Source organism: Heloderma suspectum, chromosome 1 (genome assembly GCF_057233095.1).
Source record: "Heloderma suspectum isolate Gila_16-S chromosome 1, 16-S_ref, whole genome shotgun sequence".
Lineage (NCBI taxonomy): Eukaryota > Metazoa > Chordata > Lepidosauria > Squamata > Helodermatidae > Heloderma > Heloderma suspectum.
Window position 1 is genome coordinate 59965203 of NC_139458.1, and position 72089 is coordinate 60037291.

At 46.4% G+C, this 72089-nt stretch overlaps 2 protein-coding genes across 2 annotated transcripts; one reads left to right on the forward strand and one right to left on the reverse strand.

The window, feature by feature from the left end:
• The first annotated feature begins 28096 nt into the window (after positions 1-28096).
• Positions 28097-32277, forward strand: LOC146357281 (uncharacterized). The gene is made up of 2 exons (XM_084827316.1): positions 28097-28479; positions 31242-32277. The coding sequence occupies exons 1-2, from the start codon at positions 28101-28103 to the stop codon at positions 31673-31675; spliced, it is 813 nt and encodes a 270-aa protein (XP_084683442.1). The 5' UTR covers positions 28097-28100; the 3' UTR covers positions 31676-32277.
• Positions 32278-36867: 4590 nt separating this feature from the next.
• Positions 36868-50158, reverse strand: LOC146357282 (uncharacterized). The gene is made up of 4 exons (XM_084827329.1): positions 49893-50158; positions 41152-41319; positions 37184-37423; positions 36868-37085 (listed from the first exon to the last, which is right to left on the reverse strand). Exons 2-4 carry the CDS (start codon positions 41213-41215, stop codon positions 37024-37026), a joined length of 366 nt encoding a protein of 121 aa, XP_084683455.1. The 5' UTR covers positions 41216-41319; positions 49893-50158; the 3' UTR covers positions 36868-37023.
• Positions 50159-72089: the final 21931 nt, after the last annotated feature.

Genomic DNA, 72089 nt, shown 5'->3' on the forward strand with positions numbered 1-72089 from the left:
TGTTATGGGACTGCATGATGCCACTGGAGCTCATTCACTTGCTCATCTTCCAATGTGATAAACGCCATCTTCTGTCAGCAATGCCCTCCTGCATTCTACATAGGGCAAACAGGCAAGTCTCTACAGGAAAGAATGGACACAAATCTGATAGCAGCAATGGCAATATTCAAAAACCAGAGGGAGAACACTTCAGCCTCCCAGGACACCTTGTCACTGACCTTAAAGTGGCCATTCTGGAGCAAAGAAACTTCAAAATGGAGATCAGAGCAAGAGACTGCTTAGTGCAAATTCATCAGCAGTTTCTATTACCAGAGTCTTGAATCAGGATAAAGGATTTTTACTCCACTACACATGTGAATTTTTACCAACCACTGTTAATAATGAGATTGTCACTGTCAGTACTTTCTGCATTTCCTTTCCTTCTGACCTCACTGTTTACAATTCTTCCCCCCACCCCACATACACACCTATACCTGAAACTCAAAAACACTCCATGCATGTGAAATAGTCTATAGTCTATGAAAGCTTATACCAAAATAAATGTGTTAGTCTTTAAGTTGCTGGAAGATGCTGTGTTGTTTTTGCAGCAATAGACTATGATAGCTACCCTCTGGAAATCCTTGTCTAATTCATAATGTTTGCTATTATTGCCATAATTACTATTTTTTTGCCATCATTACCAATTTTAATGACCATTAAATGAAACCAAAGCTGGAATCTGCTTTGTCCCCCAAATCTAGTGTTCTGGGGCTAATTTTGTTGTCATCAGTAAGTGTGTTTGTGTGTGTGTGTCCCCATATCTCTGACAATAGCAAGTAAGAAATACTTTAAAGGAATTAGACAACATTGTGGAAAAATTATAGAATATTTCACGCACTGTTGTTCATGCCTGGATAGAAAGGAATTTATTTTATTGGAATTCTATTCAGATGAATTAAAAATTATACATATTGTAGTGAACTTCCCCATTGCTTGCTTTTATAGTTTAGCAGCTCTGTTAGTTCAAGCAAATCCAATACTACAAGTGCTTATTAGGAAAAAAATCTGTGTTGTATGGAACATGCAACAATCTAAATTAGTACAATATTGTGTGACCTATCACTTGGCATTCATCTTCTGGAGATAATGAAGACTGCTTTTATTTTCAGCTGGAATTCATCAACGCATAGGGTTTCTTTTTTATATAGCATCCTTGTAACTTTCTATAATATTGCAGAGTGTCACAATATTTTCATGGAATAATGAAGTAGCAACATATGCGTGCAATTTTAAAAGTTATTTGCTTTGGTCATCAAAGGCCAGAAGGAAAAGGAAGGATGGTGGAGGAAATTTATTGCAAAAATATACAGAGGCACTATGAGCTAGAGTGAGGCGGCTGCCTCACGCAGCTGATTTGGGGTGTCATGAAAGGACGGCAACCTTTTAGATATTTAATTTATTATTGTTGTACTACCATGAAGCCTATGTTTCCACAGGCGCTAGTAGTCTGAGAATGATTAGATGAAAATATGTTTGGCCATTTCCCTTGCGAGTGGAACAACTTTCAGGGGGCATTTCCTTCTTTCCCTCCCTCTTCCTCTCCTAACTTTCCCATTATGTCTTGCATCAGCTTCCCTTCAATGAGCACCCCAATAGTACAACCCCTTCCCACTAGAGTAAAGCAAACTTCCCCCCTCCATAGCAAAGGGGGACTTACAACCCACCTCCCTCCCTCTCATTCACCCACACTGGCTCATACTGGCCTCCCTCCTTCCAGTATGAACCCCCTCCCATTACATGAAAGCATAGACAGACCCACCCCTCCTCTGTTGCAGGGAAAGGGGGTGCCCTCACCCCAAAAGCCCCACCCTCACTTTCACCTCGGCCTGAAAAACCAAAGGTGAGATGGCCGGAGAGAAGAAAAAATGCCACCTTTCTCTCACCTGCTCTGAGCCAGAGCCAACACAACTGAAGTCAATAGGCATTGTTGACAGTTTTATAGCAATAAACTGGGTAAGCCCTGATAGCAATGGGGAGCATAGGAAAACACAGAGCCACTCAGGCTGCCACAAAATCATCTATGTGCTGTGTCCGTGTGGACAGCTAACACTTTCTGAAGCTGTCTAAATCATCTTGAATGCAGTGATTGAAACAACAAGTTGCTACTGCTACAGTCATGGAAGTCACCACCAGGAAGTTGCCCTGTGGTCAAAGAGGGCAGAATCTAATGGAGTGCTTATGCCCCCGCCAATTATTTTCTGGCCTGCTGATGCTCTCCAACCATGCTGGGACCCACCGCTTAGGCAAGGGAGATCTATCACTTTCTAGGGGAAGCCCCCAAACAGCAGAAACTCTTAATACTGGAAGGAGGCAGGTCTGTGGATGACCTTAGGTGACCTCCGCTGACTTGCCTCCTTCCAGAAACTAGCATTTCCACTGGTTTCAGGTTGCCCCAGAAATGCTAAATTGCCATTGCACAAGCGATGGGGGCCAATTGCACAATGTAATCAGCAGGGCAGAACAGAATTGGTGGGGGCATAAGTGCCCCATTGGATTCTGCCCAGAGGTATTACTTCCACCAGTGCACTTGCATTCATAAGGGATCATGCAACATCTGAGGCAGTCAACATTTCCACTGCAGTGCAGTGAACTCAGTTTATGAGCAGAACTTTATATGCATTGATGGATTGTCCTGATCACTTAAAACTTGCTGTGGAGAGAAGGGGAAGAGCACATCCAGCAACCCAGTAACACATCCAGAACTCCATGTCAGTCATATGGATTTTCATGAACCCGCAAGTTGTACAGTAGGGAATGCTTATCCATGGTCACAATGCTATTCACTCATTTCCGTTCTTCCTTCTGTTCTTCAGTTTGAGACCAAATAATTCTGCATTAGATAAATGAACAGCTCAGTCCCGTGCATGTTTACTCAGATGGAAGTCCTCCTATGTTAAATGGGCCTTACTCTCTAGCAAAGTGTGTTTAGGATTGAAGCCTAACATTCTTATTTTAAAATAAGGACGCTGCTTTGCCCAGTTTTGGTTGGTGAACCAGTTTGGTTTGATCCTGGGGAATGTGAATCTGAACACAGGGATCCATGCCTTCATCACATTTAGATTACTTTAACATCCTCTATGTGGGACCACCCTTGAAAAGTATCTGGAAACTTCAGCTAGTGCAAAACCTAGTAGCCAGACTTACATCGATTTTACAGATGATATAAGTCTGGTCTTGAACTGGAGTTATATGATCTTGAAACAGCTGAACTGGTCTACAAAAAGCTGAACTGGCTGACAATTTGTTTCCAAGCCCAAATCAAAGTGCTGGTACTTATTACCTATAAATCACTAAACAGCTTGGGGCCATGGTATTTGAAAGACTGCCTCCTCTTGTTTGAGCCTGCATGAGGCTGCCCAAAATGTGTGCTCCCCATATGAGGCCCTGTTCCATATCCCATCTCCTAGAGAGGTGAGGTTGGTGGGTAGTTGTAATGTGACCTTTTGTACAGCAGGACCCCAAGGACTGTGGCACTACTAGTCTCCACGAGTTCAGGCTAGCTTTCTCTTTAGTTTCCTTTAGATGGCTGGTGAACACAATATTATTTTGTTGAGCTTTGCATACTTAATGCCACTCTATTGTTAATCCCCAGTTTGAAAAATGTGTTAAGCTTTTGTATTTTCCTGTATTTTATTCTTTGGGTTGTTTTTATTTTAGATCACCTCGAATGGTCATTAAGCAGAAGGGTGATCTAAAAATAGTCCAAATAAATAAATAATCTTAAATAAAATTCTGTTATACATTGGTATTTTCTTCTGTTTATCCTTCCATTTTAAGCTAAAGGAATACCACACCTGCTACTCATGCAAACTTAATTTTTCTGTCATTAACCCTGTGTCTTTAAAAATGTCGCATTTAGCATTTGATTGTGATTACAAAATTTCTCTTTGATATAAGACCTCATAAATATTTTTGAGTTTGTAAATCACCTTCTCCCTATAACTTCAAACTGCACAATAAAAGGCATATTTCCTTTGAAGTGTTTTGAGTGATGGATAGCTTCTATTTAAACTAAATTAATCTAATCTTTACAGGTGGGGTGGGGGAACATTTTTTTAAAGGGCTGGCTTTAAATCTTCCCTGCCTCTGAACATTTTATGAACATATCATGTTTCAAAACCCTTGAGAAAAAGGACAGAAGAATCCAATTTAATTGTGCATCTCACGTCAAACAAACAATGTTTTTTCATAAAAAAACAAGACAGATTCTGCTTTAAAAAAATCATTGGAAAAGGTCATGTGGACATTTTCTTTACATTTTTGACACCTATGTGAATTTGTCCAGTTGTCTGGACTATCTGTTTATATACACCTTACAATATCGGTTGTTCTGGTGCTTCACCAGGTCCATTCCCTCCCCCCAATTGAAGTTCTTTTTCATTTTAATTAGATTGACCTTCCAGTCCACTTGGCTGCCCTCAAAATGACTGATAATGACTGTTCTCTTGGAAAGACTGAAGAAAGATGGGAGACAGTCATACGAAATAAAAAATATTTGATACAGCGATCTGGGTGATATAATGGCATCATCGTTATTTTCATAGCCGCTAACACAAAGAAATACTAGCCTCTGCAAGTTCTGTGAAGCTTTAATGATGACAGGTTATTTCTCATCTTCGTGAATGAACATTTTATAGCTCACTTGATGACTAATATCTTCAAGAGACTGTTTTTACTGTCCAGTAATGACTTGCCTTTTCTACACTTCCAGAGTTACAAATGGTAAACTTTAAGTAAAGCTGAAACAACCTCCATAACTGATGGCAGCTGAGGGGCAATCATTTTTGTCAATTTTACACACACACAAAAGCCATTAATGAAATGTTTAAGCTGGAAATTGCATTTTCATGAAGCCTTCAAAATATTCAAATTGTATCTAGGTTCAAGCTTCACCTCAGTTGCTGTAGGTGACCTTCGAAAACTCATCCTCTCTTAGCCTTAATCCACATCTGTAATTGCAAAAGGTAAATAATGTCTTGTGCGAAGCACTCTGTATACTAAAATACTATATATTTTTTTTAAAAAAACAATATATGTTCGACAATTAAGGATTGCACCTTTAATGTCTTAGGCTGCTATCCTATACCCACTTACCTAAAAGGAAGCCTTATTGAACTCAATGAGGCTTGCTTCCAAGTAAACATACATAGTGTTGAACAGCCAGGGACTACTAAAAAAGATTAACAAAAGCTCAGGATCAAGCCCTGTAGGCACCACCATTCAACTGGGCCAAACTGCCTGAAATTTCCATCTGCAACACTACTCTGTTCCTGTTACAGTATGCAATGGAGCAGAAGTCAACTGTAATGTATATGGTGTCATGAAATCAAGGGCTATTACTATTACTCATAGAGATGCCTGTTTTCTGCTTCACTAGTGCAGCAAACTAATTGAAATTAAGGGCATCTCAACATAAATTTTGCAATGCTTGGGCTTCATTTTCTCTATTAACACTTGAATGAACTAAAAATTCATTAGGTTCTAACTGAATCATTCTAAACTCCTTTAAAACACTTAAAGAGGTTTGGAGATTTTACAGTGAAACTACCTGACTAATATATGTTGCAGATATGAGAAATTTAACTAAGTATCTGAGCCATTTCCCATGTTAAACTGCAACTTTCTACTTACAATTTTCAATCTCAAAAATAATATTTCTAAAGATGGTTAAGACAAGATTGCATTCCCCCCCCCCTTAGACAGGTGTGGCCACAAAGTAGCAAAGCAGTAATAACAAAAGCCATGCTCAAAAAGGGGTTAAATTAATATGCAAGGGGAGGAAATGCTCCAGTTCCACCCTCTCCCTTGTTGCATTCACCCCTCTCCTGTGAGGAGAGACTGAAAGAAATGGGCATGTTTAGCCTTGAGAAGAGAAGACTGAGGGGAGATATGATAGCACCCTTCAAGTACTTGAAAGGTTGTCACAGAGAGGAAGGCCAGCATCTCTTCTCGATCATCCCAGAGTGCAGGGCACGGAATAGTGGGCTCAAGTGACAGGAAGCCAGATTCCAGCTGAACATCAGGAAAAACTTCTTGACTGTTATTTAAAGCAATACGACAACGGAACCAATAACCTAGGGAGGTGGTGGGCTCTCCCACACTGGAGGCATTCCAGACGAAGACAGCCACTTGTCAGGGATGCTTTGACTAGGGGTGGACGAAAGTCCCTTACCTGTCATCGAAGGACGTTCGCGGTGGGGGGGAGGCGCTTCGCTGCTCCCCCCGCGAAGTTCAGGCCGGGGAGGAGGCTTCCCGCCTCGCCCAGCCGAAATTCAGGCCGGGGAGGAGGCTTCCCGCCTCACCCGGCCACGAACGCGGAAGTTTTAAAAAAAACAAAAACGCCCCCTGATAGGCTACGTGACGATTCACGTAGCCTATCACGGGTAGATCTGCAAAGTCAGCCGTGATAGGCTACGTGACGATTGACGTAGCCTATCACGGCTGACTTTGCAAATCTAGCTGTGATAGGCTATGTGAATCGTCACGTAGCCTATCAGGGGGCTTTTTTTTTTTCTTTGATTGCAATGGCGGCGGCGGCCGCCAGTCGAAAGACCGGCTGCCACTCCCGCCCTGCTCGAACACCCACCGAACCGCCGGCCGGACCTGCCGCCGGGAGGGACATTCGGCGAAGGTAAGTCCCATCCCGGGGGGGGGTTCGGAGGGTGGGGGGGGTTCGGAGGATTTCTCCCCGAAACTTGTTCGGGGGGCCGAACACGTTGGCGCTCGGCCCCCCGAAGTTTCGGGGAGAAATTATCCGCCATCCCTAGCTTTGACTTGGATTCCTGCATTGAGCAGGGAGTTGGACTCAATGGTCTTGTAGGCCCCTTCCAGCCCTACTATTCTATGATTCTAATACCCTCTACTCCTGGTGGGAGACTGTGTGAAGAGGAGAGCCATCAATGGAAGGACTCTCCATATGATTGAGAATGCTGGAAAATCAGGGTTCTCAATCATGTGGAGAGACCCCACAGACAGAGGAGGTTCTCCTCTTCAGACACTCACCCTCCACTAGTAGAGGATGATGAGCACAACGATTTTAACCCCTTCTTGGATGCCTGCATAGGGCTAGAGTTTTCATGGATTCTAGGAGAGGAATATCAGAGGCCACATATGAGACTTCCTCACATACAGTACATTTTACAGCACCTCTCCTAAATCAACCCCCACATTTCCAAAAATGCTATTCAAGATATGCCATTCCAGAATTTCAGGGGGCCCTATGGAGCAGCTGTAAAAAGTGGAGATTGGGAAAGACCCGTTACATTGCCCATGCTGGCTGGGGCTGATGGGAGTTGTAGTCTAAAACAACTAATGGGCACCAAACTGGGAAAGTCTGACTGAGGACAAGATAATTAATGGTTCCAGCTATTAAAAAAACCAAGAATTTTCAACAGCATGGTTACCAAAAGATACAGTAAAAGTGGATCATTGATAAATGATCAGATTGCTTATATTTTTATTTCCAGATATATAGGATCATGAGGCTGACCAAAAAAAAGTAGAGAAACAGTCAGTTTCATGATGATGCTTAATTTGGACAATTCCCAAACTTTAACGGTAAACACTGACATTTTCCACTCAACTTCCAAAATGTTAAGTATGACTGGCAATGCCATTATCCACACAATTCAGGTATCTACTATAGTTTGTATCTAACTGTGTGTCCTTCAGTTCTTTGATCCTCCAAAGGCTTCCCTGAACAGAAGGGGAGGGGATTTTTCTGATCTTCCTTGTTGTCTGGAGCCCCTGTCCTCCCCAACGATTTGCCCCAGAGGGTTAGAGGAAGACCCTCTGGAACATCGGGGGAAATGTGTGAAAATCACAAATGTGTTTTTATCCTTTAATATCTGAAGAGATTTTTAAGACAATTGTCTTCACACGACTGCAGCATATGCTGTAATGTTGTTGTTGTTTTTCTTTTTCACTGTCCTAGAAATAAAATATTGGCATGAAAAGTAAGAGGGTGGAAGCTTATTCCTATGCTATGAGATGCTGTTAGGCCTCTAATTAGATGTGTTGTTGTAGTCGGTACTTCCAACGATAACTTTAAGTATGTCAGGCCAGGGATTTGTCCCAAACGAAAATACCGTGTCGTGAACTCTGATGTACTCATTTATTCTTGCAACTCATAGATTCCCATAGGGTTTAATATTAGGTAAAATAGGGAAATAGGCCAAAATCAAGAGTGGCACATAATGTTCTCTGTACATGCAATGTAGAGAACAAAATATCCACAACAGCAACAAATGCTAAATAGTGCCAACAATATTACTCATTATAACAACACAGGGAATTGAATCTTCAGGTTCCTCTCATTAGGAAAATAACTTACAGTGTCAACTTAATACTTTCTAACCACAAGGCTCTTATGGGCAGCACAGCGGAGTAGAATATAAGAGTGGGAGCCCTGGAAGTCATTACCAAAGAATCCCCCTGACACACACTGTGCTTTTAGCTTGCCAATTGCTATATAAAATCATATATTACATACAAATTGAACAGCTGAAAAGGTTACCCTGGATTATAGCTTTTTAAAAGGGCAAATATAGCCACCGAACTACAGGGAAATGACAAAAAATATGATTGTATAACATGAGCTTGATTCTGTATGTTTGTGAAGGGCCCATCGCTCAGGAATGGAACTCATGGAGGTATACATTCCCAAATGTAATCATTGGTCTCTCCAATTAAAGAACCTGGAAGAAAAAAAAAAACCAGTGAGACCTGGCAGAGCTGGTTGCAGCCAGAGCATACAATACTATGCTTGCAGGATCCTGAGACTACCTTTTCAATTGTTTTTAATGGCACCCACATGGGCATCCTCTTGCTGTGACAGTAGGGGTATCAGAGGAATCCATTTTGGGGGGGTGGAGATCAGTGGATTTTCACCTGCTCAGCCCCCTAGACTCCAGTTCGATCATCTGTGAGTTGGCCCAACTCAGTGTGTGGCAAGTCAGGCCAACTCAGAGATTTTTGGGGGTGGGTGTGTGCGCAAATCACGATTTGGGCAAAATCGCAGCCATAAATAGCACAATTTGCACAAAATCACAGCTGTAATTCATCTGATTTGCACAAATTAGACCATTTAGAGCCAGCATGGTGTAGTGGTGAGAGTGCTGGACTGGGAGCTGGGAGATCTGGGTTCTAGTCCCCACTCAGCCATGGAAGCCCTGGGTGACTTTGGGCCAGTCACAGACTCTCAGCCCAGACTACCTCATAGGGTTGTTGTTGTGAGGATAAAATGGAGAGGAGGAGAATGTAAGCTGCCTTGGGTTCCTTGCAAGAGGATATAAATGCAATAAATAAATAAATAAATAAATAAATAAAATTTATGGCCAAAATTTTGCACAAATCGGACTGCAATTTCATGCAAAAAATTGGTAAAGCTCCCGGGTTCCAGGAACTATCACACAGTTCGGCTCACAAATGGAAGCTGAGATGGATCTGTCATGGGGATCTGTTGGGCCCCAAAAGGGCTGGATTTCCCCACAACGGACAACCCTATGGGATAGTGAGCGGATGTTCTAACACTATGATCATATCATCAAGTTATGCATGGAGGATGAGAATACGATCATTACTGAATTCCCTTGTGTTGGTTAGGGACATTGGAGAATTCTGCCACAGACTCCAGTGAGGCTGGATTCTTTAGAATCCAGCCCCCTGAAGTCCATGGCAGAACAGACTACCCCTCCGCCACCCCCCGAAATCCCCCTGGATCAGATCTACCTACCTACCTAGTGGTGCCGGTGACTGCGGCTCCAGGTTGCCTTCTGGCCACTGCCGGGCTGCTGCTGCTGTCCATGCCTTAGGCCGTGATAGGCTATGTAAATACTTACGTAGCCTATCATGGCAAAGAGCAGGGGCACAAATGGCGCCCATTATGCCATTTGCATTCCTGCTCTTTTCATGATAGGCTACGTAAATACTTATGTAGCCTATCACGGCCTAAGGCACAGACGCAAATGGTGGCTGGCATAGCGGCCGCCATTTGTGTCTGCAGCGCAGCAGCAGTAGCCGGAAGTACGGTTGTGGCCAGCCCTGGCCAGCAGCTCCACGGCTTTGCCACAGAGCGGAGCCGGCAAGGGATGATTCCGGGGGGGAGCGACGGATCGCCTCCCCCCTCAGCGGATGCCCCGGACCGGAACCGGGTAAGTCATCTGCTCACCCCTAGTATTGGTGGACCACAAACATATTTATTTTATTTATTAATTAAATTTATTAATCGTCCATCTGGCTGGTCACCCAGCCACTCTGGGAGATGTACAATAATAGAAACAGTTTAAAACAATAAAATTCTACATTAAAACATCATATTTCTAAAAAATACCCTAACCCACCATGCCTCAGTTTTGGCTTATTTGCAGGCCAGTCTGACCTAAGATGTCGTGCCCATCTTTGGCATATATAGATTAAAGCTTCATTATCCAGAATAATGTGGATCAGAGTGACAAAAGTCTTCGTGAAGTTGAACCTTTTCTTTCTTTCTTTCTTTCTTTCTTTCTTTTTCTTTCGTCTTAAACACTTTAGTACAAATCTGTAATGAACAAATTGCATTTCAGTTGAAGCTATCGGTGCATCCAATCTGCTCCTTTCATTTTCGCAATATCATCAAGGCTATCTTCCTCTCACCAGACTTCCAGATCAGTTGTTATTTCCACTGAGGTTGTCTTTGATTTAAAATTGTGTGCTATCCAGGTGTTTTCATTTCAACTACAAAACAGAAAGGAAGATATTAACTCTTAAACAGGAAGTCATCCTATCAAACCCAGGGGTCTGTTGCAGAGCATGCGCCTATTTATTTATTACATTTTTATACCATCCAATGGCCAAAGCATTCTGGGCAGTTCACAACAATTAAAATCATAAAATACAAGACAGTAAAATAGAGATGACAAAATACAATATTAAAGTTTAAAACTACAATATAAAAATGAAACAATTGCCAAACAGAAGCTAGCAACAGTGCAAAAATGTAAAATACAGTACCAGATATAAAACAAACTGAAAAGCTAAAGTGCCTGGGAGAAAAAAAAAATCTTCACCTGGCGCTGAAGTGAGCACAATGTAGGTGCCAGGCGAACCTCTCTGGAAAGTTCATTCCACAATTGGGGTGCCACAGCAGAAAAGGTCCTCTTCTCAGTAGCCATCCACCTTACTTCCTTTGGTGGGGACTCCAAGAGAAGGACCACAAAAACTGATCTTAGGGTCTGGGCAAGTGTATGTGGGAGGAGACAGTCGTTCACGAAGCTGTTTAGGGCTTTGAATGTTACAACCTTAAGTCTGGCACACAATTGTTGCAAGCACCTCCCCCCACCCCCACGTCCAGCTTGCTTGGCCATGGGGAGGATTTTGCAGGTGGGGGGAGGCAGAGACGATCAGAATGCCATTGTGTTCCCTGGTGGCATCACTGGGGAGGGGCTTACCAGCTGTTTTAGGCTGAGGGGCCTCTCCCTTCTGCCTCTTTGAAGCACAGCTCCCTCCCTCCTGCCTTGCATGCATTGTGAGTTACACTGGTTGTCCTTTCAGGGGCTGAGTAGGAATTTTTGGCTCATAGTCTGATTGGCTTTGGCTGTGTGTCTTTTTTCCTACTTCACACTGTAAATGTTTACGTAGACTACAGCGACCAAATAAGGAACGCGAATGGCGGCTCCCTATGGGGGCCGCCATTTGTGTACATGCCTTTTTTTTAAAAAAAAAAAGTCACCCGTGATAGGCTACGTGTCGATTTACGTAGCCTATCACGGCTGACTTTGCAAATCTAGCCGTGATAGGCTACGTTAATCGTCACGTAGCCTATCACGGGGGCGTTTTTTTTTTCCTTTTATTGGAATGGCGGCGGCAGCAGCCGGTCGAAAGATCGGCTGCCGCCCCCGCCCCTGACGAAGACCCAACGAACCGCCGGCCGGACCCGCCGCCGGGAGGGACATTCGGCAAAGGTAAGTCCCGTCCCGGGGGGGGCGGGGGGCGGAGAATTTCTCCCCGAAACTTGTTCGGGGGGCCGAACATGTTGGCGCTCAGCCCCCCGAAGTTTCGGGGAGAAATTCTCTGCCATCCCTAAATTTTTCACAGGTTACCATTAACATTTATTTGTTTGTTTGTTTGTTTGTTTCATTTATATCTCACCTTTTTTCCTCTTGCAAGGAACCCAAGGTGGTGTACATAATCCTCCTCCTCCTCTCCATTTTATCCTCACAACAACAACCCTGTGAGGTAGGTTGGGCTGAGAGTCTGTGACTGGCCCAAAGTGACCCAGTGAGCTTCATGGCTGAGTGGGGACTAATACCTGGATCCCCCTACTCCCAGTTCAACCCTCTTGCCACTGCACCACACTGGAAGTATACTATTCCATTCAGCTGTAGCTTTTTAAAACAATGTCAATATTTTCATTGAAATAGTATATATTCTTGTGAGATTTTTAAAAGAGCTGTCAGTAGGGTTTAAAAAAAAATCCACAGTAAAGAGTAAACAAGATTCTGTGTAATGTAATGCAATCAGTGGTGCCATCAGGGTAGGACTTTGGGGAGGAAGTCCAGGTCCCCACTCAACAGAATGAGCAGGGGGGGGGGCTGACTTGCAGCAGGGCTGGCTTACCACATTTTGAAATAAATGAAGTCAGTCAAACATACTACCATCAAAAGAGGAAACTTCTGTAAGCCCATTAAGTCCAGAGTTTTAAATTTTAAAATGCCTAACTGCACCACTTAATGTAATATATATTCTGCCTAAAATATAGTGACAAAACAGAATAAAAAGCACTAATTCATGCTTTTCTCTAAGAAAGTATAGCAGTTCTACCATGAATGGTTTAAAATGCTTAATGAAGAAAAGTATTGATGGCTTAGAAGAACTGTAATTAGACATTAATTGATTCTGAAAAAGGAGAATCAACTGATTATTAAATTATTTCCTCTATAATCTTTAGGTTCAGAATGGAAAGGAAGGAGGGATATTTGCCTCCAAAGTGGCATCTTTATACCAGATACACATGCACCCCACACACACCATCCATATCATGTGAAGAAATGAAGTGTGTATAAATCTTTTCCATGGATAAATCATTAATGGTGCAATCCTATGCATGTTTAGACAGAAAGAAGTCCTACAACCTGCAGCATTCCCCATGCTGGCTCAGGAATGCTGGGTGTTGTAGGACTTTTTCTCTCTCTAAACATGCATAGGAGTGTGCCTTAATATTGTTTTCCAATGCAAGAAAGCATGAAACAGAATTATTTTGGGATAGTAATGGATATACGTAACATGCAAATCACCAGAAAGACAAGCACACAGACACCTTAATACTGCATTAAAAAAAAATGTTCTCTAGCCCTCTTCCAGAGATTGCCTCCATGTGTAAACTAAATGTAGATTATGTCGACTAACACTGCAGGCCGGGCTTGGATGACACAACAAACCATGGCAACCCCCTGCTGGGTATTGAATATTCAGACTGGCCATTCGTATGCACCATGGCTAAGCCATGGTGGGCTGTGGTGATTGTGCAAACCAGCCCATTGTAAAGCAATATGTCCAAGGAGGAGATATGGAAGTTTTATCTGTGATGGCTTCATATTGTGGCTATTAAGTGAAAAATATTCAATTGTGAACCCACCGCTACTTCCAAGTCATCATGCTTAGAGTTAGGGATGTACAAATTTGGTTAAATCCACACTGTCTGTGGTTTGTAGACTGTCAGGCATGTTTCATTCCGTCATCCGCTCCTTGCAGAATCATATGTTTTTAAACCACTATTTCATTCTACTTGCGCTAATTTGCATTAACACTAATGAGCACTTGTGCAAATGCACATTTGGTCCTCATTAGGTCAGAATCTTGCTATGTCAGAGGGTTTTATAAAAGCAGCTTGGGATAAAGAAAAAATTGAGATCTCTTTTTAATTTTTTTTTATACCAGCCAGTAGCAAACAATGTTTGCCTCTAGCACTTTTCAGAGCCATTACAAACATTTTCAATATGTTTTCATACCCTTTGCACTTGAGTTTATTTTAACACGCCTTTCTATTAGTCCTCTAAAGAAAAGAAGTTGGCATGTGTCATGTTGTGCACCATGTATTAGAAACAACAACTATTGACCTTTTAACTATTCAATAAGATACAGGAATATGAGCTTCAGTCTTGTATGCTGTGTAGGTCAGTGAGGCGTAGCAAGATAGAACTGCTGGTTTGGAATACCTTCCAGTTCTCATTTTGCAGCTCTTTGAAGCCAGCTAAATAAATAGAGCAGCTGCTGTCTGATGGTCCTTGGAAAGGCGTCTCTCTTCCCATAGAAACGAAGGTCTGTGGGTATAGAGGAGATCCATCCATGCAAGCATTCTCCTTGCAGTGTAGAAACGTCCATTGCCCTTGCCACCCTGCCATCGGTGTTCCAAAGGCACTACTGATAGAAAGAATGTGTGCCAGGGATGGATCCAGGGTGGATCCCATTTCCCCAACATGCCACTGGAATTGTGAAAGAAGTACATCAGCTCTACTGTGAGCAGGATGGTGTAATTGCACTTGTCTCCTACTTGTGGTCTTCTACTTCCTGGCAGATGGTTTGCCACAGTGGCAAAACAGATGCCTATGGGTAGGGATGTACGAAAGTCCCTTACCTGAACTGAAACTTGATTCACGTTGGGGGGGAGGCGCTCCATCCCTCCCCCCAAAATTCTGGCCAGGGGGGAGGCGTTCTGTCCCACCTGCCGTGAATCCTGTTCTGCTGGGACTGCAAATGGCGGCGGCCATAGCCGCCGCCGTTTGCGTCCCTGCAGTCAGCCATGATAGGCTACGTAAATGTTTACGTAGCCTATCATGGCTGAGTGAAAAAACAAACACACAAACCGCGCGTATGCAAATGGCGGTGCCCATGGGCGCCGCCATTTGCGTTCCTTATTTTGGCACGTGTAGTCTACGTAAACATTTACGTAGACTACGGCGAAAATAAGGGGAACGCAAATAGCGTTCCCCTTATTTTCGCTGTAGTCTACGTAAATGTTTATGTAGACTACACGTACCAAAATAAGGAACGCAAATGGCGGCGCCCATGGGTGCCGCCATTTGTGTACGCGCGTGTTTTTTTTTTCCCCCACTCAGCCGTGATAGGCTACGTAAACATTTACGTAGCCTATCATGGTGTTTTTTAAAAATCTAGCCGTGATAAATCTTTACGTAAATCTTTACGTAGCCTATCACGTTGTTTTGGGGTTTTTTTCACTTGGAAATGGCGGCAGCAGCAGCCGGTCGGAAGACTGGCCGCTGCAGCTGCCGCTGCCGCACCACCACCACACCGCTGCCGCACCGCCGCTGCGCCGCCGCCGGAGCCGCCGCCGCCAGGGACATTCACACAAGGTAAGTCCCGTCCCGGGGGGGGGGCGGAGGGGCAGACCGTTTCACCACCAATTTCGGGGGGCTGAATGCACTGGCATTCGGCCTCCCCGAGATTTGTGGCAAAATTCTCTGACATCCCTACCTATGGGACACACTCAAGCAGAACATGAACCAACAGTGTGATATGGCTGCAAAAAAGGCCAATGCTATTTTGGGCTGCATTCATAGAAATATAGCTTCCAAATCACATGAAGTACTAGTTCCCCTCTACTCAGCACGGGTTAGGCCTCATCTTGAGTTCTGTGTCCAGTTTAGGGATGGACGAAAGGGACTTACCTCATCCCGCAGCTTGGTTTGCGGTGGGGGGGAGGCACTTCACTTCTCCCCCCGAAGTTCAGGCGAGGGGGGGGAGGCGCCCCGCCTCGACCAGCCAAAATTCAGCCAGGGGGGAGGCGCCCCATCCCTCGCCACCGAAATTCAGGCCGGGTAGGAGCGCCCCATCTACCCGGCCATGAAAAAAAAAGTAAAAACACACACACACACACCTGTGATAGGCTATGTAACAATTTATGTAGCCTATCACGGCTAGATTTCCAAAGTCAGCCATGATAGGCTATGTAAATCGTCACGTAGCCTATCACGGGTGACTTTGGAAAAAAAAAGAAGTGCGTATGCAAATGGCGGCTCCCATGGGGACCGCCATTTGCGTTCCTTAGTTTGGCACATCTACTCTACGTAAAGATTTACATAGACTACAGCGAAAATAAGGGCAACGCAAATAGCGTTCCCTTATTTTCGCTGTAGTCTAAATAAATCTTTACGTAGACTAGACGTGCCAAAATAAGGAACGCAAATGGCGGTGCCCCATGGGCGCCGCCACTTGCGTACACGCTTTTTTTTTCCCAAAGTCACCTGTGATAGGCTACGTGACGATTTACGTAGCCTATCATGGCTGACTTTGGAAATCTAGCCGTGATAGGCTACATAAATCATTACATAGCCTATCACGGGTGTGTTTTGTTTTGTTTTTTACTTTACTTTACTTTTTTTTTTGCAATGGCGGCGGCAGCCAGTCGGGAGACCAGCCACTGCCCCCGCCCCCGACAAAACACTGCCGAACCACCGCCGGGACCTGCTGCCGAGAGGGACATTCGCCGAAGGTGAGTCCCATCCTGGGGGGGGGCGGGGGGCCAGCGGAGAATTTCCCCAACACTTTCGGGGGGCCGAATGTGTCGGCACTCGGCCTCCCGAAGATTCGTGGAGAAATTCTCCGCCAACCCTAGTCCAGTTATGGGCGCCACACATTAAGAAGGATGCAGTCAAATTGAAAAAGGTTCAGAGGAGGGCAACAAAGATGATCAGGGGACTGGAAACAAAGCCCTACAAGAAGAGACTGAAAGAACTGGGCATGTTTCGCCTTGAGAAGAGAAGACTGAGGGGAGACATGATAGCTCTCTTCAATTACTTGAAAGGTTTTCACAGAGAGGAAGGCCAGGATCTCTTCTTGATCATCCCAGAGTGCAGGACACGGAATAAGGATTCAGGCTGAACATTAGGAAAACGTCCTGACAATACAACAATGAGCAATACAACAATGGAACCAAGTACCTAGGAAGGTAGTGGGCTGTCCCACACTGGAGGCATTCAAGACGAGGCTAGACAGCCACCTGTCAGGGATGCTCTGACCTGGTTTCCTGCGTTGAGCAGGGGGTTGGACTCGATGGCCTTGTAGGCCCCTTCCAACCCTACTATTCTATGATTCTATGAGTGCAATATTTATTATTATTATTATTATTATTATTATTATTATTAAACATTTCTATACCACCCCATAGCTGAAGCTCTCTGGGAGGTTTACAAAGGTTAGAAACATTAAAAATACGATATGTAAAATGTAAAAACAAAAACAAAAAATCACACACACACACACACACACAAATAGACAGTTTACACAGAGACAACATATATCTTAAAACAACTTTGAGCAATCAGCCAAACCATAAAGCAAATCCAGGATCAATTAAAACTCAATGGCAGCCTCCTGCTTTTGTTCCCCAGCAACTGGCATATTGCCTGTGATACTGGTGGTAACATACAGCCACCATCATCATTAGTAGCCATTGATAGTGTAATCCTCCATGAATTTGTGTGATTCATGGATTTTTCATTTCCATGAAAAGGAATTTGACAACCTTTTAGGACTTAAAAAGTCCACTTCTATCCACCTCACCCCACCCAAGACTTCCCTTCTCAAAGCTAAACATACCCAGCACCTTCAATCTTTCCTCCTTAGATTTAGTTTCTAGATCCCTGGTTATCTTTGTTACTGTCTATGAACTTGTTCCAATTTATCTGAATCCTTCTTAAAGTGTGGTGTCCAGAACTGGACACCGTGCCTGAGGTGAACTCTGACTAGCACAGAGCAGAGTGGAACTATTACTTCCTGCCTGCCATAAAGCTGTGTAAAGATGAGGAACCAATCAGAAAGAAAGAGGTGGCAAGCCTAATTCAGCACTAACATGGTTGAATACATAGGGATTCACACCCAGACTTTTAAGAATTAAGCGCTTAAAGCCCTGGGCCTGGGTGGACAAATCTGTCAGTTTCACTTCCTCCCATTAAAAAAAAAACCCACACAAACAAACAAAAAACTCAAGTTCTTTTTTGTTCCCAATATGGAGATCTTTGCCAATTTCGATAAATTCTTATATGAACTGAACTGAAATGAATTTCTCACCTATCCTTATATTCAAGCCATACATATTTTATACACCTCTATTAAACTGCATAGCAATCATACACACACACGCATGCACTACATTTGCAGGTACAGCATTTGGCCCAGTTTTACTGCTAAAGAACACTGACTTTCAGCAGTAAGTGAGATCAGTCAGTGAATTCATGGCCAGCATTATTAAGCAGAAATAATAACAACTGAGTAACAATTATCTCTGAGCATATATAGAGTGTTTGCCATCCCTCACAGTTGAGCAATTGTAGACTGACCTAACACTGATGGCCCCATACATACCACATAACTAGGGTTGGCGGAGAATTTCTCCCCGAAACTTCGGGGGGCTGAGCGCCAATGTGTTTGGCCCCCCGAACAAGTTTCGGGGAGAAATTCTCCGCACCCCCCCGCCCCCGCACCCCCCCCGGGACGGGACTTACCTTTGCCGAATGTCCCTCCTGGCGGCGGGTCCAGCCGGCAGTTCGGCGGGTGTTGGTCCGGGGTGGGAGCGGCAGCCGGTCTTTTGACCGGCTGCCGCCGTCGCCATTCCAATAAAAGAAAAAAAAAACGCCCCCGTGATAGGCTACGTGACGATTAACGTAGCCTATCACGGCTAGATTTGCAAAGCCAGCCATGATAGGCTATGTAAATCGTCACGTAGCCTATCATGGGTGACTTAAAAAAAAAAGAAAAAAGCGCGTACGCAAATGGCGGCCCCCATAGGGAGCCGCCATTCCCGTTCCTTATTTGGTCGCTGTAGTCTACGTAAAGATTACGTAGACTACGGCGAAAATAAGGGCAATGCTATTTGCGTTGCCCTTATTTTCGCCGTAGTCTACGTAAAGATTTACGTAGACTACAGCGACCAAATAAGGAACACAAATGGCAGCTCCCTATGGGGGCCGCCATTTGCGTACGTGCTTTTTTTTTTTTTAAGTCACCCGTGATAGGCTACATGACGATTAACGTAGCCTATCACGGCTGACTTTGCAGATCTAGCCGTGATAGGCTACGTTAATCGTCACGTAGCCTATCACGGGGACGTGTTGTTTTTTTTAAAAAAAAACTTTTTAGTTCGTGGCCGGGCGAGGCGAGGCGCCTCCTCCCCGGCCTGAATTTCGGCCGGGCGAGGTGGGAAACCTCCCCCCCGGTCTGAATTTCGGCCAGGGAAGGCGGGAAGCCTCCCCCCCGGCCTGAACTTCGTGGGGGGAGCAGCGACGCGCCTCCCCCCCACCACGAAAAGCTTCGAGGACAGGTAAGTGACTTTCGTCCATCCCTACACATAACACAGTGATTCACAATTACACTTTTCGTGTCACCATAACTAATCATGTGCCAAAGATACAGAGCTATTGTAAGTACTATCCCAGGTTAGTGTCAAGATTAACCAGATTGTGTAAGAATTGGGTACGTTAGTCACTTGTGATGTCTATTTGGGGCTTCAGTTTTAGCTGCTGTTGGCAAGCCTAGTGTAAAATTGGAGAAAGTGTGTGTGTGTGTGTGTGTGTGTGTGCATACTAATATGATTAAGTCCAGGTAAATCATAAAGGGTGTATGATTATGTGACCATAAATCCTAAAGAATTTATATTTATGAGCATCAGTAAATCATGAAAGATGTCTGCACTCTTCAGTTATTATGTAACTTGGAGGACAAAATCCAACCAATGATGACATTGATAAGTTATAGAATTAACTTGCATACAGAGAGCTTGCACAAGTCCACGCACCACTTAAATCTCATCGAAAGAATCCTATCTTTAGACTATAAATGGAATTAAGTGATGCAGAAACCTTGTGCTAAATCCCATATGCAGAAGTTGCAGCGAAAGGCAGATTTCACCACCATATGGAGGCACTTTGGAAGGGTGGACAAGTTTCCCTCTTTGTCTTGCCTGAAATTCAGAAAAGAAAGCACACTGACTAGTTATTTTCTATGTACCACTGAACTCCATAACGATATATTTAAAAAAGGATGAATGATTTGCTCGTGTAACTTTAAACATTATTCTTCCCAGCTTAATAGTGTAGAAGTCAGTAGAACTCAGTGAAAATCAGGATAAGGCAACAGTTGATGGTACTCAAGAGGAACTTCAACAATCTAACCTTGAGTTGACACATATATTAACATTCAGAAATGGTTGCTACTACTTAAAAGAAAAGTTCAAACACTTTGGAGTTTTCAGTACAGACTGAGATTTAAGAACAGTTTATAATGTAAGCGTTCTTTGTTCTTTTTCCAAAGGCACAGATATTTTGGTGTCTTTCCCCCACCCCTTCAGGACAACATTATTAGCTCTCCCTTCCTCTTGTTCCTTAAAAAAAAAAAAAAAAAAAACAGTCAGCAGAAAAGCATCTACTAGGGCAGAAGTACTAAAAATGTATGTTCTTAAGCAGGAATCTGTGGATACAATTAACATACACACAGGGACATTTTAATAAAATTATTGAAACCTCTCCTCCACCCCCCCAAAAAAAATTATTCATGTGTCTCAAGCTGTCTAGTCTCCCCAAGCAGGAACCTCCAAAATCACCTTGAAGTTACGTTTTTGGTGAAAATGGTTTGTAACTTGAATCTTTGGGTGGATTCAAGCAATGAATGAGGAAATATGAAGAAATGTGCTTTCCCTTTTCACACTTGCTGCATAATGCATGTTTTTGTGAATCTCCCTGCAGTGTCTATCTAGCACATACATCATACTTAAGGAAGCAACGTGTCTCCCAACCAGGGTTGCTGGAGAAATCTGCTGCAGACTCCAATGAGGTTGGATTCCCAAGAACCTGACCTGTGGAGTTGGCAGCGGAATAACTCCCCTTACCTGTGCATCCTCCAGATTTCATGTGGGATGGTTTTCCAGCTTTAAAAAAGGCAAGATATGCTAATTGCGGATTTTCTTAGGGAAATTACAGCCTCCGTTTCCATATTTTACACCATTTGAGGCCATAAAGCACTTCTACATACACTGTAGCCATAAGTGCTTTATGTAAACTCCCAATTACAAATTCAGATGATTCTGCACATTTCATTAATGCAGTGCACATGGACTAGATACTACATCCCACTCAGATGCCATGCCCAATAAACAGTTTTTATTGTGCTGTTTTGTGCTCCTTCCCTCATTTTTTTTTTGGGGGGGGGAGGATACATTTGTGCCCAGTCCCAGCCATATTAAAATCTTGGATTTCTCCATTGATTTCTATGGGCAGCTCTCACTTCTGACCTTGGAGACATTTTAAGATAGCTTCTCAGTGTGAACCAGGAAATGATATATCCAGACAATTTAGAGGGTTTTCTCTAACCTTTTTTATATCTATGTGTTTCTTCCTCCACCCTCCTTTTCCAGCCACTCCCTTCCAACCATCTCCCACTGCATTGTCCAAGGGGGTGTCCCCACAGTCGATTTGCTGTGAGCTCGCTCTGTTTCGAGGTTGTTTGGGGCACATGACGTCATGGCCATCCCGCAGCTACCCTGGAGCTTTTCACGGGGAAAAAATGAATTTCCTGAGACTACTTTAAGTCTGGTTCTTTTCCTTAAGTTGGGTTCTCCATGGTATAGTTGTTGTGTGCTCCAATCCCTGCATGTACCTTGGGTATGCTACCCCTGCCCAGGGGTGTGCCTTTCACCATGACCCCAATCAAGGGGTGTTTCCTATCCCTTTGTTTCCCATCTCTGTGTTTCCCATCACAAACATATGTGTGTCTACTCAGAAGTAACTCCCATTGTGGTCAATGAGGCTTGTCCCCTGAATGTGCACTTCAGAATTTACAGAGATCCCCCTCGATCGAAATAGCACATTTTAAAGCGCTAATTCCCTAAAGGCTGTAAAGCAGTATCTCAAAGCTGTGATTCTCCATTGTTTGTTTTATATTTGTTTGGAAGTAACTAATTCACACCTTCAACCCTGTGCTAAATTGGGTTAGAAAGGGGGCTGGTTCCCCATTCCTGTGTTTCCTGTCCCTGTCTTTCCCAGCACAAACATACGTGTGTCTACTCAGAAGTAACTCCCATTGTGGTCAATGAGGTTTGTCCTGAAATGCACACTCCAGAATTTACCCAGATTCCCATGCATCAAAATAATGCATTTAGGAGCCTTAATGTTGAAGCTGCATGTCTTTGATGTTTGCTTCCTTGCTTTTTGGGAAGTAATTAATTCACACCTTTGATCCTTTGCTGCATCAGGAGCTTCAGCAGAATGTAGAAAGGGGATTGGATTAGAAAGGGTTAGAGCCACAGTGCTTCAAGGTTCCAGAGGCTTAACTCTCCTAAAGGTTGTGAAGCACTATGCTGAAGCTGCTTTCTCAGCTGTAAGGGGGTAATTAATGCAAAGCTTCAATTGTTTTCAGCTTTGTCAGCTGTGGGGAAGCCTCTCACATTGGTTGATCAGCCCTGCCAATCTGATGACGTTCCTTCCAATCCCCCCACCCACCCAGAAGTATATTATCTGAAGGGACTTAGAATGGTGCAGTGCACTCGTTCATGGAGCCCTGCATGGACTAAAGCCACCTCCTTGAAAAATCCAGGTAAGCCGCTATTGACTTCTCCTTCTGTTGTTGTGGAGACATTCCCCTCCCCCCAGGTTTTTTCCTATCAGTAAGTCAATGTTCTGTGGCCATTGATTCCTCATTGGGCTGTTCTACGGTGTATGTGGAGCCCTTAGAGTTTTTTTCTTCAGATTTTTTGTAGCCCTGCAAACCTCAAGTTTAACCCAAGTCTACTGATACCTCCCTCTTGTATGTGGGTAGTGCAGCTTTGGCCACATTTATGTGAGCCCAGGAATCAGAAATAGAGGGAATAATGATTAATTACTGTAATAAAGGACTTTTTATTTAAATTAAACAAATGTTTGATAATTTCTGCTCATATTTTTAGAAATTGTAAATTAACTTCATTGATACTATCATTTTTAATTTTGTGAGATATTCCTTTTGCAAGTAGGCTTGCCTGTCTAGGGAAATGGCATTTGCGAGCGGAGATGGGTCAAAGAAGATGCAGACAAGTTTGGGTTGAAAATTGGGCCACATTTATTGAAAATCTCTGCAAAGGGGTAACTAGGACGGGCATCTAACTGTGTCAGTGGCTATCTGGCACTTCTTGGGCGAAAACACACCCAGCCTGAGGGGTGGTAGTGATCTCACCAGCCCTCCGGACTGCCCCTTCTGGGGGAGGTAGACCTTCCCCTGTCACCCACTCCTGGTGCTGCACAACACCTGGGCAAGTGAGAAGGGTTGGTCTCCCAGGCAACCCTTATCCCCCCACCAAGCCGCACAACCTGTTTGGGGGGCCTCAGGTGTCACCTGTCACCATAAGGTGCCTCTGCATGCACACCATCCCTAATCTCTTTCAGCTTTGCCCGTCCTAGCTGCCACAGGAGTCACAAGCCTATTGCTTATGAAACTCCCCCCACCTGTGAAGAAGAACTTCCCGCAGGCCCCTTTGCAGATTATACAAAAATATATTGTTCCCTCCGTCAAACAGGTGGACACCGTCCTGCCTGTAAAGCTCCCTCCTTGTCCACAGAATTCCCTGGTGGGTAGGGTTGGCGGAGAATTTCTCCCCGAAACTTTGGGGGGCCGAGCGCCAACATGTTCGGCCCCCCGAACAAGTTTCGGGGAGAAATTCTCTGCCCCCCCGCCCCCCCCCCCAGGACGGGACTTACCTTTGCCGAATGTCCCTCCCGGCGGCGGGTCCCGGCGGTGGTTCGTCGGGTCTTCGTCAGGGGCGGGGGCTGCAGCCGATCTTTCGGCCGGCTGCCGCCGCCACCATTCCAATAAATCTAAAAAAAAAAACACCCCCGTGATAGGCTACGTGACGATTAACGTAGCCTATCACGGCTAGATTTGCAAAGTCAGCCGTGATAGGCTACGTAAATCGTCACGTAGCCTATCACGGGTGACTTTAAAAAAAAAAAGCGCGTATGGATAATGGCGGCCCCCATAGGGAGCCGCCATTCCCGTTCCTTATTTGGTCGCTGTAGTCTACGTAAAGATTTACGTAGACTACAGCGACCAAATAAGGAACGCGAATGGCGGCTCCCTATGGGGGCCACCATTTGCGTACGCGCTTTTTTTTTTTTTTTTTAAGTCACCCATGATAGGCTACGTGATGATTTACGTAGCCTATCATGGGTGACTTTGCAGATCTAGCCGTGATAGGCTACGTTAATCGTCACGTAGCCTATCACGGGGGCGTTTTTTTTTTAACTTTTAATTTTGCGGCTGGGTGAGGCGAGGCGCCTCCTCCCCAGCCTGAATTTTGGCCGGGAGAGGCAAAAAGCCTCCCCCCCTGGCCTGAACTTCGGGGGGAGAGCAGCAAAGCACCTCCCCTCCACCGCAAAAAGCTGCGAGACCAGGTAAGTGGGTTTCGTGCACCCCTACTGGTGGGAGGTGCACCCATCGCCATGTTCTGCTAGCCCCTATGCCAGTTCTCTGTTCACCTTCCGCTGAACCCGTTCCATGATAGCATTACTCTGCGCCCTCCACTTGATTCTCAGGAGCATTGAGGACCACAATATGGTCACCCGCAGCCAACGATGTCGGACCATCTGCAAATCGACCAACGCCTGCTCGACCAAGCCCTTTCCCAGCTTGCAGCCCAGGTCATTCTCTCCCAGGTGCAGGACCAGGAGCTGTGGCGGGAAACTGACCAAACCTTGATGAAACAGGGTGGGAAGGAGTGAGTCCCATTGCATACCCCACCTGCCAAGCTGCTGTAATGACCTGTTGGGGAAACTGCAGCTGGGATCCGAAGGCCGACATAGAAGCCCTTCAAGCAGCCCAAAACACCATACTGTGCCCACAAATGAGCACCCGTACTGGCGTAGGTCAAATCCAATCTAAGGAATAAAACATTGGGAAGGTGAAGAAAAGCATTATGAAGTAGTGGGCAAATCGTGAACGTAGGACCGGAAAGCCCTGGAGCGCCATCTCCCTACAGCCATCACGTGCTTGGATGAAAAACCTACAGCGGCTGCTGTGGAGGCCGCCCCAAAATGGAAGGCGTGGGTCCTGAAGCAAGAGTGACCAAGACCCAGTGTGGGTAAGGCTGACTTAGTGACTGCCCACAATTGGAATTTCATCAGTGGTGAACTGTCAGTATGGCAGAATAGGGGACCATCTCCCACCCAGCAGTGTTCCAGAAAAACCTGCAGCTCAGGTTCAGTGTCCCAGAAAAACCTGCACCTCAGCTCAGCCGAGGGCCACAAAGCCACCCTTGCCAGACCGATCAGTCTTTGAGCGTTGAATGCAGAGGTGGATCAGGTTGGGATGGACCTGCATGTCGGAGTACCTTAAGGCCCTCCCGGATGAGTCAGACTTGGAAGCCCAGAACAATTCCGAAATCCTAAGGGCCCCAAAGAAGGCTGGTAAAGCTGCAGCATAGAAAAGGAAAGCCTCATATGGGGAAGAACAGATGGAGGGCCATAATCTCCAGAGCCCTAGAAGGCTATCCAGAGACAAAGGGCGCCTGGAATCTGGCGGAGCAGGTGACATCTGAGCCCAACCTTGAACCGCCCATCTAACTCGGAAATCCGAGGTGGAGTCGTCAACCCTTCGTACTTTAGCCCAGAAGGCCAAATCAGCAAGCATCCCAGTAATGGTCCTAGCAGAGAGCCTGTTCTTATGTAAATGTACGCAGAATTGTAACAAGTGGTCCACAGGTAAGGGCCATGAGTCCTGTAGTTGAAGCCCTCTCCTGAAGGCATGAAACTCCCTACCTGCTCTGACATAGGCAGCCCTAGTGCTGGGGGCTATAGAATTCAGGATAGCATGTTCGACTTGAGAATGCCAATCTCCCATAGTCTGGCTGGCATGAGGTCTGGTAGTGGACATGCCCATGGGGCTAATACATGGAACCTGTCGATCTGGTTTCGCAACAAAGCATTGGCTATTGGGTTCCTCAAACCCGGTACATGGCAGGCGTGGAAGCAGATGTTGTGGCGTAGACATTGGAGGGTAAACGCTCTGACCAAAACCATGACCCTCTGGTTTCTAGAGGTCAATGTATTAATGACGTGCACAGTGGCCATGTTGTTGCACCAAAAGAGGGCGATGGAATTGTCCATCAGGTCGGCCCAAATGTGCACTGCTACATTAATGGGGAAGAATTCCAGGAAGGTAAGCTCCTGACAAATACCAGCGGTGGCCCAGCTTTCTGGCCATCGGCCAAGGCACCACTGATCCCACCATATAAGTCCAAAACTGAAGGTGCCAGTGGCATCTGAATGAATCTGCAGGTCGGCTTGAAGGAACAACTCGCGCCTCCAGAAGGAGATGCCATTAAAATCCCTCAGGAACATATTCCATACCTGCAGGTCCATGCACATGGCAGAAGTTACTCTGATGCGATGATGCAGGAGTAGAAAACCCCGCATTGCCCAGCAGAGCCATCACGGGAAGGTGCGGCTGGGAGCCACCACCCTACAAACGAAGTTCAAATGCCCCACTACTTCTTGCAGAACTCTAAGGGAGACTTTGCGAAGCTGCAGGATAGCCTGGAGACTATCCTTGAGGACCAGCAGTTTGTCCTGAGGGAGGCGAGAACATTGTGTGGGGCTATCCAATCCAATCCCCAAAATGTTAAAGTAACAGACACGGCCTGTGCTGACCCTTGAAAGGGATCCTAAAACCCAGCGTGAAACCACGTTCCAAGAAGATCGCGTCCCCCTGGTTAGGGTAACGTCCTAAAAGCTGAAGTAGTGGAAATATCTTAACTGGGCTGGGGCCCTTTGGGAGGGGGATGATGCCCACTGCCCAGTTTTCTGCCGCCATGGCCATCCCTTGGGGGACCTCTCCAACCCCTGGCCCTTGGTAGGGATGTCAGAGAAATCCTCTCGAAAGTCAAATGGAACCGAATTCAGACACATTCGGTCCGCAGAACCCTCCCCCAGGACGGGATGCCCTGGTCTACTCGAACCGGAGCTCACGCAGTCCTTTTTTTTTTTTCTCTGCTGAAAATTTTATGAAGGTATTTACGAAGGAAACTTTGCAAATCGGGACGAAAGATGGCAAAAGGGATTTTACAAAACTATTTAATAAATATGCAGTTTCCTGATACGACGTGGCTTTCTTTCGCTGGGAGAGACGGGGTCACGAAGTGCATGTAGCCTGCCTGAGGCTGAGTCATGAACTGCACGTAGCCTCATCTTTTTTTTTTATTGTCTGTGTGTGAAGGTGAGGTCAGGTTCAGGTCAGATGAGGTCAGGTGAGCAATATCCCTCCAGGCCACCCCCCCCCCACCCCACCAGGAAGATAATGTCATTGATGGGAGGGAACTCATCGACCATTTATCCCGCCTTCACATAGGACAGTGGTGTGTCCAGCAGCCTCAGTTGCTCCAGTCCAGACTCCAGAGTCCAGACTAGAGACCAGAGGCGCCGCTGCTGCAGACAGAGTGTCAATCTCCAGCAGCTGCAAGGACTGTGTTTCTGTGTCCCCCCCCGTTCTACAGCACTGCAGTTCAACCTTTATTACAGTGAAGGTATGTTCTTTCATATGTTTACTTTACCTGAATGTGCCCCTATGCTTAGTGATTTTGGGGTGGGTTGGAGGAGCAGGGGGAACTGGGAAGGCATCCTCCAGCAGCCTTTGTTTAGGCCTGCCAGGAAGGACTCCATCCTCCATCCTCCTGGGCTTTCCAGGATTAATCCATGTGCTTTTCACCTCCATGTGCCCCTCTGTACTTAGTGTTTCTGAGTGGGTTAGCGCAGGGTAACTGGGAAGGCATCCTCCAGCAGCCTTTGTTAGGCCTGCCGGGAAGGACTCCATCCTCCAGCATCCTGTGTGTTCTGTAGGCTTGTGTTTTTCAGGCCGCATGGATGGACTACATCCTCCATCCTGGGCTTTTCAGCCTAATCTGCTGTACAATATGCCCCTATTTAGTTAGCATTGGATGGCTGGATTGGTGGGTAACTACTTCTACACTGCACTATATCTGTGATTGTAGGCTGTTCACATGATTTCAGCTTTGCCACATGCATTTATGTCTCCTTCTGCCCAGAGACATGAACATGGAGAAAAGAGGAACCCGTGGTCAATCCAGCACTCAAAAGAGGCGTGGACGCCCGGTGAGAACATACACCGCTGAGGTTGCATTTCAGCGGTATTTTAAGAATGAGATGGAAGAGGAGGAAGCCCAAAGTGTGACCAGCAGCGACAGCAGCCTCAGCACCAGTCCACCCCGCACCCGTAAGCAGCACACACCACCAATTTCTGCTACAGAAAGTGGCACAGGCACAGCCGGCCACAACTCCAGAGGAAGAGGAAGAAGGTTCATGGATGGTGAGCGGAAGGGCACTGTCTCCAAAGCGGATGAAAATGTTCCCAAGGAGACTCTACAGTGGCGGAATGAAAGTCAAGATATCTATGTCATTCCAAAGGATGAATCTGGTAAGACTCTGTCATCACAGGTGCTTGTAAATATCTGGATACAAATAAAAATCTTTGAATATTTGAATAGTCCCTATGTTAGCCTTCTGCAACCTGCAGCCTTCCAGATGTTTTGGGCTACAACTCCCAGCATTCTTGACCATTGGTCATGCCAGCTGGGCCTGATAGGAGTTGAAGTCCAAAACCTTTGGAGGGGACCATTTGGGGAAGGGATCTTCTTCTTCAACCTGACAAAACATACACGACTGTTTTACATTCATTCATATTCATTGCTGTGAACATATTTCAAATTATTTAAATGTTACATGGTACTCCAGTACTAAAGAAAACCCCAACTCTTTAAAAGAACTGCAATACTTTCTCAAACGATACACCTTTTCGGTGGGAAAACACTTCAGTGTTTTGTTCTTGCTTTGTTTCCAAAGCCATTCATCATAGTTTGCTGTCTTGTTTGGCCTTGATCTCTATTAACTAGAGCTGCAATGTGAATTGATTAAGCAGTTACATTTCTGAGGATGGCCTTTAAAAGAGGGCCTGACTAATCAGGCACTGCTCCCGGGGGACCACAAATGCACCCCAGAAAAAGGTAGTGGGATTTGCCAAGTATGTGCTCAGGACAAGCCCTATCATTAGGTAGCAGTGACTGGGGCACAGAACTGTGGGTGCTCCTCAGACTGCCTTGTAGCTCCTCAGCCAGCTTGTTGTCCTCTGGTGTGGTGGAAGAGGCTCTCCCATTGTCACTGTTCATAGGGATGGCAGAGAATTTCTCCAAGAATCTCAGGGAGGCCGAACGCCAACGCCTTCGGCCCCCCGAAATTGGCGGTGAAATTCTCCGCCATCCCCCCGCCACCCCCGGGATGGGACTTACCTCCCTCGAATGTCCCTCTCAGCAGCGGGTCCAGGCAGCGATTCGGCGGCATTTCGGCGGGGGCGGTGGCGGTGGCCGGTCTTCCAACCATTCCTTATTTGGGCCCAGGTAGTCTACGTAAAGATTTACATAGACTTAGGGATGGACGAAAGGGACTTACCTGGTCCTGCAGTTTGCTTCGCGGTGGGGGAGAGGCACTTCGGTTCTCCCCCCGAAGTTCAGGTGAGGGGGGGAGGCGCTCTGCCTCACACAGCCAAAATTCAGGTCGGGGGGGAAGCGCCCCGTCTACCCGGCCGTGAAAAAAAAAAGTAAAGTGAAAAAAAACCACACACACCCGTAATAGGCTACGTAATGATTTACGTAGCCTATCACAGCTAGATTTCCAAAGTCAGCTGTGATAGGCTACGTGACGATTTACGTAGCCTATCACGGGTGACTTTGAAAAAAAAAAGCGCATACGCAAATGGTGGCGCCCATGGGGCGCCGCCATTTGCGTTCCTTAGTTTGGCACGTCTAGTCTACGTGAAGATTTACGTAGACTATGGTGAAAATAAGGGAACGCTAGACGTGCCAAACTAAGGAATGCAAATGGCGGCGCCCCATGGGTGCCGCCATTTGCGAACGCGCTTTTTTTTTTCAAAGTCACCCGTGATAGGCTACGTGACGATTTATGTAGCCTATCATGGCTGACTTTGGAAATCTAGTTGTGATAGGCTACGTAAATCGTTACGTAGCCTATCATGGGTGTGGTTTGTTTGTTTTTTTACTTTCCTTTTTTATTTTGCAATGGCGGCGGCAGCCTGTCAGAAGACCGGCTGCCGCCGCTGCCCCCACCGAACCGCCGCCGGAACCCGCTGCCAAGAGGGACGTTCGCACGAGGTAAGTCCCATCCTGGGGGGGGGGGCGGCAGAGAATTTCACCAACAATTTCGGGGGGCCGAATGCGTTGGCATTTGGCCTCCCGGAGATTCGTGGAGAAATTCTCCGCCATCCCTACATAGGCTACGGCGAAAATAAGGGCAACGCTATTTGCGTTGCCCTTATTTTCACCGTAGTCTACGTAAATCTTTACATAGACTACCCGGGCCCAAATAAGGTACGCAAATGGCGGCGCCCATGGGCGCCACCATTTGCGTATGCGCTTTTTTTTTTTAAGTCACCCGTGATAGGCTACGTAATGATTTACGTAGCTTATCATGGCTGACTTTGGAAATCTAGCTGTGATAGGCTACGTAAATGGTTACGTAGCCTATCACGTGTGTACTTTTTTTTTTTTTTACATTATTTATTTCGTGGCTGGGGAGACTGGGTGCTTCTCCCCGGCCTGAATTTTGGCAGCGAGGGATGGGGTGCCTCCCCCTCCAGCCTGAATTTTGGCCGAGTGAGGTGGGGCACCTCCCCCCCGGCCTGAACTTCGGGGGGAGAACCGAAGCGCCTCCCCCCCACCGCGAAGCATGCTGCAGGACCAGGTAAGGAACTTTCGTCCATCCTTACTGTTCAAGTAAGATTCAGCTATCGCTCTATGTAGGATGGAGGGGTGCCATTTTATCCTTTGCCTCAGGAAGCAAAACGCTTTGGGCCAGCCCTGTAGGTGCTGAGTCCCACACAGTGGTATAATAGAGCTGATGCAAAGGAGTGGACCTTGCAAGGGAGCCAGATATCTCCTCCCCCATGCTTTTCAGACTTTCACCAGTGAGGACACATTTAGATAACTCTCGTTGAGTTTCAAAGTCTGTACAGTACATTTTTTTTTGCACCTTGTGTCATGTGTTTTCTCAGTGCTAGCTTGTGCAGTAGTAGCTTACATCTGCACCTTGTGTCATGTTGATTGATCGCAATTCCAAAAGTTGCATTTCTCATGAAACTCTGCTTCTATCTATTTTGAATCTTTACAGAGACGCCCACAACCCTCCCCCCTGCATCAGACAGCGGAAGTGGGACAGGTGAACCAGGTCCACAGCTGCCTGCTGATAATCACCTCGTGGGCAGCGGCTCATGTGATTTTGAAAAAAAGGCCGGACGACTTAGTGTCATCAGTGATCTGGACAGCGAAGATGATGATGAGCCCTTCTATATCAATGATGTCCCTGCTGAGACTGGGTCTGACTCTATTTTCCACTTCCAGCCTTCTGGGTTCTTTGGGACCAATCCCAAACCTCAGGAACAAACATCCCCTGCTAAGCACTGGTCAGCGCCATCAACAACACCAACAACAACACCATCCACAGATGAGTGGAAACGTGCACCTCCCAATGCCACCTCATCTGGAACCGATACCCCCATTCCTCAAAGAAGAAATGGTGGTGGCAGAGTGAGCTCCTATGTGTGACGCTTCTTCAAATATGCAGAGAACAACCGCTATGTCGTGCTTTGCGATATTTGTAGAAGCCGTGTGCAGCTAGGAAAAAAAGGGGGCTGTCCACGAGTGGGCATGTCTCCCATGAGGCGACACATGGAGGTGCATTATGTGCTTCTTGTGCCCAAAGATAGCAACAGGAAGCCACAACCATCCAAAAAGAACAGTACCGCCTTCTTTGCCTCATCTTCCAAAGACCTCACGCAAAGTGGTCCGGGTGAGAAGGGCACAGAAGGTAGGGGTGGACGAAAGTCACTTACCTGTCGTCGAAGGCCGTTTGCGGTGGGGGGGAGGCGCTTCGCTGGTCCCCCCGTGAAGTTCAGGCCGGGGGGGAGGCTTCCCGCCTTGGCTCGGCCAAAATTCAGGCTGGGAGGGAGGCTTCCCGCCTCACCCAGCCGAAATTCAGGCCGGTGAGGAGGCTTCCCGCCTCGCCCGGCCGCGAAAGTAAAAACAAAAAACAAAAAACGCCCCCCGATAGGCTACGTGACGATTCACGTAGCGTATCACGGCTAGATCTGCAAAGTCAGCCGTGATAGGCTATATCAATCGTCACATAGCCTATCACGGGTGACTTTAAAAAAAAAAAAAAGCGCATACGCGAATGGCGACCCCCATAGGGAGCCGCCATTCGCGTTCCTTATTTAGTCGCTGTAGTCTACATAAATGTTTACGTAGACTACGGCGAAAATAAGGGCAACGCAAATAGCTTATGACTGCTTAGCTTGATAAGTAGCTTAATCAAGTTATTGATTAGCTCTCGTCACTACATTAGTGGCATAGCCATTCCAGCCCTGGCTTCTGAAATCAGAAGGGTACTCCAACAGGATTTGAAATGTGCAGTTGGAGGAAGTGTACATTTAATGAGTGACACATGGACAAGTAACCAAACAAAGTCTTATCTGTGTGTCACCGCACAATGGGTGTCCATCAGTGCGAGCAGCCAACTGACTCGTAGAACAGAAACATTGGCCCTCACAATGCTCTCAGGGACACTAGGGATGTACGAAAGTCACTTACCTTTTCACAGCTTGGCTTCGCAGTGGGGGGGAGGCACTTCGCTTCCCCCCCCGAAGTTCAGGTGAGGGGGGGAGGCTTCCCGCCTCGCCCAGCCAAAATTCAGGCCGGGGGGGAGGCTTCCCACCTCGCCCGGCCAAAATTCAGGCCGGGGAGAAGCGCCCCGTCTCCCCGGCCACGAAACAAAAAGTAAAAAAAAACAAAAAGACCCCGTGATAGGCTACGTGACGATTTACGTAGCCTATCACGGCTAGATTTCCAAAGTCAGTCATGATAGGCTATGTAAATCGTCACGTAGCCTATCACGGGTGACTTTAGGGGGGGGAAAAGCACGTACGCAAATGGTGGCGTGCATGGGGCGCCGCCATTTGCATTCCTTATTTTGGCACATCTAGTCTACGTAAAGATTTATGTAGACTACGGTGAAAATAAGGGCAACGCAAATAGCGTGCCCTTATTTTCACCATAGTCTACGTAAATGTACGTAGACTAGACGTGCCAAAATAAGGAACGCAAATGGCGGTCCCCATGGGACCTGCCGTTTGCGTACGTGCTTTTTTTTTCAAAGTCACCCGTGATAGGCTACGTGACGATTTACGTAGCCTATCACGGCTGACTTTGGAAATCTAGCAGTGATAGGCTACGTAAATTGTTACGTAGCCTACCACGGGTGTTTTTTTTACTTTAGTTTTTTTTTTTGCAATGGAGGCAACGGCAGCCGGTTGGGAGACCGGCCCCCGCCCATGACGAACCGCCGACGAACCGCCACCGGGACCCGCCGCCAGGAGGGACATTCGCCAAAGGTAAGTCCCATCCCAGGGGGGCGGAGAATTTCACCGCCGATTTCGGGGGGCCAAATGCATTGGCGCTCGGCCTCCCGAAGATTCGGGGAGAAATTCTCCGCCATCCCTAAGGGACACACACAGCAGAAAACATCAGCAGTAGCATCAGTGGTGTTGTTCAGTCCTGGCTGGCCCCCTTAAATCTAACAGTGGGCTGTGTAGCAACAGACAATGCCTCCAACTACCTAAAAGCAGCCCGCATCGCACAGCTAAACTACGTTCAGTGCGTTGCGCACTGTTTGAACCTTGTGGTGCGTTCCGGATTGAGCAACGCATCTCCTAAAATAGGCAAGCTACTTAAGGTGGCCTGAGCCATTTGCACCCACTTCAGGCAGTCCTGCTCAGCAATGGAGGCAATCGGCGCCATCCAACATAGCCATGGCCTTCCAGAACACAAATTCATTTTGGATGTGTGCACATGCTGGAACAGCACATTGCATATGATTCAGAGACTCTGTGAGCAGAGATCAGCTATAAACGACTACATTGCTGAGAAACAACACCACTCCAAATTTTTTGTCACACCACCTCAGTGGCTCTGGATGCAAGACCTGGTGGACATTTTAAACATATTCGATGAATGCACAATGCTACTGAGTGCAGACTATGACACACTGGGCCATGTTCTACCTGTGCTGAAGATTATAGATAGGGGTGCATGAAAGCCACTTACCTGGTCTCGCAGCTTGCTTCGCGGTGGGGGGGAGGCGCTTCGCTGCTCCCCCCGAAGTTCAGGCCGGGGGAGAGGCTTCCCTCCTCGCCCGGCTGAAATTCAGGCCGGGGAGGAGGCGCCTTGCCTCGCCCGGCCGCGAAATAAAAAGTTAAAAAAAAAATGCCCCCTTGACAGGCTACGTGACGATTTACGTAGCCTATCACAGCTAGATCTGCAAAGTCAGCTGTGATAGACTACGTTAATCATCACGTAGCCTATCACAGGTGACTTTAAAAAAAAAAAGCGCGTACGCAAATGGCGGCCCCCATAGGGAGCCGCCATTCGCGTTCCTTATTTGGTCGCTGTAGTCTACGTAAATCTTTACGTAGACTACGACGAAAATAAGGGCAACAGAAATAGCGTTGCCCTTATTTTCGCCGTAGTCTACGTAATCTTTACGTAGACTACAGTGACCAAATAAGGAACGCGAATGGCGGCTCCCTATGGGGGCCGCCATTAGCCGTATGCGCTTTTTTTTTTTTTAAGTCACCCATGATAGGCTACGTGATGATTTACCTAGCCTATCACGGCTGACTTTGCAAATCTAGCCGTGATAGGCTATGTTAATCGTCACGTAGCCTATCACGGGGGCGTTTTTTTTTTTTTACTTTTATTGGAATGGCGGCGGCGGCAGCCGGTCAAAAGACCGGCTGCCGCTCCCGCCCCTGACGAAGACCTGCTGAACCGCCGCCGGGACCCGCCGCTGGGAGGGACATTTGGGAAAGGTAAGTCCCATCCTGGGGGGGGGAGGGGGGGTGCGGAAAATTTCTCCCCGAAACTACTTTGGGGGGGCCGAATACGTTGGCACTCAGCCCCCTGAAGTTTCGGGGAGACATTCTCCCCATCCCTAATTATAGAGGGGGTGCTGAGAAAACACCATGCTGAGCTTTGTGAGCACACCAGTGCTGTAGGCAGTCAAGTCCCCAATCCTGCAGTTAGGCTTACTGAATTCCTTCTGCAGGAGCTGGGTACCAACAAACACGTTACTTCGATGAGGGGGGACATGAAATACATTGCTGCTGCATTCCTTGAACCACGGTTCCAGGATAGCACAACAAGGGCGGTGCTGCCAAACCAGAACCTTGACTTCCAAAATGTAAAAACCTATTTGACAGAGAAAGTCATGGAGTGCTGCCAGAGAGATGTGCTGGATGAGAAGGAGCTGGGGAAGAGTGAGGCTACTAGGACTACTACCTCCCTTGAAGATAATATCTGCAGCAGTAGCACCATCACCAGCAAGAGGGGCGATGATGACTCCACAGCAGCTGCACCACCAACACAACATACAGACACAGGGGCATCTTGTTGAAAGTTCTACTTGTACTCCTCAATGGCAGTGGAGCTCGGTGTAAGTGGGAGCAGGCAGGGGGAATGTGCCAAAGCAGCCAGGAAAGGATCAGCTTATGATGTGGCTATCCAGGAACTGGAAGCTTATGCCAGAGAGAGTTTCTCGGGAATGCAGAGCAGCCCAGAGAGTGATCCTCTCCCATACTGGGAGACAAAACGTGGCATTTGGCCAAATCTGACCAAAGTCGCCATTTGGCATCTATCTTGCCCTCCCTCAAGTGTGTCCTCTGAAAGGCTTTTCTCCACCACTGGCAACATTGTCACCACCCACCGAAGCAGACTCACACCAGAACATGTCTCCACCCTTGCCTTCATACGCTCCAACAGGGGATGGATTCCCGAGCAGCACCTCCCTCCACCACCACCAGCTGTCAGCAGAGCTAAGCAGTCATCAAGTTATTATCTTGATGAGTGATGAGGAGGACCCATGGGATGATGATACTGCTGCTAATGTGAGCCAGAGTTCTGAGGGACAACGAGGCAGAATGATATAATTGTGAGTGTGGTCACAGGTGTCCCTCAGAACTTTGTCCAAACAAGCAGGCCCTGTCTGGCCTGGGCAGAGCCCAGAGCACTGGCGATATGTGGCGGAGCTTTATAATAACTCACATGCAGAGTCCAGTTGCACTGCCCGACTGTGTGTGGTGGACTATGCAACAGCATACATCCCTACTACACACACACAGTTTTCTATGCATCCCAGTGTACTTCACTATCGACTGTATATGTGTATCTTTACCCCTCTGAATGTTAGTATGATTCTGATTCCCCAAATGTATGTATAGTTCTAATTCTCTTGATGTGTGCTTTTAATTCATTTTAAATTCTTTCATAAATCAAGGAATTGCTTTCAAAGACCTTGTTGTGGTCTCTCTCTGGACTCCCTCAGCTTTTGGGTTTTCCTAAGCACCGAGAGTTCTATGTGAAAAGATCCCTCTGGTATGTGCCCAGTTTACATGTATGTGATATGCACCGCCACGTAAAACAAAGCATACTTCATAGAATCATAGAATCATAGGGTTGGAAGGGGCCTACAAGGCCATCCAGTCCAACCCCCTGCTCAATGCAGGAATCCAAGTCAGAGCATCCCTGACAGATGGCTGTCCAGCCTCGTCTTGAATGCATTCATTCATAACATCAGGGATGCTGACTGACCATCTCCCTATGAGGGAAGCTTACAGCAGCTGGGCTTGTTTGGCTGGGAAAGCATTCTGGTTGTGGTTAACAGAAAGCAAACACAGAGATCATTGTGTACAATGATCTAGATTTAAAAAATTATATCTGTGGACTTGAACCAAGGAATTGTTACCTTTTTTTAGAAAGAACTTTATATACAAACAGAACAGATCAAAACAAAACACAGAAACAATTGTAAAGTTGGGCTGGGCACTGGCAGGCTGCAGGCCTCAGTTCGTAGGAGGATGCAGTTCCCGCTCCATGGCCTCCACCCTTCTTTGAAGGTCATCACCTGTGTGTAGAAAGAGAAGAATAAAGCACAATGGTAATATGCATCTCGCAGGCAGAGTTGTTAGCTCAGGTCAGGTGCCATTCTGTAGTACTACTTACAGGTCCTGCTGAGCCTCTGGATGTCTCTCATCAGATGCATCAGGAGCACAAGAGGAGGGGCTTCATCTGTGGAAGAAGGGTGGCCTTCCTCCACAGATGCTGCTCCTCTTGCTGCTGGCTCTTCGATCTCCTCCTCCTCCTCTTCCTCCTCCTCTTCTTCCTCTTCCTCCTCCTCCTCCTCTCTCCTCTCCCTCTCCGCGGCCCTCAGTGCCTCCTCTGCCAGCAAGGCACGACGCGCAGCTGTGGGATGTCACAGTAACAGAATGAATGCATTTATATATGTGGTGAGTGAACAAAACCACAGTCATTGATTGATCTGTCTATCACCATCCCCACTACTAAGGATGGATGAAAGTCCCTTACCTGGTCCTGCAGCTTGCTTCATGGTGGGGGGGAGGCGCTTCGGTTCTCCCCCCAAAGTTCAGGCTGGGGGAGGAGGTGCCCTGCCCGGGCCAGCCAAAATTCAGGGTGGGGGGGAGGCGCCCCATCCCTCGCCACTGAAATTTAGGCTGGGGAGGAGCGCCCCGTCTCCCCGGCCGCGAAATAAAAAAGTAAATTTAAAAACAAACAAACACACACCCGTGATAGGCTACGTAATGATTTACGTGGCCTATCACGGCTAGATTTCCAAAGTCAGCCGTGATAGGCTATGTAAATCGTTATGTAGCCTATCACGGGTGACTTTGGGGGAAAAAAAAAACATTATGCAAATGGCGGCACCCATGGGCGCCGCCATTTGCGTTCCTTATTTGGGCCCGGGTAGTCTATGTAAAGATTTATGTATACTACGGCGAAAATAAGGGCAACGCTATTTGCGTTGCCCTTATTTTCGCCGTAGTCTACGTAAATCTTTACGTAGACTAGACGTGCCAAAATAAGGAACGCAAATGGCAGCACCCATGGGGCACCGCCATTTGCGTACGCGCTTTTTTTTTTCCCCCAAAGTCACCCGTGATAGGCTACATGACTATTTACGTAGCCTATCACGGCTGACTTTGGAAATATAGCCGTGATAGGCTACGCAAATCGTTACGTAGCCTATCATGGATGTGTGTGTTTGTTTTTGTTTTTACTTCTTTTTTTGCAGCCGGGGAGACGGGGCGCTCCTCCCCGGCCTGAATTTCGCCGGCGAGGGATGGGGCGCCTCCCCCCCCGGCCTGAATTTTGGCCGGGCGAGGCGGGGTGCCTCCCCCCCTCACCTGAACTTCGGGGGGAGAACTGAAGCACCTCCCCCCCACTGCGAAGCAAGCTGCAGGACAAGGTAAGTCCCTTTCGTCCATCCCTAGTGCCAGTCCCCCTGTGTGCACTGTGCAGAGACCGGCAGCAGCAGCATTTCCCTGGAAATGGACAGCATGTCAGTGTGTAATATGAGTTGTAGCCAGGCCCGCATAATCTTATCCATGTGGTTGTACAGGAAAAAGCAGTGCAGTTCCCAGCATCCCTTCAACCAGCCAAAGTGGTCGGAAGATGATGAGACCTTTTTCTGTCCAAGTTCAACAAACATAGGATTGCAGGCTAAATGTCAGGATTTGTTTGTTTCCATGAGACCACAAAGAGATAGCTTCATTTTTGGTACACATCCTTGTCTTCATATTTAGTTAAGCTTGAGGATAGGATGGGATAACTATAACTTACCAGGCATATACCTCTGCGAAAATGGGGGCTGGCCTGCTTTGACCCACACTCTGTGGATGTGCCAGTAGTAGGCTGGGGGTGGACAGCAGTGCCCTCCTCTCGGCAGCAGCAATCCCCTCTCTGATGAAGGACTGCTTTAGTGCTTTCCATTTGGACCTCAATTGTCCAATTGTGCGATGGTGGCCCGCTCGCTCCATCCTCCTCTTTATCTGGGCCCAATAAAGTTCATTGTGGCAGGAGCAGCTGCCAAACAGCACGGCCACCGCCTTGCTGCTCTTAATGTTGATGAGGAGGGCCTTGGTCTCCTCATGGTCCCACCTCCTGCCATGCACTGGTGCAACCATTTTAGAGCAGCCACACTACTACTACACACAAACACACAACCCCCAAGACAGCCACGCACAACCACCATTTAACTACACACACACAGACTAAACCAGACAAAACCACCACAATGCACAACTACACACACACACACACACAGACCAGACAAAACCACCACAATGCACAAACAACACTGATACAAGGAAATCCACTAAGCACCACCACTAACACACCACCACCACCACACAACAGAACTCCACCCACAAATCACCATGCAGATGCAAGCGCAAATGCAGATGACATTCAGGAAGTTAGCAAGAAGTTGATGACAGATTTTGTGGAAGCAGAGCTGCAGGCCCATTTTTTTTTATTTGTGAGGTGGTTAGGTTAACAAGACCAGTAAACGTGAGGATCATCAAGCACAAATACACAGAAATTAATAAAATCACAGTCCCTGTCCCTGTCTGAGAAAACAAGACAGTGGGGGAGTGCACAGAGGGCGGGAAACATTTCGGGCAGCAACAAAAAAAATACGTAAATAATTACGAAAATAGTGGGAAAGTTCTGGCCAAGGCAATCCCAACAACGGCGAGAGTGCAGCGGAAGCTACGGGGGGATTCCCCCCTAGGGAGGAAATACGTAAGCAATCACAACAAGGGAGAGTGCGGCGGAAGTTACATAGGGTCAATTCCGGCTGACGGAAACTATGTAAATATTTGCGACAAATAGTCTTTCGCAGAATGGCGGAACGGGACGGGCGGCTGTTGGGCGCGGAGGATTTTTCGACATTTGCTGTGATTTTATTTACGTAACTTTTGAGGTGGGGAAAAAAACACAGTATTTTGAGGGTTTGAGGACAGCGGGACGGGACAGAGGACGCCAACTGAGAAAGTCAAGCAGGACGGTATGAGCACAATTCGTACATCCCTAGCCCTTGGGCAGGAGGTGCAGGAATGCTGACCGCCACAAAGGGAGCATTCGTGACGGAAGCGGCACAGGTTTTGGGAACAGGAGCCCTTGGAGCTGAACTCCCAGCACAGCCAGTGGTGTTGAACCCCTGGACCAGCAATAGGCCTGGAGGCCATTACAGGAGACAGCTTGGTGAGAATGTGGCCACTGTCTGATCTGTTGCCGAAGCCCGGCCTGGAAGGGGACATAAACTGGTGCCAAAGATCCTGGGCCTTTAGATCCCAGCGCATGAAAGGGTCGATGGCGGCCCTCCAGCGGAAGGCCTCATCATAGGCCAGCCAGGTGCTCCCTTTGTACTCAGTGTAGGCCCTGTATATTACATCCAGATATTTCGTGAGGACCCAACCCCTCTTGGGGAATTTCTGTTGAAGGATGCCAGCATAAATTAAAAAACCTGCTAACCAGTTTGCCCATGTGCGCAGTACTTTACGACCCTTACTCCGATCAGATTCTTGTCACAGTTCCTATCCTTGTTCCTACCCGAAAAATCCTTGTTCCTACCCGAAAGAGCAGGGAAAAGACATCTATAAATTCCCCCTGCAAATTTTTTTCCCTAGTGGCAACGGTCAGGTAAAAGCCAATAGGGGAAGAAGTAGCACCAGTGGGCATGGCTTCCCTTACAAGGTTAGCACATGGATCAGCCAGAGGCATCTGGGATGCTGGTAGGGGGGGTGGCGGGGGGGAAAGTGGTCCTGAACCGACTCCATGGGTCCTTGCCAAACGCTGTGGCACAAGTGAAGTTAAGTGGCTGGGACTGGAGTGGCGGCGTGGGTTTAAGGGAGGAGTCTCCCGTAGACGCCAGCGAGGGGGGTGAGGCGCCGAGTCCCACAGAAGTAGGAGAGTCAGCTAAATGTGCAGTTGAACTGTGAATCGTGACCTGAGGCATGGGCTCAGGAGTACCAGTTGTGGGGGCTGCTGTGACTGGAGGCAGTGGAAGTGGGGGGAATGGCCAACCCTGAGGGGTAAACCAAGGCATCCAGCCCAGGGGTTGATACGTCCCATGCCTGGTCAGGAGAATTGAGGTGCAAAGGCAGTCTCACCTGAACCCAATGTGGCCATGGTCTGATCCCTAACCGGCAAAGCGGCTGGCGTCGCTTGGGTCATAGAAGATGAGGAAGCCACAGGAGAGAGGAGCTCCTCTGGGGGCGGTGTGCTCCCGGGAACAGCTGGTGTGGAGGAGGTGGAAGCTTCAATGGCGTCCAGACATGCTGAAATAGAAAGTAGTAATGAACGTTGGGTCTGCTGTCGCGTTCTTTTGGGTTGGACCACCGTGGTTTTCTTAGGCCTGGCCAGGGGAGGGGGAGGGATTCCTGAGGAACGCTCAGCCACTTCCAGGCGAGCAAGGATTGACGCCAGTACTGGGCCTGCTTCCTCCTCAGACTCAGAGTAAGGCCCAGGCTGTGGTCTCTTGGAGGGGGGATGTGGGGCCCTACCCTTGCCCTTTTTCCCACTCTGGCCCTTCTTGGGGGGCATGATGTAGGGCAGGTGGGGCTTAGGAGTCGGCGCTTTGCCACAAGGCGACCTGGGCCTATTAGCAGGAGAACGAGAAGCAAGGACTAGAATCCCTGGTCCCAGTGCAACATTCAAACCACTATGTAAATATTTTCGTTTTAGCCTATGAAAATATTTACGTAGGCGAATCAAAAAGGGACACAAATAGTGCCCGCTACGCTATTTGCGTTCCCCTTTATTTTCACCGTATTTATTTTCGCCGTAATAGTCTATGTAAATATTTACGTAGACTAAGACGGCGAAAAATAAGGAACGCAAATGGCGGCAGCCGTAGCCGCCACCATTTGCATACGCGGTGTTTTTTGTGTGTTTTTTTACCCAAAGCCCTCCGTGGCTGGAAATCCGGCTGCGGACGGCTCTGGCCTGGGCCTGGCCAGCTGCTCTGCGGAGCCACTGCAGAGCACAGCCGGCCGTCGAGGATTCCGGGGGGAGGGAGGGAATGCCTCCTTCCCCACCATGAACATAATCCGCCAAAACGTAAGTGACTTTCGTACATCCCTACCAGCGAGGCAAGGGCTGGTGTGCTGCTGACGCGAGCGCCAGTGCTCCAGGAGGCGCGGCGAGAGCCGGCAGTAGAGGGACACAGCCGCCGGCGAGCAGCGAGGCGAGGGGGGCGCGCGCCACCAACGCGAGCACTGGCACCCCTGGGGTTCTGCAAGCACCGGCAGAAGAGGGCCGTGGCTGCTGGTGAGCAGCGAGGTGAGGGGCGCGTGCACCGCTGAAGTGGGCGCTGCTGCCCCTGGCAGCGCGGGAAGCGCAGGCGGGAGAAGCAGATATGAAGTAGCAGCAGGACGGGCACGCCAGCAGCATACTGAGAGTTGGGAGTGACAAAGCAGGTCGTCCTCAAGAAGGCTGGAGTCAGCCGTCGCTTCCAGGTCAGTCTCTCTAGCTTTGTGAGCAAGAGAGCTGAGATTGGGAGGGGGCTGAGCTTAAAGCAACTCAGCCTGCCCCTCCTTGCTTGGTGGTGCCACTGGGGAGCACCAATGACAGGCCCCTACATCCTCTCACCCCACCTGCCTGCAATGCCCCCCCCCTTTCAGCCAGACAAGCTGGCACCAGGGTTAGGGCATTTGTGGTTATACTGAATGCATCATAATTGAATAAACTATGTAATACATGTATTATGTCATTATTCCATGGGCTTAAATATTAATATGTTATCTGCTGACACCATTTGTGGGAGTGACATAGGAAGACTATGTTTTGTCCCAGGCCCTGGGTTACCTTTCTGCAGCCCTGTAATTGGTACATTTAGGAGAGTGGTGAAATGGATCTGAACTTTTTTCCCTGTTAGAGTTTGATTGTATTGTAGAAGTAGGTTATTAAACCTGGAGCTTCCATTCATTATTTTTCAGAGGCTGTTTGCTTAATGTTTTTTAAACTGTGTGCTACAATATCCCAGAATGAATACTATTCCTGTAGTGTAACAGCTGTGCACATGCCATGTGGATTGCAATAATGCTCCCTGGCACATCCATCATGCACTTTTAATTATGCCATTCTCACTTTTTCCTGAGTTAGCTGAGCATGGCATGCTGGCATTTCAAGCAGAACCATAAGACTTGGGCTAGTATCACAACGATTATCTGAAAAACCACCATCAAGTTCCATTTGTTGCATTTCACACAACTATGACACTGCAGAATCAGTGCAAGAATATTATATTAGGGTGTTGTTTTTTCTTCAAATATTTTTAGAGCCAAGATTGGTACTTCTTGAAATAAGCCCCTAGTCTGGTTTTTAAAATATTAGCTCTTTTTATATCTTATCCAAATGTGTGGTTAGTAGGGATGTACGAAAGGGACTTACCTTGTCCTGCAGCTTGCTTCGCGGTGGGGGGGAGGCGCTTCGCTTCTCCCCCTGAAGTTCAGGCGAGGGGGGGGAGGCGCACCGCCTAGCCCAGCCGAAATTCAGGCCGGGGGGAGAAGCGCTCCGTCTCCCCGGCCGCGAAAGAAAAAGTGGGGGGGGGAAACCATGATAGGCTACGTAACGATTAACGTAGTCTATCACGGCTAGATTTCCAAAGTCAGCAGTGATAGGCTATGTTAATCGTCACGTAGCCTATCACAGGTGACTTTGGGGGGAAAAAAGCGCATACGCAAATGGCGGCGGCCCGTGGGCGCCGCCATTTGCGTTCCTTATTTTGGCACATCTAGGCTACATAAAGATTTACGTAGACTACGGCAAAAATAAGGGAACGCTATTTGCGTTGCCCTTATTTTCGCCGTAGTCTACATAAATCTTTATGTAGACTAGATGTGCCAAAATAAGGAACGCAAATGGCGGCGCCCGTGGGCTGCCGCCATTTGCATACGCGCTTTTTTTTTTCCAAAGTCACCCGTGATAGGCTACGTGACGATTTATGTAGCCTATCACGGCTGACTTTGGAAATCTAGCCATGATAGGCTACGTATATCGTCACGTAGCCTATCACAGGTGTGTGTTTTTTGTTTTTTGTTTACTTTTTTATTTTGTAATGGCGGTGGCAGCAGCCGGTCGGGAGACTGGCCGCCGCCCCCGCCCTCGACGAAACGCCACCGAACCGCCGCCGGGACACGCCGCCTAGAGGGACATTCGGCCACGGTAAGTCCCATCCTGGGGGGGTCGGGGGGCCAGCGGAGAATTTCCCCAACACTTTCGGGGGGCTGAATGCCTCAGCGCTTGGCCTCCCGAAGATTCGTGGAGAAATTCTCCGCCATCCCTAGTGGTTAGGGAATGGGGAAAACAGAATTGCATCCAGTATAAAGTCTGAAAGAGCCTCCGCACAACTGTATATCTGGAGGGCTTTCTCCATGCTATATGGAACCCTGAGAAAGCAGGTAATATATGAAGAGGGCAATGAAAACTTTTTTAAAGTGAAGTGTTGGAGGTGTAACAGTCTGCAGACTAATGTGTTGCATATGTAATGGAGTTGCTAGCGATTAAGGATGGGCAGAACCCTTACCTTTTGTTCCCTGGGGGTTCCGTGGGGGGGGGAGGCAATCTGTCCCTCCCCCCGGAATCCTTGCTGGCCGGCTCTGCTCTGTGGCAATTCCACAGAGCCACCGGCTGGCTCCGGGGTGCCAGCGATACGGCCGCCATTGGTGTGCCGTATCGCTGGCTGAAGCTGATTCCAGATGCAAATGGCATAGCAGATGCCATTTGTGGCCGTAAAGCTCTTAGATTAAGCTAAATGCAGCCATATATGGTTGCATTTAGCTTAAACTAAGGGCTTTATGGCCACAAATGGGATCTGCTATGCCATTTGTGTCTGTGGTTTTTCACGTGATAGGCTAGCCTATCATGTGAAAAAACACAGACACAAATGGTGTAGCAGACACTAGGGATGTATGTATTCCCCACCATCCGTTCTCGTGGGGAACTTGTGGCGGGGGGAGGCAATCTGTTCCTCCCCCCAGGAATCCTCCAGAGCGGATCCACTTCACAAGGATTCGGGGGGGGGGAGCCCAGCTTGGGGGCCGCTTACCTTGCTGCCTGCTGGCCAGAACCGTTCGCTGCCTCCCTGTCTATCGCCATTTCTTTTTTTCTTTTTTTTAAGAAGGTGATCGGCTGGATGTGCCCATAGTCTTATACGCAAAATAGAGCTGTGAATTTTGTGTATAAGCCTATGGACACATAGACTTATATGCAAGAGTCATGGCTGTATTTGTGTATAAGTCTATGGGCACATCCTGCTGATTGCCTTTCTTTTCTTTTCTTTTTTAAGAAATGGCAATCGGCAGGGAGGAGGCGAATGGCTCTGGCCGGCAAGAAGCAGCTGAGTGCATTCCACCTCCAATCCTCCTGGAGTGGAGGTAAGTAGGGATGGCAGAGAATTCTGCCACGGATCTCAGTGAGGCCGAATGCCAATGCATTCGGCCCTCCGAACTTCGTGGCAGAACAGCCTGCCACCCCCCCGCCCCTTCGCAGATCCCCCCTGGGATGAGACTTACCTGGGGCGGATCTTCCGGGCGGCAGCGGCTGCGGTGGCGGCGGTGGCTGCAGTGGCTGGTCTTCCGACCAGCTGCCACCGCCGCCGCCATTTCCAGTCTTGTAAAAAAAAAAAATGATGTGATAGGCTAGGTAAAGATTTACATAGCCTATCATGGCTGGGTTGTTGTTTTTTTTAAAAAAAACCACGTACGCAAATGGCAGTGGCTACGGCCACCGCCATTTGCGTTCCTTATTTTTAGCCGTCTTAATCTACGAAAATATTTATGTAGACTATGACGGCAAAAATAAAGGGGAATGCAAATAGCGCAGCAGGCACGATTTGCGTCCCTTTTTGATTTGCCGTTTTAGCCTACGTAAATATTTACATAGGCTAAAACGGTGAATGAAAAAGGGATGCAAATAGTGCCCGCTACGCTATTTGCGTTCCCCTTTATTTTTGCCGTCATAGTCTACGTAAATATTTATGTAGATCAAGATGGCCAAAAATAAGGAATGCAAATGGCGGCGGCCGTAGCCGCCACCATTTGCGTATGCGGTTTTTATTTTTTTTCCCCCCAGAGCCCTCTGCGGCCGGAAATCCGGCTGCAGAAGGCTCTGGCCTGGCTGGGCCTGGCCAGCTGCTCCGCGGAGCTGCTGCGGAGCACAGCTGGCCGTGGAGGATTCTGGGGGGAGGAACGGATCGCCTCCCCCCCGTCAAGGATTCTGGGGGGAGGGACGGAACGCCTCCCCCCACCACCATCAACATAATCCGTGGAAAGGTAAGTGACTTTCGTACATCCCTAGAGGTAAGTGGAGCCAATCTGCCACGGATTCCTGAGGCCGGATTCAAAAGAATCCATCCTCATTTCAATCCGCGGTGGATTTCTCAACATCCCTAGCAGATGCCATTTGCGTCCGTAAAGCCCTTAGTTTAAGCTAAATGCAGCCATTTACAGTTCTAAGAGCTTTACGGCAGCAAATGGCATCCAGTACGTCATTTGTGGCTGGAGTGAGCCCTCAGCCAGTGATACAGCATGGCAATGGCAGTGGGGAGGATCTGGCCAGGGAGGATTCTGCAGGGAGGCGGACATAAGTACTCCGTTCTGCCATGGACTCTGGAGGCCGTATTCTTTTGAATCCGGCCTCATTGGGGTCCATGGCGGAATTCTCCACCATCCTTACTAGGGATGTACAGATAGTGTAAAATCCATTCCATCTGTGTTTCATGGATTTTCAGTGCCTTTCATTCCATCATCCGCCCATCAACAGACTCAGATTTCTTTTTGTTTCTGAACTTGCACAAACGCGAATTTGCACAAAATTGCATGTTTGAAAATGTGATTGTAAAAGATGCCCATGCCTTAGTGGGATACATTCCAGGTAGGGATGGGTGAATTCACCCCTGTCCTTGCCATGCACTGCTTGTCAGATCCCTGCCAGCTGCTTGACCCTGCTCGCCACACGTGGCAAGCTTCCAGGCAGTCCGTGGGCACCCAGCAAGCAGCGCCCGGCATCTTGCTCCTCCACTGAGCCACTATTCTACACAAAATGGTGGCTCAGCCTTTTCCATAAAGGACAATTTTACATAAATGGCAGCCGTAAAGATGCCCATTTATGCAACGTTACAGGCATCAGTGGTCCAAATACCCCATTTACACCTGTAGAGTTGCATAAATGGGCCTCTTTATGGCCACCCATAAGTGTTTATGGAAAATGCTGGGCCACCATTTTGCGCAGAATGGTGGCTCAGTGGAGCACCAGGGCCCACAAAGCTTGCCCGACTTGGCATGTGCTGAGTCAGGCAAGTGCAGTGGTCTTCAGACTCCAGTCCAGGAGGCCAAGCTGGCAGTAATCCAGCTGGTGGAAAACCCTTCGGCCACCTCCTACACTTAAAAAGGTGAACTGAACCCCTGCCCCCTCCCCAATGAGAAAATTATGCAAATTTTCCACCTCCCTAGCCTCTTTCTCTGGAGTCTTCATTTTGCCCCCAACTCCCATGAATTATCAAAAATGAAAGAATCAAAATATTTAGCACAATTAGTTTCAACAATGGTGAACCAGTTACTCCCAGGAAGCCCACAAGCAGGACATGATCACAATAGCATCCTTGTGGCCACATTCTCCAGCAACTGTTGTTTAGAGACATACTGCCTCTGATACTGGAGGCAAGATAGAGGAACCACTAATGCCCTAACTTTGTTGCCTCAATCCATCTGCCAGAAATACTGCACCAGCCATTGCCTCTACTATACAAGTACTAGACAACAATCTGTTCCATGGCGCCTCTAGGTGAATGGAAGAGAAAACATGTGGGCTATTGCTGGGTCTGGAGGCACCTTGTGCAACATCCTATGAACTTTACTCAGTATTTATTTTAAGTATTTGTATATTGCTTTTCTCTAAAATATATGCAGAATGGTTGAAAAGAAATGTTAATGTAAAACCAGCAATATCACACCATATAATATGTACAGATGGGAGAATCAGCAAGGCTCCTCTCAAGGTTCTCCAATTTTCATCTCAAAGCTCACTCCACCTTGTCCCTGTTGCCGAATACAAGCTTTTTTCTAGGGATGGACGAAAGACCCTTACCTGGTCCCGCAGATTTTTTTTTGGGGGGAGGCGCTCCGTTTCTCCCCCCGAAATTCTTGGTGGGTGGGGAGGCGCCCTGCCCCTCCCCGCCGAAATTCAGGCTGGGGGGGAGCGCCCCGCCTCTCCGGCCGCGAAAGAAAAAAGTAAAGTAAAAAAAAAAAACACGTGATAGGCTGCATAAAGATTTACGTAGCCTATCATGGCTGACTTTGGGGGGGGGAAAGCGTATATGTAAATGGTGGTGCCAATGGGCGCCACCATTTGCGTTCCTTATTTGGGCATGGGTAGTCTACGTAAATCTTTACGTAGACTACCCATGCCCAAATAAGGAACGAATTTACATACGCGCTTTTTTTTTTCCCAAGTCAGCCATGATAGGCTACGTAAAGATTTACGTAGCCTATCACAGCTGACTTTGAAAATCTAGCTGTGATAGGCTACGTAAATCTTTACGTAGCTTATCACTTTTTTTTTTTTTACTTTACTTTACTTGGAAATGGCGGCGGCGGCAGCCTGTCGGAAGACTGGCCGCCGCTGCCGCACCGCCGCCGCACCGCCGCCGTACCACCACCTGGACCCGCCGCCGCGACGGACATTTGCATGAGGTAAGTCCCATCCCAGGGGGGGCGGGGAGGTGTCGGAGAATTTCCCCACCAATTTTGGGGGGCCGAATGCGTTGGCATTCAGCCTCCCGGAGATTCGTGGAGAAATTCTCCAACATCCCTACTTTTTTCTTTCTTTTTTTCTGAGTGAGAAAAGTGCGCATCTGGGTCACATTTTTTTAAAGTACACACCCAAATGCATACTTCCCCCATTGACTGAATCCTGAAAATGCATATGTTTTTCAAATTAAAGTGCAAATTTTTCTCAAGAATGCATTGCTGGAACACAATTGCAAGCTCAGGAATATTCGAACTTTGGCTGAGAAATGCGCTCAGGTTGGCATTCACATTTAGGGAAAGTTCCGGTGCTTAACAGACTGAAACAAAATTCTCATACATCCCTAATAACCTGTAGCACCAGAAGGCAAAAAGAGCAATCTATAAAACAATTATAAAAGTCAGAAGTCCCCAATCATTCATTAAAAGTGTGGGAGAACCAAAAGGTTTTCATGTGTTGTCTAAATGAAAAAAGAGTGAGTGCGAACTGCACCTGTCTGGAGAGATGGTTCTATAACCAGAGTCCCACCCCCTCATCTCTGAAGCAATGTCCTTGTGTCTCATTCTGACATTTCAAAACTATATCTTCCATATCAGGTTGAAGACACACAGAGACACATGGACAACAAGTTACACATTAATTTCTTCTTACTAACTCTAACACAAGTCCAGGGAGCTTGATTTGGATCCAGACCCTAGTGGGGGAGGGGCCTTTAATCTGTGGTCCCAATGTAATAAATAATCTGGATTGGGGCCCCTCCACCTGTCACTTTCCAAAAAGTGAGCCATTAAAACAAATGGACTCAGTCCACTCAGTCCTTTGAATGATGTAACAGGCTCCAGCTACAAAATTTCACACCACAATAAACCATTTTCTCTAAGTCCAACAGCTCTTTTTGTCTCTCTCCCCTCCCCAATACTTTTTCTCAACAAACAAATAAAGCAGCTGCATTTAGGTTTAAGTCCATTAATAAATCAATAACAAAACAACTTATACCCAGAGCTCCAGCTTAATTACTTTGGGGAGTGAGCTGTTTATTATCTTTTCTCTGTGTATTTTCTTAACTTTTTTTCAAATGCAGCAGAAGTCAGTTAATCACACATACCTCATCTGCATGTTGCTGAGTTTATTTCTGAGTTCAAATGGCTTCTGATTCCGTAATACAGTGCTGAAAGCCCGTTTAGCTGGTCTTGTCAGTCAGCTATGAAACTAGGCATTTATTCTCTGTCCCTAGAGATGTTGCATTTATTCAAGGTTATTATTTTCCTTCATTTGAACAAAGGTTATCCAAAATAATTCTACTGGGTTTTTTTTTTTCTTTACATGACTTTCTCTCACACACACACACACACCCCTATTCATCTGTCATCTAGCATCTCTCTCTCTCTCTCTCTATATATATATATATATGCACACCTTCCCTCATTGGGGGCACAATCCTATTGGATCCGCCTTTGATATTCATAAGCCTCTGAATTGGAGGCTTACAAGTATCCACTGCAGAGCAGGAGGTGCAGGCAGCAGAGGTGATCTTTGCCTCTGCCTCACCTCCTGCTCTGCAATTTAGATGAGCTTTTTTCTTGTATAGCTGAGGCGTCAGGGAGGGGGAGGGAAGGAGGCTGTGGAGTAAGCTGTCCTCTCCCTCCCCATTCACAGGAATGCCCCCTGTCCCTCCCCTCTGAGGTCACCTTTGCAGCCTTGGAGAGGCAGCCAGCATGGTTCTGTCTGTGCCAGCTGTGAGGGGGAGCAGAAGGGGAGCTTGGACTCATGAGTCTGGGGTTGGAGTGCTGTCTCCGACCTTGGATACAGGAATCCGAATGATCCTATGGCCTTCCAGGCTCTATCTAGGGGCCATAGGATTGCTCTCTCCATTTCTTCTTGAAAACTTTAGCACAGATGCAGCATATGGATTTGTCATGAAGCTTGAAAAGCCTTCTAAGGCAGGCTTCTTGAACCTGGTGCCCTCCAGATGTGTCGGGCTGCGACTCCCAGCATTCCCCAGCCAGTCATGCTGGCTGGGGGATACTGGGAATTCTAGTCAACATATTGACTAGACATATTGACAAAATATTGGCACCAGGTTGGGGAAGGCTGTTCTAAGAGACCTTCATTTAGTTTAGTTTATTCAAAAGGGATTTCAAGGGTGTGCACTCAGAATTAAGAGTTAATATCAAAAAACACAATTTGAAACAGCAAGTAGAAACAACAAAAAAGGAAAAGTTCCTCCTGTGCAAGCAACAGGTCATTACTGACCCCTAGAGGGACACCTGCATTACGCTGGTGTTTTCAGGGCAGACTATAGCGGGGTGGTTTGCCATTGCCTTCCCCAGTCATGACTACCTTTCCCCCAGCAAGCATAATAATATTCAGTATAACAATACAGCAGAGCATCTAAAATCTCATTAGAACCAGCTTCTGGTGCATGATGGAACACCTGGGCAGAGAAAAAGGTCTTTGCCTGGAGCCAGAATGAAATCACAGTTGGCAACTGGTGAGCTTCCCTGAAGAGAGCATTCCATTAAAGGGATGTGGCAACCAAAAAGGGTCTCCCTCTGGTCACAAGCCACCCAGGGTGCCACAAGCATTTGAGCAGGGTCACTCGCAAAACTGAGCAACCTTGCTCAAATGCTTGCGAGCAGGATCAAGGCAAGCGCAGTCCTGTACATCCTTCTCTGTGTGCCAGGATAATAATAACTTTAACTTCTGCTTGTTTTATTTTTAATGATACATTTAATCCTATGACTTAAAATCATATTTTTCCATGTTTTAGCTGCTTGGATATTTATCTCTTCTTTTAGAATTCTTTTAAATTATTGTTGCGTCTTTTAAAACTTTTCTAAAGATCTTGTAATGTGTTTTATCATTGGATTTATTGTATTTGTTCTTATTATGTATGTTGCCCTGAGAGATTCGGCTATAGTATGAATGGATGATGATGATTGATGATGATGATAGCATCATCATATATTTAATCATTACCACCATTTCAATCTTGCAAGCTGTTTCTCCTGACACCGCCTCCCCCTGCCACAGAGCCCAAGAACTTACCTTTGGGCTGGGGAAGGGAGAGAGATGACTGTGGAGGCTGATGCTTTGCAAGCATCTTTGAGTCTTTTGTGAGCCCTAGACAGCCCTAGAACTGGAAGTACCTAATGAAAGTGTTGTGGAGATTTTGAGCTCTGCTTCTCTTCCGATGACCTTGAAGGACTACGGCCCTCAATCTGTCCTAATCCTCCTTTACAGGGATCACTACACTTCCTGCACATGAACAGGTGGTTTATGGGTGGTTCACTTTCTGAATCAGAGTGCACTGGCCACCCAGCTACCATAGCTCTATAACACTTGGCGATGGGGAAGTGATGTCTAGGAACAACACTGGAGCAAGTCATTCATTTAAATGAGGCACTTCAGGGAAAGACCTGGGATAAACCTCTGTTGTATTATCAGTGTTGGCGAGTACACAGGTTTCCTTGACAAGATAGTCTATCCATTCATCTAGAAGCATTCCATCATTTTACAAGAAAACAAAACACAAGACTGTCCAATTGCTCTCATATACATATGTTCTTCATTTCATCTTGGCTCTCAGAGAGGCTCTCCACCCTTCCTAGCCTCCCTTACTGACTGTGCTCAGATGCAACAGATGAATCTCCAAGTACAAATATGAAACATTGGCAGGCTTTCTTCCTATCCTGATATAATATGCAAACAGCACAGATTCTGAGCTTATCCAAAGGATTATTAAAAACAGATCCAAGCCAGAACTGTTTATTAATTTGTTGTTAACAAAATGGAAATATTGAAATGTTCCAAGATACATAACTACATGTAATTACGGTACTTTAGCATTTTCTTTACCATATACATTGCATTTCTCTCCTATATACATTGCAATGCCAGTGAGAAGATAAAAGGATGCTAGAATTTTACAGGTCAAAAAGATTCCATAGAAATCGTGATTTCTCTAACCCTGGTCTTTTCTACATATGAACTCCCTTAAACTAGATGTCTTTAGTTTTTTGGCCTTAGGGAGATGCATGTTCATTAAAACTGGCAAGAATAGGTAAAGGAGTCTGATTGACTCACCAGTATGGTCAGAACACTCTGCAAATTAGGACAAGTGGTGTGTGTGTGTGTGTGTGTGTCTGACTGTCCCTTTTAATGAGGCCATACACACACACACACACACACAGGGTGAGCAAAAAGGTGTACATATTGATGTCTAGATATGACAAGTTATACTTTCCAGGAGACTAGGGTTGAAAAATCAACCGCTGGATGCACAATTACCTAATGTAATCTATCTATCCTGCCATATATTGGAGCTATCATTTTATTGAATTTACTTTATTTTCTGGCCTACATAGGCCTCATGTCCCAGTTTCACAAGAGAGAATGTGTTCCAATGAGTTCAAAATTCCGTGGTTGCCAAGTCACTCTGCCAGAGACCCAATGTGGGTGGACACAAGCCCAAACCTTAGTCATACGTCTGTGATTATATTTTTAAAAAGAGAAATATGTAAATGGTGAAACAGGCCAACAGAACAAGGATCCCTTTTCCCCTTCTAAAAATGAGATAGAAATATGTTCCACTTTGGAACCAAACATACATCTGTACTATACACATTCAAAAGGTGTAGAGCAAAATATTTTATATATATAAAGAGAGATGGTTTAGCAGCTATGTACAATCTGGAAAAGTTTAAGACTGAAGCGCAAGTCTTTATGTAAGTCTAGAATATCAATTATTTTAAGAACAGCTTTATATAAGAATGGCACCTTTTAGAAGGTGTGAAAAGCTATTAACATGCTTGCAAGAGAGGTCAGTGGGAGCTTACTAATTACATATAACTGTAAAGGCAATCCCCTTCCATTTTGCATGGATGCTGTTGTTGTTGTTCAGTCGTTCAGTCGTGTCCGACTCTTCGTGACCCCATGGACCATAGCACGCCAGGCCTTCCTGTCCTGCGCTCTCTCCCGGAGCGTGCTCAAGTCCATATTCATTGCATCCGTGATGCTATCTAGCCATCTCATCCTCTGCCGTCCCCTTCTCCTTTGGCCTTCAGTCTTTCCCAACATCAGTGTCTTTTCCAGGGAGTTTTCTCTTCGCATTAGGTGGCCAAAATATTGGAGCTTCAGCTTCATTATCTGTCCTTCCAATGAGCACTCAGGGTTGATTTCCTTTAGGATGGACTGATTTAACCTCCTTGCAGTCCAGGGGACTCGTAAGAGTCTTCTCCAGCACCACAGTTCGAAAGCATCAATTCTTCGGCGCTCAGCCTTCCTTATAGTCCAGCTCTCACAGCCATACATTACTACAGGGAAAACCATCGCTTTGATTAGACGGACCTTTGTTGGCAAGGTGATGTCTCTGCTTCTTACTATGCTGTCTAGGTTGGCCATAGCTTTCCTCCCAAGGAGCAAGCGTCTTTTAATTTCATGGCTACAGTCACCGTCTGCGGTGATCTTGGAGCCCAAGAAAGTAAAATCTGTCACTGCTTCCATTTCTTCCCCTTCTATATTCCAGGAAGTGATGGGGCCAGATGCCATGATCTTCGTTTTTTTAATGTTGAGTTTCAAACCAGCTTTTGCACTCTCCTCTTTCACCCTCAACAAGAGGCTCTTTAGATCCTCTTCATTTTCTGCCATTAGGGTGGTATCGTCTGCATATCGGAGGTTGTTGATAATTCTCCCAGCAATCTTAATTCCGACCTCTGATTCATCCAACCCGGCATTTCTCATGATGTACTCTGCATATAAGTTAAATAAGCAGGGTGACAATATGCAGCCTTGTCGTACTCCTTTCCCAATTTTGAACCAATCGGTTGTTCCATGTCTGGTTCTTACTGTTGCTTCTTGACCCTCATACAGGTTTCTCAGGAGACAGGTAAGGTGGTCTGGTACTCCCATCACTTTAAGAATTTGCCACAGTTTGTTGTGATCCACACAATCAAAGGCTTTGCGTAGTCAATGAAGCAGAAATAGACGTTTTTCTGGAATTCTCTTGCTTTCTCCATGATGCAGCGAATGTTGGCGATTTGATCTCTAGTTCCTCTGCCTCTTCTAAACCCAGCTTGTACTTCTGGTAGTTCTCGGTTCGCATACTGCTGAAGCCTAGCTTGTAGGATTTTGAGCATCACCTTGCTGGCATGTGAAATGAGCGCAATGGTGCGGTAGTTTGAACACTCTTTGGCGTTGCCCTTCTTTGGAATTGGAATGTAAACTGACCTTTTCCAGTCTTGTGGCCACTGTTGAGTGTTCCAGATTTGTTGGCATATTGAATGCAGCACTTTAACAGCATCATCTTTTAGGATTTTAAATAGCTCGGCAAAGGACATAATCAGATTGATTATGTCCTTTGCAGCCAAAGATGGAGAAGCTCCATACAGTCAGTAAAAACAAGACCTGGAGCTGACTGTGGCTCAGATCATGAGCTGCTTCTTGCAAAATTTCGGCTTAAATTGAAGAACGTCGGGAAAACCACTAAACCGTTCAGGTATGACCTAAATCATATCCCTGATGAATATACAGTGGAGGTGAGGAATAGATTTCAGGGATTAGACCTGATAGACAGAGTGCCTGAAGAACTATGGACGGAGGTCCGTAACATTGTTCAGGAGGCAGCAACGAAATCCATCCCAAAGAAAAAGAAATGCAAGAAAGCCAAGTGGCTGTCTGATGAGGCTTTACAAGTAGCTCACGAAAGAAGGGAAGCGAAAAGTAAGGGAGAAAGGGGAAGATATAGCCAACTGAATGCAGAGTTCCAGAGAATAGCAAGGAGAGACAAGAAGGCCTTCTTAAATGAACAATGCAAAGAAATCGAGGAAAACAACAGAATGGGAAAGACTAGAGATCTCTTCAAGAAAATTGGAGATCTCAAGGGAACGTTTTGTGCAAAGACGGGCATGATAAAGGACAAAGAAGGCAGGGACCTCACAGAAGCAGATGAGATTAAGAAGAGGTGGCAAGAATACACAGAAGAACTATACAGGAAAGATCTGAATGTCCCTGATAACCATGATAGTGCGGTCACTGAACTTGAGCCGGACATCCTAGAGAGTGAAGTCAAGTGGGCCTTAGGAAGCATTAGTAACAACAAAGCTAGCGGAGATGACAGTATCCCAGCCGAGCTATTTAAAATCCTAAAAGATGATGCTGTTAAAGTGCTGCATTCAATATGCCAACAAATCTGGAACACTCAACAGTGGCCACAAGACTGGAAAAGGTCAGTTTACATTCCAATTCCAAAGAAGGGCAACGCCAAAGAGTGTTCAAACTACCGCACAATTGCGCTCATTTCACATGCCAGCAAGGTGATGCTCAAAATCCTACAAGCTAGGCTTCAGCAGTATGTGAACCGAGAACTACCAGAAGTACAAGCTGGGTTTAGAAGAGGCAGAGGAACTAGAGATCAAATCGCCAACATTCGCTGCATCATGGAGAAAGCAAGAGAATTCCAGAAAAACGTCTATTTCTGCTTCATTGACTACGCTAAAGCCTTTGATTGTGTGGATCACAACAAACTGTGGCAAATTCTTAAACTGATGGGAGTACCAGACCACCTTACCTGTCTCCTGAGAAACCTGTATGAGGGTCAAGAAGCAACAGTCAGAACCAGACATGGAACAACCGATTGGTTCAAAATTGGGAAAGGAGTACGACAAGGCTGCATATTGTCACCCTGCTTATTTAACTTATATGCAGAGTACATCATGAGAAATGCCGGGTTGGATGAATCAGAGGTCGGAATTAAGATTGCTGGGAGAATTATCAACAACCTCCGATATGCAGACAATACCACCCTAATGGCAGAAAGCGAAGAGGATCTCAAGAGCCTCTTGTTGAGGGTGAAAGAGGAGAGTGCAAAAGCTGGTTTGAAACTCAACATTAAAAAAACGAAGATCATGGCATCTGGCCCCATCACTTCCTGGCATATAGAAGGGGAAGAAATGAAAGCAGTGACAGATTTTACTTTCTTGGGCTCCAAGATCACCGCAGATGGTGACTGTAGCCATGAAATTAAAAGACGCTTGCTCCTTGGGAGGAAAGCTATGGCCAACCTAGACAGCATAGTAAGAAGCAGAGACATCACCTTGCCGACAAAGGTCCGTCTAATCAAAGCTATGGTTTTCCCAGTAGTAATGTATGGCTGTGAGAGCTGGACGATAAGGAAGGCTGAGCGCCGAAGAATTGATGCTTTCGAACTGTGGTGCTGGAGAAGACTCTTACAAGTCCCCTGGACTGCAAGGAGGTCAAATCAGTCCATCCTAAAGGAATTCAACCCTGAGTGCTCATTGGAAGGACAGATAATGAAGCTGAAGCTCCAATATTTTGGCCACCTAATGCGAAGAGAAAACTCCCTGGAAAAGACCCTGATGCTGGGAAAGACTGAAGGCAAAAGGAGAAGGGGACGGCAGAGGATGAGATGGCTAGATAGCATCACGGATGCAATGAATATGAACTTGAGCACGCTCCGGGAGAGAGCGCAGGACAGGAAGGCCTGGCGTGCTATGGTCCATGGGGTCACGAAGAGTCGGACACGACTGAACGACTGAACAGCAGCATATGTGTGTGTGTGTGTATGTATGTATATATATGTATGTATGAATGAATGAATACATCTCCAGATAACACATTACTTAAAACATCCATTTGTTTGGGTTTTTTACTTATCATCATCATCATCATCATGATCATTATCATCACTTCTTGCTGGTTAAATTTACATGTTTGTAATTTTGATCTGTGTATGTATTCAATACGTGGGAGGGGCCTAGCTGAGTACTGCGGTTGCACATTGGTCCAAACGGAAGGCAATTTTTTCATTGTTTTTTTTTAAAGTTTTTTATTTTGGTTTGTTAGGGTTTTTCTGGCACTTTTTGGGCTAGTTGATAAAAGAGGTGAAAACAAATTGGATTATTTGAGTTTTATTTTTATCTTGTTTTTTTAATTTTCAACTAATGTTCATATTTTTGAATAATTTTAATTTTTTTCTCAGTTTCTATGAAATAAGAACTATTCTGTAGGGATGTACGAAAGTCACTTACCTGGTCTCACAGCTTGCTTCGCGGTGGGGGGGAGGCACTTCGCTGCTCCCCCCGAAGCTCAGGCCAGGGGGGGAGGCTTCCCGCCTCGCCCGGCCGAAATTCAGGCCGGGGCAGAGGCTTCCCACCTCGCCCGGCCGAAATTCAGGCCGGGGAGAAGCGCCCCGTCTCCCCGGCCGCGAACTTCAAAAGAAAAGTAAAAAAAAAACAGCCCCTGTGATAGGCTACGTAATGATTTACGTAGCCTATCACGGCTAGATCTGCAAAGTCAGCCGTGATAGGCTACGTTAATCGTCACGTAGCCTATCACGGGTGACTTTGAAAAAAAAAAAAGCACGTACGCAAATGGCGGCCCCCATAGGGAGCCGCCATTCGCGTTCCTTATTTGGTCCCTGTAGTCTACGTAAAGATTTACGTAGACTACAGTGAAAATAAGGGCAACGCCGAAAGACCGGCTGCCGCCCCCGCCCCTGACAAAGACCTGCCGAACCGCCGCCGGGACCCACCGCTGGGAGGGACATTCGTGAAAGGTAAGTCCATTCCCGGAGGGGGCAGGGGGCGGGGGGGCAGATAATTTCTCCCCGAACAACCTTCGAAGGACCGAATGCGTTGGCACTTGGCCCCCCGAAGTTTCGGGGAGAAATTCTCCCCCATCCCTACTATTCTGATGATGTCTGAAATGGTTAGTCCTTTATAAGGGGCCAAATTATCTCTTATGCTTCTTATCAAAAGAAGCTTAAAAAACATCAACAGACTAGGGATGTCAGAGAATTCCACGATGGATCTCGGTGAGGCTGAATGCCAGTGCATTCAGCCCCCTGAAATCCATCGCCGAACGGCCTGCCACCCCCCCGCCCCCCGCAGATCCCCCCTGGGATGAGACTTACCTGGGGCGGATGTTCCGGACGGTGGCGGCTTCAGCAGCGGCTTCGGCGGCGGCGGCTGGTCTTCCGAATAGCTGCCGCCGCTGCCATTTGCAGTCTGTGTCTTTTTTTGTCACAGTAATTCAAGTCTATGCCCCAACCACTGAGGCCGAAGAAGCTGAGGTTGATCAGTTCTATGAAGACCTACAACACCTTCTAGAACTAACACCAAAAAAGATGTCCTCTTCATCATAGGGGATTGGAATGCTAAAGTAGGAAGTCAAGAAATCACCGGGATCACAGGCAGGCATGGCCTTGGTGTACAAAATGAAGCAGGACAAAAGCTAATAGAGTTTTGCCAAGAGAACATGCTGATCATAGCAAACACTCTTTTCCAACAGCACAAGAGGCGACTCTACACATGGACGTCACCAGATGGTCAATATCGAAATCAGATTGATTATGTCCTTTGCAGCCAAAGATGGAGAAGCTCCATACAGTCAGTAAAAACAAGACCTGGAGCTGACTGTGGCTCAGATCATGAGCTGCTTCTTGCAAAATTTTGTCTTAAATTGAAGAACGTCGGGAAAACCACTAAACCGTTCAGGTATGACCTAAATCATATCCCTGATGAATATACAGTGGAGGTGAGGAATAGATTTCAGGGATTAGACCTGATAGACAGAGTGCCTGAGGAACTATGGACGGAGGTCCGTAACATTGTTCAGGAGGCAGCAACGAAATCCATCCCAAAGAAAAAGAAATGCAAGAAAGCCAAGTGGCTGTCTGATGAGGCTTTACAAGTAGCTGAGGAAAGAAGGGAAGCAAAAAGCAAGGGAGAAAGGGGAAGATATACCCAACTGAATGCAGAGTTCCAGAGAATAGCAAGGAGAGACAAGAAGGCCTTCTTAAATGAACAATGCAAGGAAATCGAGGAAAACAACAGAATGGGAAAGACTAGAGATCTCTTCAAGAAAATTGGAGATCTCAAGGGAACGTTTTGTGCAAAGACGGGCATGATAAAGGACAAAGAAGGCAGGGACCTCACAGAAGCAGATGAGATTAAGAAGAGGTGGCAAGAATACACAGAAGAACTATACAGGAAAGATCTGAATGTCCCTGATAGCCATGATAGTGCGGTCACTGAACTTGAGCCGGACATCCTAGAGAGTGAAGTCAAGTGGGCCTTAGGAAGCATTAGTAACAACAAAGCTAGCGGAGATGACAGTATTCCAGCCGAGCTATTTAAAATCCTAAAAGATGATGCTGTTAAAGTGCTGCATTCAATATGCCAACAAATCTGGAACACTCAACAGTGGCCACAAGACTGGAAAAGGTCAGTTTACATTCCAATTCCAAAGAAGGGCAACGCCAAAGAGTGTTCAAACTACCGCACAATTGCGCTCATTTCACATGCCAGCAAGGTGATGCTCAAAATCCTACAAGCTAGGCTTCAGCAGTATGCGAACCGAGAACTACCAGAAGTACAAGCTGGGTTTAGAAGAGGCAGAGGAACTAGAGATCAAATCGCCAACATTCGCTGCATCATGGAGAAAGCAAGAGAATTCCAGAAAAACCTCTATTTCTGCTTCATTGACTACGCAAAGCCTTTGATTGTGTGGATCACAACAAACTCTGGCAAATTCTTAAAGTGATGGGAGTACCAGACCACCTTACCTGTCTCCTGAGAAACCTGTACGAGGGTCAAGAAGCAACAGTAAGAACCAGAGATGGAACAACCAATTGGTTCAAAATTGGGAAAGGAGTACGACAAGGCTGCATATTGTCACCCTGCTTATTTAACTTATATGCAGAGTACATCATGAGAAATGCCGGGTTGGATGAATCAGAGGTCGGAATTAAGATTGCTGGGAGAATTATCAACAACCTCCGATATGCAGACGATACCACCCTAATGGCAGAAAGCGAAGAGGATCTAAAGAGCCTCTTGTTGAGTGTGAAAGTGGAGAGTGCAAAAGTTGGTTTGAAACTCAACATTACAAAAACTAAGATCATGGCATCTGGCCCCATCACTTCCTGGCATATAGAAGGGGAAGAAACGGAAGCAGTTACAGATTTCATTTTCTTGGGCTCCAAGGTCACCGCAGACGGTGACTGTAGCCATGAAATTAAAAGACGCTTGCTCCTTGGGAGGAAAGCTATGGCAAACCTAGACAGCATAGTAAGAAGCAGAGACATCACCTTGCCAACAAAGGTCCGTCTAATCAAAGCGATGGTTTTCCCAGTAGTAATGTATGGCTGTGAGAGCTGGACTATAAGGAAGGCTGAGCGCCGAAGAAGTGATGCTTTCGAACTGTGGTGCTGGAGAAGACTCTTACGAGTCCCCTGGACTGCAACAAGGTCAAATCAGTCCATCCTCAAGGAAATCAACCCTGAGTGCTCATTGGAAGGACAGATACTGAAGCTAAAGCTCAAATATTTTGACCACCTAATGAGAAGAGAAAACTCTCTGGAAAAGACCCTGATGCTGGGAAAGACTGAAGGCAAAAGGAGAAGGGGACGGCCGAGGATGAGATGGCTAGATAGCATCACCGATGCAATGAATATGAACTTGAGCATGCTCTGGGAGAAAGCGCAGGACAGGAAGGCCTGGCGTGCTATGGTCCATGGGGTCACGAAGAGTCGGACACGACTGAACGACTGAACAACAACAACAACATAAAGACTTACGTAGCCTATCACATCTGGGTTTAAAAAAATAAAAAAGTGTATGCAAATGGCGGCGGCAATTGCCGCCACCATTTGCGTTCATTATTTTTCGTTGTCTTTGGCTACATCAATATTTACGTAGACTAAGACAAAGAAAAGAAAGGGGAATGCAAATAGCGCCCACTACGCTATTTGCGTTCCCCTTTCTTTTCTTCGTCTTAGTCTACGTAAATATTGACGTAGACTAAGACGGTGAAAAATAATGAACGCAAATGCGTATTTGCGTATGCTTTTTTTTTTTGTTACCCAGAGCCCTCCACGGCCAGAAATCTGGCTGCAGACAGCCCTGGCCTGGGCCTGGCCGGCTGCTCCACAGAGCCGCTGTGGTGCACAGCCGGCCATCGAGGATTCCGGGCGGGAGGACCGGATCACCTCCCCCCCCACCATGAACAGAATCCGCGAAAAGGTAAGTCACTTTCATACATCCCTACAACAGATGCTTTTAAATAAGATGCTGAAATCTCTTATAACTCAGGTTGCCCCTCCCACCCACCACAACTTCATGAAGAGCTACAGAATATTAAGCATGAGCTGGATAATATTCTTTCACAACAGGTGGACTTTCCTCTGACTAGGGATGTCAGAGAATTCTTCCATGGACTCCCATGAGGCCGGGTTCTTTAGAATTCTTTTAAAGGATTCTTTAGCCGTGATAGGCTATGTAAATATTTATGTAGCCTATCACAGGCTAGCATAGGGACACAAATGGTGTCCCCTATGCAGGACGCCATTTACGTCTGGTCCGCAGCAGCCTGGCAGCGGGTGGAGGCTCCCTGCGGATTGGCCTGGCCAGCGGCTCCACGGACTTGCTGTGGAGCAGAGCCAGCCGGGCAGGATTCCGGGGGGGAGAAACAGATCACCTCCAACTGTTGAGGATTCCAGGGGGAGAAATGGATCACTTCCCCCCACCTGTGGATCCCAGCAGTGCCAGGTAAGTGGGGTTTCATACACCCCTAGCTCTGACCTGTCTATGACAGAAATATTGGGAAAATGGTGAACATCCTAGTAGAATCCTTGTACATTGTCTTAAAAAGCACCAACATCAAACTATCATTTCAGCTTTTAAAGATGAGAGTGGAAAAGAATGTACTTTTCCTACAGACATACCCTCACAATTTTTAAAGTTTTATTCTGATCTATATAGTATCAGTAACAAGATACCAGAGCAATATATGGATGCTTTTTTTCTCAGATCAATCTTCCATGTTTAGATTCTTCACAACAGCTCCTTTTAGCTCCTCTGCGTTTAGAGGAAATTATGATTGCAATAAAGAAAATCAACACTGGGAAATCAGCCGGACCAGATGGATTCCCAATTGAATGGTATAAAACATTCTCTAGTTTTTTAGCCCCAAAGTTATATTGCCTCTGTGACGCAGAGTGGTAGGCAGCAGTACTGCAACCAAAACTCTCACCCCCGACCTGAGTTTAATCCCAGCAGAAGCCGGGTCTTGGGTAGCCAGCTCAGGTCGACTCAGCCTTCCATCTTCCTGAGGTTGGTAAAATGAGTACCCAGGTTGCTGGGGGAAAGGTAGTCACGACTGAGGAAGGCAATGGCAAACCACCCCACTATAGTCTGCCATGAAAATGCCAGCATAAGCGGCATCCCTGTAGAGGTCAGTAATCACCCGGTGCTTGCACAGGAGGAACCTTTCCTTTCCTTTTTTCCCTTTGTTCATTGTTAAACAATGCTTATATTACCATGATTCCCAAGCCTGGCAAGGATCATATGTATTGTGCTAACTATCGACCTATATCATTAATTAATGTGGATGTCAAAATATTAACAGCAATCTTGGCTGATAGATTGCAACAAGTTATGGCCACATTGGTTAGGCCAGACCAGGTGGGATTTATTAAAAATAGAATGGGGGCTGATAATCTTAGATTAGTTGTGGATCTAGTTGCTTTCAACTCTGAAAGAACTAGGGATGGCGGAGAATTTCTCCCCGAAACTTCGGGGGGCTGAGCGCCAAGGTGTTCGGCCCCCCAAACAAGTTTCAGGGAGAAATCCTCCACACACACCCTGCACCCCGCACCCCCCACCGGGACGGGACTTACCTTCGCCGAATGTCCCTCCCGGCGGCGGGTCCGGCCAGCGGTTCGTCGGGTGTTCGTGCGGGGCGGGAGCGGCAGCCGGTCTTTCGACCGGCTGCCGCCGCTGCAATTCCAATGAAAGAAAGAAAAAAACGCCCCCTGATAGGCTACGTGATGATTAACGTAGCCTATCACGGCTAGATTTGCAAAGTTAGCCATCATAGGCTACGTCAATCGTTACGTAGCCTATCACAGGTGACTTTAAAAAAAAAAAGCGCATACGGATAATGGCGGCCCCCATAGGGAGCCGCCATTCCCATTCCTTATTTGGTCGCTGTAGTCTACGTAAAGCAAATAGCGTTGCCCTTATTTTCGCCGTACTCTACATAAATCTTTACGTAGACTACAGCGACCAAATAAGGAACGCGAATGGCGGCTCCCTATGGGGGCCGCCATTAGCGTACGGGTTTTTTTTTTTTTTTTTTAAGTCACCCGTGATAGGCTACATGACGATTGACATAGCCTATCACGGCTGACTTTGCAAATCTAGCCGTGATAGGCTACGATAATCGTCACGTAGCCTATCAGGGGGCATTTTGTTTTGTTTTTTAAACTTTCGAGTTCGTGGCCGGGCGAGGCGGGAAGCCTCCCCCCCGGCCTGAACTTTGCGGGGGGAGCAGCAAAGCGCCTCCCCCCCCCCCCCCACGAACAACCTTCGAGGACAGGTAAGGGACTTTCGTCCACCCCTAGAAAGAACTGACCAAGCAGCCATTATTTCCTTGGATGCAGAAAAGGCCTTTGACAAAATTCATTGGAAATGTATGTTTACCACATTGACTAATTTTGGTTTTCCTATAGAACCTTTGAAATGGGTTAAAATCTTATACTCAGCTCCAAGAGCGAGAGTAATGACTAACTGTTTATTTTCAGCTCTCTTTTTTTTTTTACTTGGGCCAGACAAGGTTGTCCACTCTCCCCATCGATATTTAACTTATGTTTGGAACCATTGGCATGTGCTATAAGACAACATAGTAGTAGTCATGGATTTGTCCATTTTGGTATATATCGACCTATGAGTCGTGTTTATAAATATTTATTATCAATGAATAAATATGATACAACTGGTTTACAGCAGAAATGGAACAGGGAATTGGAATGTCCTATTTTGTTTAATCAATGGACCGCCATCTTGCTGTATGTTTCGGATACCTCAATGGATCTTTGGTTATGCCTTATTCAGGAAAAACTTTTGTTTTGGTTGGATCAATTGGATGCCACAAAGTCTCTTTAATAAAGGCTTGTCAAACTCTTCTAATTGTTGGAGGTGTAATGTAGTCAATGCTTCTCTTATTCATATGTTTTGGAAATGCCCAATGGTCGCCTTCTTTAAGAAGGAGGAAGTTATTATATGGATAAATTTTGTATTGGAAAGCTCTTTAATATTTACTGATGTAAATGTTCTTTTAAATTACTTACCTGCTTCTTGGAATGTAACACATGATCAGCATAAATGGATCTTTTGTGTTGCTTAAATGGATCTTTTGGTTGCTAAAAGACTGATACTACAATACTGGAAGAATAAAAGCTAACCGGGACCGCTTATAATGCAATGGACTGAAGACTTAAGAACACTAGCAACATTTGAAAGAGTGGTATATAGGCGTAACTTGCAAAGGACTTATATTTGGATATCTGGTCTGCTTTTACTGAAGTTTATGTGTAACTAGGGATGGCGGAGAATTTCTCCCCGAAACTTCGGGGGCTGAGCGCCAACGTGTTTGGCCCCCCGAACAAGTTTCGGGGAGAAATTCTCTGCACCCCCCACCCCCCCGCACACACCCCCCGGGATGGGACTTACCTTTGCCAAATGTCCCTCCCGGCGGCGGGTCCGGCCGGCGGTTCGGCGGGTGTTCGTGCGGGGCCGGAGCGGCAGCCGGTCTTTTGACCGGCTGCCGCCGCCGCCATTCCAAAAAAAGAAAAAAAAATGCCCCCGTGATAGGCTACGTGATGATTAACGTAGCCTATCATGACTAGATTTGCAAAGTCAGCCGTGATAGGCTACGTAAATCGACACGTAGCCTATCACGGGTGACTTTAAAAAAAAAAAAAAAGCACGTACAGGTAATGGCGGCCCCCATAGGGAGCTGCCATTCCCATTCCTTATTTGGTCACTGTAGTCTACGTAAAGATTTACGTAGACTATGGCAAAAATAAGGGCAATGCAAATAGCCAGTGTGGTGTAGTGGCGAGAGTGTTGGACTAGGAGCTGGGAGATCTGGGTTCTAGTCCCCACTTGGCCATGAAAGCTCACTGGGTGACTTTGGGCCAGTCACAGACTCTCAGCCCAACCCACCTCACAGGGTTGTTGTTGTGAGGATAAAATGGAGAGGAGGAGGATAATGTAAGCCGCCTTGGGTTCCTAGTGAGAGGAAGAAAGGCGGGGTATAAATGCAATCAATAAATAAATAAATAAAATTTTTGAGAAGACATGGATCACCACAATGTTCTTCCCACTTTATTTAATTATTATTAAGCATATTATCCTGCTCTTCAGCCAACAAGACCCCCAGTGCACTTTACATATGTTCAATAAGAACAACAGTATGCCATTAAAACAGTAGACTGTTGAAAGAAGCGGTGATGATGACCACTGTTTCTCCCTGTCCTGCTCACGGGGCAGTTGTACCAAAGGGTGAGAATTTTGTTCAGTTGGGGTTTTTTAGAACACGCATTTACCCCAAGTCACAAATCCCTTCATAAACAAGACAGAAATAACTTAAGATTAAAACATTCCAATATGGGAGAAAGTGAAATTGTCAGATTCATTCATCCAGGCAGAGGGCTTTAAGTGGTGAATTCTAACATGTCTAGGTTTGAACAGCTGTGTATTAAACCATGTATGTGGTCCTGAATTAGGGTTGACACACTCTTTTTTTCTGACAGGTTTCTCATCTTTAAGAGCTCCATGGCAGGCAGGTAACACATGGTCCTCTCCGTGTTGGGATTAGCTGTACCTATTGAATTTGGCTAGTGCAGATTGGTGAGAATCTCATTTGGCTGGTTATTTTATAAGAATTTACCCCAAACTGCAAATTGTTCCTTATGTCCACCTGTTCCTTATGGCAAGGATAAGTCCTTTATTTTGTATGAAAATGCAGTGCTCCCTTTTAAGTTCATAAGGAACACAGTTTGTTCCTCTGTCTTTCTGTTATGCTATTGTTTTGTTGTTTGTTGCTACTGTTAACGCAACGCATCATGTTCTTATGTTCTCACAATGAGTGCTTCATTTTGGAGCTCTTCAGATGGCAACTCTACCCTTCACCAGGCAACTGGCAACTCTACCCTTCACCAGTGTCACCATCGCCAATATCCCACTTGTGTGCTTTCTAGAGAACCTCCATTTTGATTGAAGGGGTGAAGCAGAAGGAGGCTCTCCATTAGCATCAGTAGGCCTCCTCTTTTGCAACATTATGCTACTGCAGGAGGTGAGAACAAATTCTGAATGATCATGTGATTCCTCTTAAGCTGTACTCCTCCAGCACCATGCTCCTAGTCCACTCTTCCTGGCCTTTGCACTGGTGATGCTCCACCAGCCAAAGATTTCCACTGGTGTAAAAGTAAGTATCACTATGACAGCATATTCTTCCTTCCAGGCAGCATAGCAGGAGCAGTTCTATCTCAGCAGGCTTTGCTCCAGGATAGGTTCTATGAATATGCTATAGAGCAAGCTGAGGTTCATTAGTACATTGTGGCTACATTTACTTCAGAGTAAATCCCATTGAACAGAGTGGCATGTCCTTTTGAGTAACTGTGCATAGGAGTGTGCTGTATGTGACCCAGAGATCCTAATATTTAGGAGATTTAACTTTTAATTCCATCTTCTTTTTGTAAAATTCCCAGTTGATCTTACTGAACTCTGGAAAGAGGGTTGTGAAACTGTAGGCTTCAGCCTTTTGAACAGAATCTAAAGCTGTGTAAGAGACACGCTTTGAAAAATGAGTTGAAACAGGTTTGGGTTTTTTTTTTTCCCTTTTCTGTTCACAAATTCCCTTTCAGTGGTCCTGATCTGCCTGTGGCAAATCATTTCTCCTTGTAGGCAAGATTACTCCTGCTGGTGCTTCTTACAGTGAGAATACTGACTTGTACTTACAAAGGTCAGGCAACTCCAACAGTTAGTGGGAGTGAGAATAATACTAACTCCAGTTAGTATCTCCAAAAAGAGTCCCCCCCCCACACCTTATAAAACACAAGGCTTTGCAGAGCCAAGGTGGAGCAGCCAGCATCAAAATTCAAACCTTTTTCTGCAAATGTGAAATGTTGTCCCAAATGTTTCTTTAGCAAACAGAAATAGTACTTAAATATTAAGAAGGACAAAGATCCCATCCAGCAGATACTTTTCTAAAGGTGTGATCTTGCATATATAAAAGTTCTGTCTGGTCTTTCAGTTTCCCAGATCATGTAATTCATTGTCCTTTCTACATAATGGAGCAAAGTGCTGAAAGATAAATCCATTTTCTTAGGGTATATTTTTTTCTGCTATTATTTTGTGACAGAAGATATATATTTGTAATAATTTTTTTCTGTATCAGGTGTCATGCCTGTTCTCTTCCCCTTCAGTGGTAATTTTCCCTCCCTAACATTGTTGTTCAGTCGTTCAGTCGTGTCCAACTCTTCGTGACCCCATGGACCATAGCACGCCAGGCCTTCCTGTCCTGCGCTTTCTCCCAGAGCATGCTCAAGTTCATATTCATTGCATCGGTGATGCTATCTAGCCATCTCATCCTCGGCCATCCCCTTCTCCTTTTGCCTTCAGTCTTTCCCAGCATCAGGGTCTTTTCCAGAGAGTTTTCTCTTCTCATTAGGTGGCCAAAATATTTGAGCTTTAGCTTCAGTATCTGTCCTTCCAATGAGCACTCAGGGTTGATTTCCTTGAGGATGGACTGATTTGACCTTGTTGCAGTCCAGGGGACTCGTAAGAGTCTTCTCCAGCACCACAGTTCGAAAGCATCACTTCTTCGGCGCTCAGCCTTCCTTATAGTCCAGCTCTCACAGCCATACATTACTACAGGGAAAACCATCGCTTTGATTAGACGGACCTTTGTCGGCAAGGTGATGTCTCTGCTTCTTACTATGCTGTCTAGGTTGGCCATAGCTTTCCTCCCAAGGAGCAAGCGTCTTTTAATTTCATGGCTACAGTCACCGTCTGCGGTGACCTTGGAGCCCAAGAAAATGAAATCTGTCACTGCTTCCGTTTCTTCCCCTTCTATATGCCAGGAAGTGATGGGGCCAGATGCCATGATCTTCATTTTTTTAATGTTGAGTTTCAAACCAACTTTTGCACTCTCCACTTTCACACTCAACAAGAGGCTCTTTAGATCCTCTTCGCTTTCTGCCATTAGGGTGGTATCGTCTGCATATCGGAGGTTGTTGATAATTCTCCCAGCAATCTTAATTCTGACCTCTGATTCATCCAACCCGGCGTTTCTCATGATGTACTCTGCATATAAGTTAAATAAGCAGGGTGACAATATGCAGCCTTGTCGTACTCCTTTCCCAATTTTGAACCAATTGGTTGTTCCATGTCCGGTTCTTACTGTTGCTTCTTGACCCTCATACAGGTTTCTCAGGAGACAGGTAAGGTGGTCTGGTACTCCCATCACTTTACGAATTTGCCAGAGTTTGTTGTGATCCACACAATCAAAGGCTTTGCGTAGTCAATGAAGCAGAAATAGAGGTTTTTCTGGAATTCTCTTGCTTTCTCCATGATCCAGCAAAAGTTGGCGATTTGATCTCTAGCTCCTCTGCCTCTTCAAAACCCAGCTTGTACTTCCGGTAGTTCTCGGTTCGCATACTGCTGAAGCCTAGCTTGTAGGATTTTGAGCATCACCTTGCTGGCATGTGAAATGAGCGCAATTGTGCGGTAGTTTGAACACTCCTTGGCATTGCCCTTCTTTGGAATTGGAATGTAAACTGACCTTTTCCAGTCTTGTGGCCACTGTTGAGTGTTCCAAATTTGTTGGCATATTGAGTGCAGCACTTTAACAGCATCATCTTTTAGGATTTTAAATAGCTCAGCTGGAATACTGTCATCTCCGCTAGCTTTGTTGTTACTAATGCTTCCTAAGGCCCACTTGACTTCACTCTCGAGGATGTCCGGCTCAAGTTTAGTGACCACACTCTCATGGCTATCAGGGACATTCAGATCTTTCCTGTATAGTTCTTCTGTGTATTCTTTCCACCTCTTAATCTCATCTGCTTCTGTGAGGTCCCTGCCTTCTTTGTCCTTTATCATGCTTGTCTTTGCACAAAACGTTCCCTTGAGATCTCCAATTTTCTTGAAGAGATCTCTAGTCTTTCCCATTCTGTTGTTTTCCTCAATTTCTTTGCATTGTTCATTTAAGAAGGCCTTCTTGTCTCTCCTTGCTATTCTCTGGAACTCTGCATTCAGTTGGATAGATCTTCCCCTTTCTCCCTTGCTTTTTGCTTCCCTTCTTTCGTCAACTACTTGTAAAGCCTCATCAGACAGCCACTTGGCTTTCTTGCATTTCTTTTTCTTTGGGATGGATTTCGTTGCTGCCTCCTGAACAATGTTACGGACCTCCGTCCATAGTTCCTCAGGCACTCTGTCTATCAGGTCTAATCCCTGAAATCTATTCCTCACCTCCACTGTATATTCATCAGGGATATGATTTAGGTCATACCTGAAAGGTTTAGTGGTTTTCCCTATGTTCTTCAATTTAAGCTGAAATTTTGCAACAAGAAGCTCATGATCTGAGCCACAGTCAGCTCCAGGTCTTGTTTTTACTGACTGTATGGAGCTTCTCCATCTTTGGCTGCAAAGGACATAATCAATCTGATTTCGATATTGACCATCTGGTGATGTCCATGTGTAGAGTCGTCTCTTGTGCTGTTGGAAAAGAGTGTTTGCTATGATCAGTGTGTTCTCTTGGCAAAACTCTATTAGCTTTTGTCCTGCTTCATTTTGTACACCAAGGCCATGCCTGCCCATTATCCTGGTGATTTCTTGACTTCCTACTTTAGCATTCCAATCCCCTATGATGAAGAGGACATCTTTTTTTGGTGTTAGTTCTAGAAGGTGTTGTAGGTCTTCATAGAACCGAACAACCTCAGCTTCTTTGGCATCAGTGGTTGGGGCATAGACCTGAATTACTGTGATGTTGAATGGCTTGCCTTGGATTCGTACTGAGATCATTCTATCGTTTTTGAGATTGTACCCCAGTACTGCTTTTCCCACCCTTTTGTTGACTATGAGTGCTACTCCATTTCTTCTAAGGGATTCTTGCCCACGGTAGTAGATATGATTGTCACCTGAATTAAATTCGCCCATGCTTGTCCATTTTAGTTCGCTGATTCCCAAGATGTCGATGTTCAGACTTGCCATCTCATGTTTGACCACCTCCAGCTTACCCTGAGTCATTGATTTAACATTCCAGGTTCCTAAACAATATTGTTCTTTATAGCATCGGATTTTCTTTTCACCACCAGACACATCCACAGCTGAGTGTCCTTTCGGCTTTGGCCCAGCTGCTTCACTCTTTCTGGCGCTACTTGGAAATACCCTCTGCTCTTCCCCAGTAGTATATTGGACACCTTCCGACCTGAGGGGCTCATCTTCCGGCGTCATCTCTTTTAGCCTTGTGATACTTTCCATGGGGTTTTCTTGGCAAGGATACTGGAGTGGGTTGCCATTTCCTTCTCCAGTGGACCACATTTTGTCAGAACTCTCTGCCATGACCTGTCCGTCTTGGGTGGCCCTGCACGGCATAGCTTATGGCTTCACTGAGTTACGCAAGCCCCTTCGCCACAACAAGGCAGTGATTCATGAAGGGGCTCCCTAACATAACCCTGCCTAAAAGACTAAACATAAAAAACAGGGTTGTAACCATTGTTAGTACTACTTGGAGTAGTCTCATTTAAATGACTGGGACTTAAGCTAGACTAACACTGAATATAACCCATGGAGTTAAATCTAATGTCACACAAATGGATTTTTGTTCACACATTGGGACTTCTCCTTGCTCCCACCCCACACCCACAGCCCCTACCAATCTCCTCCAGAGGGCTCTCCAACCATCTGGAGGATATTTGGAGGGGGGGCACAGAGGTCTGAAGTGGGGAGGGGAAACCCATCCCACCAGCAGTTTCTGTTTATTTATTACTTATTTAAAATTATTTGGGGGCCTCCTTTAAAGGTAAAACTCCCATGCTTGTGGAAGGCCAGCACTGGATACAACTCATAAGAAGAAACCTGTCTGATTGATGTAGTCCAGCATTCCATTCCATCCCACTAGCCATGTACACAGTGCTTGGGTTCACACAACATGATAACCTACACTCAAGGGTTGAGTGTGTGTTGCTGTTGTTAAACATGGTCATGTTGTCTGAACCCAGTCAAGATAACATAGTTAATTAACCACAAACAACCCATAAATAGGACCCATGGTTTGTTGTTGGGTTGTGAACGGTGGGTTGTTCATGTTTAACAAACCATGGTTTGTTATTGTGGCTGGGTTCAGACAACACGACAACCCACAGTTCAACAACAACCCGCAGTTCAACAACAACCCATGCTCAACCCATACTCAACCTTGAATGTGGGTTATTGTG

Coding starts and splice junctions, on each gene's coding strand:
- LOC146357282 (XM_084827329.1), bottom strand. CDS start 41,215: ATGACCCAAGCGACGCCAGCCGCTTTGCCGGTTAGGGATCAGACCATG. Junction 37,424..41,151: donor CATGGCCACATTGGGTTCAG/GTGAGACTGCCT, acceptor GACATCCCACAG/CTGCGCGTCGTGCCTTGCTG. Junction 37,086..37,183: donor CCAGAGGCTCAGCAGGACCT/GTAAGTAGTACT, acceptor TTCTACACACAG/GTGATGACCTTCAAAGAAGG.
- LOC146357281 (XM_084827316.1), top strand. CDS start 28,101: ATGGAGAAAAGAGGAACCCGTGGTCAATCCAGCACTCAAAAGAGGCGT. Junction 28,480..31,241: donor CATTCCAAAGGATGAATCTG/GTAAGACTCTGT, acceptor GAATCTTTACAG/AGACGCCCACAACCCTCCCC.